The 70,625-nt window shown below is 53.4% G+C and overlaps 1 protein-coding gene and 1 pseudogene across 2 annotated transcripts; both read right to left on the minus strand.

Moving 5' to 3' along the window:
- Window positions 1-23,859: 23,859 nt before the first annotated feature.
- LOC143642080 (putative RNA-binding protein 19) lies at window positions 23,860-47,053 on the minus strand (annotated as a pseudogene). The gene is made up of 12 exons (XR_013155575.1): window positions 46,991-47,053; window positions 46,095-46,158; window positions 44,427-44,508; window positions 41,393-41,616; window positions 40,143-40,272; window positions 39,452-39,570; window positions 39,003-39,099; window positions 37,952-38,057; window positions 37,156-37,355; window positions 35,129-35,259; window positions 24,727-24,836; window positions 23,860-24,356 (listed from the first exon to the last, which is right to left on the minus strand). The product of XR_013155575.1 is annotated as a putative RNA-binding protein 19 (transcript).
- A 200-nt stretch (window positions 47,054-47,253) lies between these two features.
- On the minus strand, window positions 47,254-57,508 carry LOC143642081 (putative RNA-binding protein 19). Its single transcript, XM_077110172.1, has 8 exons — window positions 57,464-57,508; window positions 53,853-53,933; window positions 51,406-51,588; window positions 51,273-51,292; window positions 49,422-49,541; window positions 49,262-49,301; window positions 48,842-49,034; window positions 47,254-47,383 (listed from the first exon to the last, which is right to left on the minus strand). Exons 1-8 carry the CDS (start codon window positions 57,506-57,508, stop codon window positions 47,259-47,261), a joined length of 807 nt encoding a protein of 268 aa, XP_076966287.1. The 3' UTR covers window positions 47,254-47,258.
- Window positions 57,509-70,625: the final 13,117 nt, after the last annotated feature.

The raw sequence follows: 70,625 nt of genomic DNA on the forward strand, positions 1-70,625 counted from the left end.
TTGATACAACGATTTTTTGTTTCATTCTGTTTCGGTTTTGTTTTGTGATATCTTGTTGGATTGTGTTATCTTTAGAGTAGATTAAAATTAGTAAAAAAAAAAAAAAAATTTAAAGAGTGTTAAATAAATTGTTAGAGGTCCAGACTATGGTAGAAAACATGTTAGATCAAGCAAAAGAGAAGGTCTCTCAAGCTAGTTAGATAGAGGAAGAAAATTTAAAGGAAGAAAGCTTAGAGGAGAAGCAGGGGAGAAGCTACAACAGGAGGCTGCTACTAACTCTGTTCTATCACCAGAGGGCGTAATTCAACCAACAGCTCCACCTATGGAGACAGCTGGGTGGCCCTCAACCCCCATAGTTGATAGATGGGATCCTGAGACAGGACCTCAAAGATTAGCATGCCCTGTACTTGAGCAGGCAGGAGGGTAGCAAATTCACCATGCTTTAGATTTCAAAACAGTGCAGCAGTTAAAGAAGGCTATAACAACCTATGTTCCTCAAGTACCCTTCACTGTAAGCATGGTGGAATCCATTACCAACTAGGACATGATGCCAGCAGACTGGGCTAGCATGTGTAAGTCTGTGCTAAATGGAGGACAATATTTGTTATGAAAGGTTGCCAATGAGGAATTTTGCACGGAGATGGCTAGGCGAAATACAGCAGCCGGCTACCCTCAAAGAAATCTAGATATGTTGTTAGGAAAAGGACCTTATGAGGGTCAACGGCAACAAATTGAATGTGATCCTGCTATATAGTCACAAAATGCTGCAGACCCAGTTAGGGCATGGGAGGCTTTACAAGGACATGGAGATTTACAAGGTCAATTATCTAATTTAATACAGGGAGCTAATGAACCTTACGCTGAATTTGTAGATAGGCTTATTCAAACAGCTACCAGAGTTTTTGGGGATACAGAACAAGCAATGCCATTAATAAAACAACTGGCTTATGAGCAAGCAAATCGTTGGTGCAGAGAGGTCATTAGACCATGGAAACATGGAGATTTAAACACATATATTAAATTATGTAGAGACATTAATGAACAAGGGCAAGTCTTGGAAGCTGCAGTACAACAGGCTTTAGATGCCAGGACAAAACCATGCTACAATTGTGAACAAACAGGACATTTTAAAAGGAATTGCCCCATAGGAGGAGGGTTTAACAAAATTAGGTGTCAAAGGGGTAGAATACTGGGTATTTGCCCATGATGCCGTAGAGGGAGACATTGGACTAATGAATGCCATTCTCAAACCACCATAGAGGGTTCTCCGTTATCAAAAAACGGACAAGGATCAGGCCCACGATATCATGGAGAAAGGCATCGGGCTCCATTGCCAAAAAACAGGGGGGCCCACAACCACAAATATATGGAATACTGGAGGAAACCAGAAACATCATGGAGGAACCCATCAACACCATCAGGGTAGTGCCCAGGACACATTATCCATCAGATCTCTCATCAGACAAACCAGAGGGAGCACAGAGTTGGACATCTGCACCTCTGCCAGAGCAGTACTAACTCCAGAGATGGGAGATCAAATCATTCCCACAGGAGTAAAAGGACCTCTTCCCCAAGGAACAGTAGGCTTATTATTGGGAAGCAGTTCTTCTACTCTAAAAGGACTTATGATAAGTCATGGGGTAATTGATCCCGATTATGAAGGTGAAATAAAAATTATAGCTAGTTTTCCAAAGAGTATATCAGTAATTTCACCAGGAGATAGAATAGCACAGTTATTAATAATACCCAGCCTACATGATAAATTTTCCAGTCGTAGTATAAAAAGAGGTTCCAGGGGATTAGGCTCCACAGGTGTAGATTGAGCTATGCTGTCTTTAAATTTAGATTCTCGCCCAATGCTAAAACTAAATATTCAAGGACACGACTTTAATGGGCTACTTGATACAGGTGCAGACCTTAGCATCATATCTCGTCAAGAATGACCAAAACATTGGCCATTACAACAAGCCACTCAAATGCTTCAAGGCCTAGGAGTGGCAACTAATCCCCATAGAAGTGCAATGGTATTAGATTGGAAGGATCCTGAAGGATGTGAAGGAACTATACAGCCATATGTATTGGATCATCTTCCTATAAATTTATGGGGACGAGATGTCCTAGATCAATTAGGACTAATATTAACAAATAACATCAATCCAAATGTGCCCACTATTGGAGCTAGACAAGGTTTTAGGAAAGAAAAAAGATTAGAAGAACAAGAACAAGGTATAGCAACACCAATTCAAATAGATCAAGGAATAGATAGACATGGATTGGGTTTCAGAAGGGGTCACTGAGACAATAAAAATTACTTGGAAATCAGAAAGACCAGTATGGGTTCCTCAGTGGCCCCTGACTAAAGAAAGGATACAAGCAGCCCTTGACCTGGTCAAACAACAATTAGCAGAAGGACATATACAACCTTCCAAATCTCCCTATAATACTCCCATTTTTGTCATTAAAAAGAAATCTGGTAAAAAGAGATTATTGCAAGATTTAAGAGCCATTAATAATGAGATGGTTATTGAGCAGATGGGACCTGCTCAATCAGGAATTCCTAAATTATCTGCTTTGCCAAAAACCTGGTATGTTTTAGCTATAGATATTAAAGATTGTTTTTTTTTTTTCAATTCCAATTCATCCCGAGTATAGTCCATGTTTTGCATTTACTATCCCTGCACTAAATCATGAAGGTCCCGATCAGAGATATGAATGGAAAGTACTCCCTCAAGGGATGTCGAAGAGCCCAACTGTGTGTCAAATTTATGTTAACAAAGCAATCCAGCCACATAGAAATCAAAATCCTGAACTACAAATATTTCACTATATGAATGATGTATTATTAGCACATAAAGATAAAAACACATTGCTAGAATGTTATGACACACTTACAAATTTATTAAAAAATTATAATCTAGAGATAGCAATAGATAAAGTACAATTAAATTTTCCAATTAATTATTTAGGAGTTCTATTATCCTCAACCATGGTCTGTCCACCAAAAATTCAAATACGAGTAGAACAACTCAGATCACTTAACGACTTAAAAAGGTGATTAAGAGACATAAATTGGACAAGGCCTTATCTTGGCATACCAACAGGAGAGTTGGGACCATTATTTGATATCCTAGAAGGTCCATCAGATCCAAATTCACCCCGAAGGTTAACGCCTGAAGCAAGAAAGGCATTAAAAATTATTGAAACATATATGGAAAATACGCATTTGGATAGAATTGATATAAGTTTGCCTTTATTATTTATTGTAATACCAACAAAAAATATTCCTACAGGAGTATTTTGGCAAGAAGGTCCATTATTGTGGATACATTTATCTTATTTTCCTAATACTATTATTACTAGGTATCTTGAGCCTGTAGGACAATGAATACTCAAAGGAATAAAAGCAGCAAAGGGAGTGTTTGGGATTTCTCCCAATAAAATTATTACTCCATATATTATGGATCAAATTGATGAGTTAGCTAATGAGTTAAATACTTGGGCAATAATCATGTGTAAATCTAATGTTTCATTTGATAACCACTTACCATCTAATCTTTATTGTCTTTTTGGTCACTGCATCCTGTAGTTTTTCCAAAAATGACAAAAAAAAAAAAAACACCTATCATGAATGCTCCAAATATATTCACTGATGGGTCAAATAATGGTATAGCATCAGTAGTTACCCCTGATCAAACTTTTACATTTTTAGTACCCAAACAATCATCTCAAAAGGTAGAGCTTAATGCAGTATTACAAGCTTTTGTGATGTTTAAAGATTATGTATTTAATTTATTTTCTGATAGTCAGTATATAGTTAATGCTATAGTATCCCTTGAAGATGTAGGTAGGATTTCCCCTTCCTCTACTGTTTTTTCTTTGCTTTCCACTATACAAAGTCTAATCTGGGACATAAAAGATCCATTATTTATAGGACATATCAGGGCACATACAGAATTGCCTGGAGCCCTTAGTTTGGGCAATGATTTAGCAGATAAAACTACACATGACATACATATTTTCTCTACACTAGAAGAAGCTACAAATTTTCATAAAAGGTTCCATGTCAATGCTAATACTTTAAAAAAGTGTTTTAAAATAACTAAGTAGCAAGCTAGACAAATAATAAAACAATGTAAAAATTGTGTGAACTTTTTACCACAAGTTAATCTTGGAGTCAATTCTAGAGGACTGATACCTAACCATATTTGGCAGAGGGACATCACACACTTGCCAGAATTTGGAAAATTAAAATATTTGCATGTTAAAGTTGATACTTCTTCTGGATTTTTAATGGACTCCCTTCATGCCGGAGAAAAACTAAAGATATTATAGCTCATTGCTTACAAAATTTTGCCACTGTGGGCATTCCAAAACATTTAAAAACAGATAATGGTTCTGGTTATACTTCTACATCTTTTAAACAATTTTGCTCATCATTTGGCATTACTCATATAACAAGAATCCCAAACAATCCACAGGGACAAGGCATAGTTGAAAGAGCTCATCAAACTATTAAAATGTACTTATTAAAGCAAAAAGAGGGAATTGAAAAGGGGTATATATTCCCCAAAGATAAAGTTAAAATAACCCTTTTTACTCTAAACTTTTTAAATTTGGATTCATCATGGCTTAGTGCTGCAGAAAGGCATATGTGTCCAAAAAATGTACATAAGCCCAAGGTACTTTGGAAGGGTATTCTAACAGGAAAATAAAAAAGTCCTGACCCAGTGATTGTCTAGAGTCAGGGTTCTGACTGTGTGTTTCCACAGGGAGAATAGCAACCTATTTGGATTCCAGAGAGACTAACCAAAGTGATTTCTATAGACCAAAAAGAAGATGATTTGACTCAAATCCATAACAGCTGATATTCAGAGCTCCAGCTTGGCTATTCTTACATCTGTGACAGTGATTCTCCAACAACTGGAGGCTAATGAATAATGAACATCATTAGGCCTATTTCGAATGTAAAAAACCTTGAGGCTTGCTTGTGGGAATACATTCAGACCCATTATGCAAGTTACAGGAAAAAGGATGGGATATCCAAAAAAGAGTCAAACCCAGGTGGTAACCAGGATGTCTTTTTTCAATATCTATTTTATTATTGCCTTTTCCCACATCATAAAGTTCTATTTTATATTTTGAGCTCATAGAGACCTAGGTTAATGTTTTTCTGATCAGTTTTATTTTTTGACTGGAGTTTTTAAACATTGCAATGGAGATTTCACCTGTGTAAAACTACAAGGCCTTTACTATTGTCTTATGTGTTGTGTGTTATGTGTGCAGACTTGTGTTTTGTGTTGTATGTCTGTGTGTGCGTTTGTCCATATATATGAGGAGCGCTCATGAAAAAAAGGATTCGAATTTTTTTTTTCTTATTCACGTGATTTAAATGGTTCAATTTAAATTGGGTAAACAGCTGTTGAGGATTGTTTTAATATGTGAACAAATAAGGAGTTTAACAGATCTGTTTGTTTACTTTCACCTTTCCTTTTCATAATATTTAATAATTCTGTTCAGGATAATATAAATTGTTCAGAAGATTGTTTTCTTAGTACCTGTTGGAATGTTACATAACTTTTTTTAGCCATCGTTGCCAGATTCCTATCTTCTTCCCAGTTCCTGTGAAGACAAAGATATAACTATCGAAGAAGCTGTAGTTTGGTTTTCACAACAAACTGTATAAACTGATGCATCAATGAATAATAACTCAACATGTAATGCTCAATCAAGGAGTCAATTTACTTTGGGAGGAAATGGACATATTGATGGATTCCTCTGCTTTGAACTGCTTGCAGAACATGCCTGGACTAAGTTCACAATGCATACAAGTGATACAATCTGTTGATTCAGCGAATTGTGGTAGTGCTGATGTATCTTTGCAGATGGTGTCACTGGTGGTACAATTTTTCCAAAGGAGCCATCAATTGGCTTGGTGTCATGGCATTTCTGTATCCTCCTCCCTTCTGCTAGTGATGGTCTAAAATTTGGGGGCCAACAGAGATGAGGAAAAGAACCTCACCCCCCCACTGGCAACAAGGCCAAATTTGGGGGCCAACAGAGGTGGGACAAAGAACCTCACAACCCCCCCCCCCCCACTGATGCAAAGGCCTATCCACAAGTATGGCTGTATGCTGGACCGGTAGTCAGTGACAGGTATGATCCAATTGCAGTGGTACCAACCTAAGACAGGAGGCTGACGCCTTGAGGTCAGCTCATCTGATGACGGGTAAGGACCATATGTAGTATTGGACAGCCTAACAGGCATGGTCCCTAAGCCACAATGCTTGTTGTTTAATCAAACTGAAGGGGAGAGATGTTGAGGGCCACAGCCGAGTCGGGATGACGCATGGCATTTTTGACAGAAGTAGTAGTTGAGAGGTGACGCTAGCGAGCCATTAAGATGATGACTTTTGAGTTCTGGCGGAGTTCCCGTTGAGTTCCACTTGAGCGCTTGCGGGGATTCCCGGAGAGTTCCCATTGGTTGGGGAAGTGCTAGAGGAGGAATATTTCCAGTTGCTGGTTCCTAGAAGAGTGCATGCGATTCGGGGGAGTTCCCGGGAGCGTGTGTGGAGTGTGCTGGTGGAGTTCACAAATAAAGTTTGTTCCTGCTTCAGTGGCTCGTGATTTGTGCCCAACCAGACTGCAGCTCTCAACCATGGTCTGGGGTGATCTGAGAAGCTCATGGTGACACTGCCAATGCTATGATAGATCCCAAAGGTGCCGTAGACGGGTGCAGTCCAACCGTTGAATAGTGACTTTCTCTTTGAATAAAAGCCCGGGACCTGTGGGACTGCCACGTGAATATCTTCCTCCCTGCTCCAGAATCCAGGCTCACTGGAGAGACTGATGCATCCAGATATGTCCACTTAACCTGCATGTCACTCTCAGGAATCTTCTCGGTCAGTGGACTTGGTGTCAAGGCCTCTTCTGTGATCCTCGGGGCCTATTCAATGCATGGGCCTATCCCCCTGTAGACTTCAACAGAAGATAAAGCGAAGAGGCCACTGGGGGTTGGAAGGCTGCCTTCAGGAGTGTCCTACCCCCACGGCATCCAGGAGCGTGATGAGCACTGACTTACCACAGGCAAAGTGACAGAGAAGCTCAAACACTAGAAATGGGCAGCTGGAGTGACTACAGGGAAGGGATAAGGGAGATGGGGTGGGAGGTCAATGGGATAGCAGATAAATTTTAAAAAATGGTCTCCAGTTTCCCCAGTTTTCCCAAACTGCATGAAGATCCATCCCTTACTGCTTGAAACTGGACTCATCTTTTGCCTTCTTAATTTGATAAAACATGGCATAAATGAGTCTTCCAAGGCTGGGTCACAAAGGTGTCGGGTTGGATCTCCACTCCCTATCTTTAGACACTTCATCTTGGAAACCCTCTGCCATGTTGTGAGGAAGCCCAAGCTCCCCTGTGGAGAAGCAATCTGGAAAGAAACCCCTAGACCTTGCTAGCTCCACCTACACGGCTGGCAAGTTGTTTCAGATAACAAATCCATGTCAAGAATGCTATCCTCTCACCCAACAAATGAAGGGATGAGATGTCTGTCCCTTCCCTGATCCCAACACATGTGCAGATGCATGGACAAACAGAATGCAGTTGATTGGAGGTGATGTTCAGGCAATTGATACAAAGAGCATCCCAGCTTCAAAACCACCAATATAAGGTGTAGGGGACAACATGATCTTTTTTGGATAAAGGTCACTCAATCCCATGTTCACACAGAAAGTACCCAAGCCTCCCCAGCATGGATCCCTAACTGCCTACAAGACATGAATGACCCCACACTGCTGGGGGCAGATCACCCATTACATCTGTTCAGTAATCGAGTAGCAGATACAGGGGTGTGTAAAAAAGCATATGTGCTTTCTAAATGCTGCGAGTCGGGGGCACTTATCACAACAGCCCTGAGATAGATCAGGATGATTGAGCTTCTGACCTTTTATTTTCTCAGCTGTAAAATGGGGATAAGGAGCTGGGGGAGTCTATGCTGGAAATCCTGTGGACTTTCACACTGACCTTCAATCTTCAACCATGCCAAAGCTGCCTGCAAGACCAAATGTCAGACCAGTGTCCCGTACCTGGATACCAAGCATTCTCAGCTTTCATGCTCCCCAGTCAAGCATACAAGGGGACCCTTGTGCTGGCTCAGACCACACAGCAGGTCCTCTTTCTCCTCCACAATGAAGTCCCTGTGAACACGGGCATCTTGCCATGTTCCAGATGGCCAGCTTGTTCTCCTGATGCATCACTGAACAATCCTCCATGTTTCCTGGTCCTGTCCATTAAAAGTCTGTTGCGTAAACAAAGCAGAGGACTCTGGCTGGAACTGCCACTGGTAATCTGCAGGCTCTGCACTGAGAAGCATGGGAGCCATGTCCACAGACCGAGGAAATTCCCAAGAATGAAATGGGACATCACCAAGGGAACTAGGTAATGGCTGGCCAGGGGCCAATGGTGTCCATCCCAGATCCTCGGGTACCTTTGGAGAGATGCTGATGTGCTCCTTGGGCCACTGGGAGCCAGAATCTCACCATCCTGAGATCCACAGAAAGGTAGAGACACACAAGAATCAGGCACTGATGACTGTTGCTAATGGCTGTGGGTCTGGAGTCGGTCCCAGCTCTGCTGCTTTGTTATGAAACCCGGACTGATCTGAAAAATGGGAACCAATTTCAGTATTAAATACTTTTGAGAACCCACATCATGGTGCCCAGTGCTCAACCCCCTGGGGAAGGAGACGGGAGTGCCACTGCCACAGTGACGGACCCCATAGGGAGCTCTGGAACTGGCAGGTCCCTTCAAAGGCATCAGTATGGCCTTCCCAGCCCCTCATAATGACGTGGCTGTGCCATTGGTTGGAAGCCTGGCAAGAGAGCATGTGACCTTGGCCTAGGCTGCACCCCACTGATGAGGCAGCCTCAGGAGGACTGACAGCCAGGGCGGCAGATGTAGGGAGGTCTGGGTGCAGCATAGGAGACGTGGGGAGCTGGGGCAGTCTCCTGGTGGTGGCATCTCAGCCGAGTTGGCCAGGTGAAAGACACAGGAGGAGCTCCAGACAGACCTCGCAGCTGAGGGGTGGGGAGGGACGAGGGGAAAAGTTGGCCCCACTGACGCCCTCTGACATCCCTGGGGCACACTCACCTGCGTGTGGGCTCACTTCCTCTCCTTAGCTCTTGTAGGAAACTTCCTGAGAAGGTGACATGAGCTGCTACAGTAGCCCTTGTTACTGTCCATCCCTTACCTTGATATTTTTTTTCCTTGCAAACTCTCTCAATTGGACACCACATCCCAAACCAGATGAGAAGGTCCTTTTCCACTGTGGAAAGGAAACGTCACAAGGGCAAAGACCTTGAGCACCTGCCTCGTGTTGAACATCCCCAGCCCTGCACAAGATGAGACTTTGACACATTCGGTGACTGTCCTGTGGGTCCAGGTCTTCCAGTCATGGGGAGGAGGGCCAGCAGGTAGAGTGGAAGATGGCATTGAGTGCTAGGATTCCACGAGGTCTTGGAGTGATAGAAGTTGGAAGGTCAAGTTCCTAGGTCTTGGGAGGTGGGAATTTTGACCTCTTTGGTACATAAAGGGAAAGGACACCTGAATCCTCAGGAAAAAAAGGCGAGTCTGACACACCCTCAGATGCATGGACAACTTGGGGAAGAGACTGGCACACCAAGGCCTCACTCCCAAAGCCTTGGAGACAGACCTGCACTACAGCTAACATCTGGCCAGGCCAGATGGTCCCCTAAGCCATCCCACATGGGCAGCTCTCCTGCCGCCCCAGCAAAGGCCCCTCCCAAGGTCTCTCATCAACTTGCCTTGAAGTCGCACCTTCCTGGGGCAGGATACTCTTTTATTGCAAACTCCCTGACTGATTGTTCTCGAGACCAAGCCCTTTGATGGTTTTATTGTCCCTAAATTCACACCAGGCTCCAGTAACTTCAGAGCAGGTAGAGAATGCAGAGAGGAGAGGGTTTGGGAAGGGAGCTGCCCGGGTTCAAGGCAGGAGATTGCGACTTCTAAATCTGCCCACCAGACTTCCTCTGAAAACTCGCACATGCAGGAGCAGGTCCCATCATCTCTGGTCCAGAAGGCCCATGTTAAGTGGATCAAGGTGGCTGTCACCTCTGGGAGCTGCTGAGCACACCTGCTCCCCCTGGTTGGACCACGCAGCTCCCTGATTCCCTGCCTAGCGGCCTAGTTCAGGGACTGAGTGGCTCTCAAGATGGACGCTGATGAGGTTTCATGGTAGGTTCTGAATTCCCCAGTTCGTGCTGGGACCCGCTTGGCCAACGTAGCTCAAGGTCTGCTTTTGGAAGTTCCCAGACTGAGCTTGGGCACCACGAAGTCCACTCACTTCTTGTCTCCTTTCCCCACCCTCTTGCTTCCTGGGACCTCTGGATTACAGGAGGCCATTAGGAACCTTGCTGAGCAGAGGGGCTTTATCCTGTTGGAAATGGAAGGCCTGGATATTTCTTACCAAAACTCGCATGCTGAGGACCTGCCACCCAAGGCTCTGGTGGAAGAGGGGGCCGTTGGGAGGTGACTAAGCCCATGAGGGTGGGGTGCCCTCAGCCCTCCTGAAGGTAACAATACACCCATGAAAGACCCCAGAGAGCTGCCTGGTCCCTCCCAGGGGAGACCAATCAAGAAGGTCTGAACCAGGAAACGGGCCCTCACCAGATGCTGAGTCTGCTGCTACCTTCATCTTGACACTCAGACTGAGATTTGTTTAAGCCACCCCCACCCCAGTCTGTGGCCTTTTGTCAGAGTATCTCAAACAGACTAAGACAGGGACGACTTGATGGGTGGCCCAGAAGAAAGCTCTAAGGACAGTTATCCAGGCAAAGAGGAAGCCACAGGGTATCGAACCATGTTTCATGGGTCAGGTGGGGTGGGCACCTCTGGGCGGGGATGTCTAGGGACTTTGGGGTTGTGTGTGCTTCTTGCATGCTACATGATCTAAGAAAGAACTGAGGTTGACTTTGAGGCCATTAGCATGATGCTCATAGGGACAAGGATTATCTGAAGGGACAGGTGGACTTGAGTGGGCTGGGAGGATGGGAGACATGCCTTGGATTCTAGCTGCGCATTTCCTAGCTTTGGCCTGGGTCGGCCAATACATGCTGAGGCACTACTATGTATCAAGGCCTTTCCTAAGCCAATTGCAAGAAGGCACTTGGCAAGAAAGCCCACTGGGCTCCATGCTTAGTGTGTAGGACAGGAGGAATGTGGGCAGGTTCAGGGTGTTTGAGAGCTTACTGGACATGCTGATGGACAGGATGTGGAAAGAGGGAGACTTCGTAAGGTGGCCATGTCAGATCTTGGTTGGGTCCCAAAGGAAATAAATGCAGAGATGGGGACAGGAAAGAGGCTTGTTGGAGACAATTCCCAGGGATCAGTTGGAGACAATACCCAACTGTGTTGAGTGCAACCTTGTCTTGGGAGATCAGCTGCGATGAGAGTGTTTGCACCACAGAATCTGTCAGATGCTATAACCTGAGCAGGTTGTTAAACGTTGCTGGCACGCCACAGATGTCTGCAAAAGAGATGGGGGCAGGAGGCATAACTGGGCAGAGAGCCTCCACCCAGGAAGCAGACCTGATGGTCCCCATGAACTCAGGGTAGCTAAGAGCCGAGTGTGCCTCTCTATGGAAGAGTCCTGCACGGGGCAGAAGTGCCCTACCATGTTCAGCCTGTGACTTGGGGCTGCCCAGGAAGAGCCCAGCTCAGCCTGAAAGCAGAGATCAACCCTAGAATCTCAGCTAATGGCATTTCTGCAAAAAAATAGAAAGATGACTTTTTTCTTTAAATAAAAAAATGACCCAAAACATGTTTTGAAACATTATATACTGAGGGACAGGCCCAAGCTAACGCATTTCTCTGGCTTTCTTGTTTTCTGTGATAAGAAAGCAAAATCGACTCTTGGCAATTTTCCAGAAGGTGATACTTTGTTAACAGACTTTTTCATGTTGTACAACAGATCTCCTGAACTTGTTCTTATCTGACACTTTGTATTTGACCAACATCCCTCCAACCACACCCACCCATTAGCGAACATTCTACCCTGCTTCTGAGTTCAACATTTTTAGGATCTACATGTGAGATCCCTTTGTGGGGGCGGGGTCTGGGAGGTTCACCTGACTGCTCTGCAGCATGTGTGTTAAGAAGGGGGTAGCTGTACCCCAGTCTTCATGCTCTCCATGGTGGGGGTATGAGGGGGAGGGGAATTCATGTCCTCCAAGGGGAGGACAGAAGGGACAATCACTGGGATTTATAAGATGCTGGGTGTCAATCCCCGTCCCCATGGCTTCCCTTCCTACCTACACCAGATCTGTTTTACTTCTGGCCTGTGCCAGATAGCCCGTGTCTCGCTTTCAACAGAGTTCAGCCTGCAGAGAAGGGGCAAGACCTCAGGGTGGGAGGGAGTGGTGGGACAGCTAGTCTCCAGTAGCGGGAGCTTTGTCCTTTGTCAGTCCTCTAGGTGCAGTTCCCCAGAGTGGCAGGGCTCCCTTCGTCCCTCAGGTCTCTACTCATGTGCCACCTTCTTCATGAGACCTTCTCTATCATAATTAACATTGTAACTCTGCCCCCCACCTCCTTTATTTTCTCCACCCCAACGAGGATTTCTTTGTCTTCCCCCCTTGGAACCTAGAGTTCCACAAGGCTGGGATTCTGCATCTGTCTCTGCTAAATCCCCAGCAGCTGATTGACTATCTGATGCAAAACTGTTTCTACCCCATATCCCTTAAAGTGGGAATACCATGTGGGAGGTGCCCTGGGTTGGTGCAAGGTGGGCACAGAAGGCCTGGTGGTGTCAATCACTGGCCCCAGCTTGAAGGAACATGCCAAGAAGCTCAATAAAGGCCACTTAATATGGAGAAGCAGTAGCAAAGTCCTTAGAGATGTTGGAGCAAACAGGGTAAGAAGACCCCACACACATCTCCCACAGAGATTATCAACAGCCAGAAGCCACCACCATTGAGGCTGGTGGGGGAAAGAGGCGGCACCACCAGAGCCCACAAGTTTGATCCTCCATGTTGGAGCTAGAGAAGCTCTGGGTTGTCACAACAGTAGTTGGTGACCATAGAGGGAGGGGGCTGGCAGTGGGCACTGGACCCAAGAAACAACTCAAAGGGCTAGATTACGCAGGCTCCCCTGCTCTCCAGGGTAGGAGCATGTGCAAGGGGGAGAAGATGGCATGGCGAGATGCGAAGCCAGAGAAGAATCAGAGGCCAGACTTGACCTTCTAGAACTTTCTAAGAACCATCCACAAGATGGCGTCCATCTCTTACAAGGGCAATGACCTAACACCTTCCTCCAGGCCACTTTTCCTGAGGGTTCCATCTCCACACATGGGATGCCAGGCTTCCTTGGGAACCCTTGGAAATGGACCAACCACACTCAAACCATAGCCGTCGCTGAGGGTGAAGAATGTGCTGCTAGGGAGCCTGGGAGTGGGGTCCTCTTCCTGTCTGGACTGGACTTGAGCATCCCCACTTGGCGAAGGCTGGGTACACAGTCCTGGGCTGCATGTGTGCTTACATCCCGGGATCAGAATGCTACAGACTGACTTAGGGTGGCTTGGTGGGGACAGATGGCCCCGTGACCCATCGCCCTTCAGCAGGCTAGCTTGGGCTGCTTCATGTGAGAACAGCTTATTTTCTCCCCTCTTGTATCTGAAGCAGAGGGACAACACAGTGTGCTGCCCCAACCTCTTAGAGAGGAGCCAACATACCCCTAGGTGAGTTTGGGGTGATGATGGCTTATGGATCTGTTCCCCACAAAATACCTTCAATGCAGATAACAATGTCGCCCACCTAACTCTTCCCAGGGCCACCTCCATTCCAGGGTTAGTCTAGGAAAGGCGTGAAGCCCACCTCCCCTCACCTCAAATTAGGCTAGTTCTAGGAGATCATCCTGGGCTAGAGCTCTCCATGGGTCAGCAGAGGCCTCTGACAGGTGCAATATCCTCTAGTTTCTCCAAGGGGTAGCCCACTCTTCTGCCTCCAATTCCACATGGGTTGTGTTCCTGAGGTCCCACCTCAGAACTCAGCCTTCCACCTGTGCCACTTGCTATGAGAAGGATCTGATACCTCCTCAATATTTACCAGCATGCCACTACTTCCATGAAAACCACCAGCTTTCCAGGGAGAAATCCTGATTTCATGTCAGCCAACTTCCATGGTGCAAATTATTCCTACCATGGCAATTCCAAACTACCACCTGGAAGTCTCTGCATGTGAACTCGGTGAGAGATTTGCAAAATCCCTAATCAATAGGAGCTGACTCTGGGACAACGCTTGTCCTGCGCCAGCCTTCCCATGCACGTGTCAGTGGAACAAAAATATCTTGAAGCAACCTGTCTCTACTTTCTTGCCTTACTAGTGAACGGATTTTCTGTTTAAGCTGCAGTCTGAAATGGTCGAGTGGACTCTTTGGCAGAACAGGCAGGAGCTGAGAGCTAGAACAGGGCCATGTTAGAGGTAGGAAACCTGCTGCCTCCACCTGGATCATTCAAGGTATTTTAACACCCAAATGTTGGCAAAGCATCCTTGCCAAGTTGCCCAAAGACCTCCACTGAAGCCCTCTTATGGTGCCCTAAGAAGTGTTTTTACAAGTGGGGAGGACAAACAAGGTCCTGCCCTATACCATCCCCCAACCCCTAAAAGAAACTCCCGGGTTCTGACACTGTGGTTATTGCAGGCAAGCCGGGAACTCTCTGGACAAAGCCATATTCAGCCATCAATAGTGGCATTCACGGATGTCACAGATCTAGACGGGCCAACACTTCCAAGGTCTCCAAGGCTTGGCCACCTGGCTACAGAACGGCCATGATCAGCTGCAAGCATGTCAATCTGGCTTTTGCAGACAGACTTTTGACATTAGAGTGAGAACTTCTAGGATGTACCAGAGTCTGGCGACACTAGACACACCTTCTCGCCTTGCAATAACCTGATAGAGTGAAACCAGAACCTGTCCTGAAGACACAGGGTCCCAACCAGCAGGATGAACTTGAGGACCCTCCAAAAGCAATGGTGGGTGTAGTAGATCTGAAAACCGGCACCTTCCATGGCAGAGTCTGATTTGAGCAGCCGATCGTAGCCAAGCAGGAAAATAACCTGTTGCTAACTCAACATGTCCCACCACCCCCTGGGGCCTCACCATGGCTGCTTGTAATCAGTTGGAAATTGTACCCTCCTGGTTAAGGTTTCCCTTCCCCTGGCAGCTGAACCTCCTCTATCTCTTTGAAGATTACAGGGCTTTAGTATGCCTTTAAAGTGAATTTTTACCTCTGCAGTTTATTATAATTAATGACCAGAAAACTCTTCTCTTTCCCCTCTCTTTATCTCTTAAATATGTTTCTTTCCTCTTTTAAAAATGCAATATTTCTTTTAAACCGGGATATGGATGAGCCTGTCCCTAGCAGGGCAGGCCCAGCTTCATCTGTCAACTTGATTAAGCAAAGCCTATTTTCTGCTGGCATTTTGAGGTAGATTTCAGAGCTATAAGTCACGTGGGCTTCAGGCTTGCAACCCGGGGAGCATCCGTCTCCCGGTGTCCATGCACCCAACGCAGCCTGACTTTGAGAGAGTCCCTCCGAGGCCCCGATGGCTAAATGGTCCAGACTTTGAACACGTGCATGCACTAGCACAATCATGTAGTGTGCTGACCTGGGTTGTGACAGTCATGAACTATTCCAGGATTAATTCCCTTAGAAGAAATACATCAGGGATCCTGGAACAGAAAAAGGACATTATATAGAAGCTAAATAGGAGAAAGCGTGTACTTCAGTTAAAATACTGTGTCACTACTGGCTCACTTACTATAACCTTAGTCCCACTTCCAATGGAAGATCTTAATCGTAAGGGAAAGTAGGCACAGGTTCATGAGGGAACTCCATTAGCTTCAGTTTTTTGTAATCTAAAACTCTTGTAAATTTTTAAGTGGGGAAAACACATCGGAATTTCCTCAGAACTGAGGATTTGCTGGTCAAGGGTGCAAAGACCTACCTTTGTAGTAAATATTAGGTTGTCATTATTTTCTGTAAATGTGCTCTGGTATACGCTTGGGACAGAATGATATATCCACACTAAAAATCCAGAATGGCATTCTGGGTAGTAGCATTAGAGAACGGACTGACTGGGAGCTCTTGTTAGTTGGATTGAGTTAACTATGATTAGTTTGCAGGGCGAGTCTGCAGGCTTTAGGGAACATAGCATATTAAACTGGGAGCCTGATTTAATAACCAGATAGTATATAAACAAAGTGAGGTATCCGAACATCAAAATCTGCGTAGCAATCACTCCCTCTGGAAGCTCTAACCCTGTATGTATAGGGCTCTCGTGAGGTTTTTGTGCTGGGGGTAAACGTGTTCTGACATGAGACAAAAATCATTGTGCACATTTCTCTGGTGGTTCCTACCATGCACTTGACTGAGGCTTAATTTGGGCAGAGGAGCTTTGGCAACCTAGAATCCCATACTCTGCAGAAAGTATCCATCCTATTTTCCCAGGAGCTGGCATATACGTGTCCAACCCCCAGTAAGGGGAGTGTCCTGGTCTATCTCTACTAGGGACGCCCTCAGGGGGAGTTGACTTCACCAGGATAGAAAAATGACAGGTCACATCTGCATGTGACACTCAGCAATCCTACAGGATGTCTCAGTTTATAAATGGCTCCTTAAAAAGGTGCCTGTAGAATGGCAGGAAGCGCGGTCAGGATTATGCCTCCTTCATGGGACTTTGATGCAACCTCTGGAGACCTAGAGACCAGAGGCCTGTGCCTTGTGGCTCAGGCTGATTTCAGTGGACTGGAAGTTGGGCCCAGGGCCTCTGGACACACACACACAAAAGACCCAAGGGATTCTGCTGTCATGTTGCCCTGTTTCTCTCAGTCCACTTTCTGCAAAAGCCCACTGTGGGACCCTCTGTGATAAACGGGAGAGAACTGAAGCCGTGATGTTCCGTGACAAAATTCTGAGGGGGCTTGTGACAGAAGTTTACAGGTGAGCCTCATGGCTTGTGCTATCAGGGGAGACCTGTCTCAGGTTGGACTCTGCATGGAGGGACCTGTGCACCTTGCTGCATGGCCAGCAACAGCAGACCTGCCTCGCCAGGGCTGCAGACCCCACCTCTGAGGCAAATGGCTGAATTTGATCAGAAACACAGAGAGGAGGTGGAGGACCCAGAGTCTGGGCCTGGGACTCCTCAGTTACTTGGTGCTTTCTGTGTCTAGAACACAGCTGTCTGGGAGTGTTCACATCAGCAAACAAGAAGATGGACCAAGTACAACCTGCCCAAGATCACATGTGGGGGCAGTGCAGCCTGGTTTGGGACAAGCCTGGGTCGGAGAACATAACCTCCCTGAGCTGGTTCCCACAGAAATGAGGCTGAATTTCTGCCTCGGGCATTAAGAACAGGGGTTTAGGTAGGAGAAGGGCTAGATCCAGGGGTTTAGCTAACAGTGACATAGGAAGGTTAACTTCTTAAGATTCCGTGGCAAGATGCAAACCGGGGGACCCAAGGGGAACTTCTGTACTATCTGAATGCAGGCCTGTGGCAGATGGGCTGGGGCATGTGCTAGGACTGTGGACTTCCGGCCAATTTCACGTCCCTGCTTTGCCACTGAGCAGCTGAATGTTTTAAGAGAACAGGGTGAAGTTCCCTAACCCTTCACCTCAATTCCCCCACCTGTGACATGGGGTTGGTGGAACCAGCCAATGAGCTGTTAAGGACTAGATGCATGACAGAGGCTTCATGTGGTAAATAGAAATGGGAGGCTGCATTGTACAATCAGGACCTGCCACTCAAACCACCCAAGTTTCCCCTCAGGACAATTCATCGCAATTTGATGGCCTGATCATCACACTGTTCTGTCTAGAGGGGCCAGTGGATGTCTAGCCCCCTACTTTCTAAAGGGGCTCGAAACACGTGGGAGACCAGGCATCTTGCTCACACCACAGGGCTGTAGTCTTGCCCCTGAGTGTGGGTGCTGGCCTTGGCCACTCTACCCCCAAGTTAAATCAACCCTGGGCTTTCTCAGGATGGCTACAGACATTCCATATTAACCTTCCTGTGACAGGAATGAATTGGGGATGACATAAGTGCCCACCAAGAGGGGGTGACTTAGGGGTCCACTCCCACCCCAGGCTGGCAAAAAGCTGGTGAATGAGGCTGGACAGGTGCCCCTGTGGACTGAGCTCTGTAATGCTCTGGGTGAACCTCTGCATGCAGGGTGGGCTACAGCCCCCTGACAAATGCAAAGCAATCGAAGGTGTGTATTTACATATCTGTAGGAAACAAAGGTCTAGAAAGGGTGAGTTGGGAGTCTGCTATCCAGAGCTGTGGCCACTAGTGATGTGGACAAGTGAGCGCTCAAAGTGTAGCCTGTGTCACTGAGGAACCCAATGCTTCTCTTGCGGTTCACTGACGTTGAAACTGCACTGCTGCCTGACAGGTGCCGAATTGGGTGGTGTAGGGAGGCAGGTCCAGAAGGCGGCAGAGGATGGACGGCCAGGGGGAACTCTTTTTTGTGGCCTGGCTTAAGAAATAAAACCCTGTATTGTATTAGAAATATTCTCCAGAAGCACTGGCTGGCTCTGGGCTCCACATGTGGGAACCTCCATGGGGACAGGAAGGCCGGAGCCCGTAGGAGCAGGGTGGGCTCCAGTCCTGCTGTTGTGGGGCCTCCGCAGGTGTCTGAAGACTGCAGGGTGCTTTGGCCAGAGACCCAGCTGCGTTCTGTTGAAGGGTGGGGGAGACTCTGGTGCCTGAGGCCCCTTCTAGTACCTCTGTGAAAACCTACGGGCAAGGGCCACCTGCCACCTTGGCCCATGAGTCCTTCCCAGAACCTCCTTGCCTTGGGAGGCCAAAGAGGTTTCCCTACTTCCATTTTTAACTACCAAAAAAAAAAAAAAAAAAAACTGGGAAACTCCCCACCCTGAGCTTCGAGGGCGGGATTTTGCCAAGTGGGACACCAGGTCTTCTGACATGCACCCGACTGTTCTACTGCTTGGGAGCTGGCCAAGGTCACTACCCTTATAGAGCCCCGTAGAGCACCATGGAGCCTGGGGAACCCGGATTGTGTCCTATCTCTATGTTTTTGTGTCCTCACTATAAGCACTTGGGGGAATCCTTTCTCATAAGTTGTTCTGAGCCTGTTTATCTGCCGATTCTGAGAATCAGTAAGAATTGAGTGGTCTTAAAACATCAAGTGAGACCTGATACTTCATGATGGCTGTCATTTCCCAACTCCTACCCTCCTACCCAGAGCGCCAAAGATTCCTGACTCACATCTTCTGGGAAGTCCCCAGTTGTGGACACCCATGGTACCTTTTGATGCCTCTCCCTTTGGGCTTGAGTCTCGCTGAGTCCTTGAGGTCCCAGCAGGAAACCGTCATCTGAAATCTCTGCCTGGGGTCTGATTCCTAAGTGCTCTGAGTAGTGGCCTGTTCTGAAAGCCTGGTGACAGTATCCCAAGTCCCAGACCAGATGAAGGGAAGGTGTAAGAAGCACCAATTTGAGAAGCGGGTGCTGCTGTGCTTTTGTGGAATGGTCCTCTTGGAAGAGGAGAGTAGAAACTTGACTCTGCTTAAAAAATAAAATAAAATGGACTCGACGTCAACCCAGCTGTCTTAGTGCTGATGAGGCCTGATGTCCTAGTACCTGGTGGGAGGGGAGGGAAGGGGCACCCAGAATGGTGGGCCATGGCCCACAGTGCCATTCACTCAAGCCTGAATGGCATCAGCACCTCTTACTCTGGGGCAGCCCTCGCCCCAGCCCTCATCCCAGCCCTGCAGGGCCTGGGGTCTCCGTAAAAGGGACTGGGAAACTGTTCATGGAGGTTCTACTGCCTGGACACTTCCTATTCTAGTTGGGTGTCTCCAGGTGAGATGCCTCAATCTTGATCATTTGCATCCCAAAGTGCCCTTCCCCAGAGGTTATACACAAAGCAGCTTTGCAATTGGGAACTAGGTTTAAAGTCCTAGAAATACAGAGACTTAATAGTGACCTATTTCTGGAGACCTATTACAGCCCCTAGAAACAGGCTTACATACCTTTGTTCACCTCTGAGCCTCATTTACACCCCCTGTAAAATGGGGGCACTGGTATGTATCTCATGGACTTGTTCTAAGGGTCAAATGAGCCAGAATGTGTTGGGCTCTGAGAACAGCACCTGGCACGTCATGTCACAGAAGCTTTCCTCAAGGTCCCGCGGAGTTGTCAAAGGTCTCCTGGAGGAAGGATCTATTTGCTGCTGGCTGAAAAGGAAGCAGGGCCACTGGTCCCCGTGCTTCAGGGTCACAGAAAGTGCAGCCTGGATTGTCAGCCTAGGCATCTGGACTCCAGTCTTGGCATTGGTACCGAGTTGAATGTGGTGGTAGCTGATCTGATAGTCACTGGGGACACGATGGCCGTCATCTTTGAAGGTGACTCTTCTTGGTCAACAGGAAGCTATCCATGATTTTAAAGGAACCCATTTGGATGACAACTCTCTTATTAGCACACAACTAGCTTGTCTATGAAGACGGGTGGCCCAGTGCCCTAAGCTCTTCTGATAACTAGAAAATCAGAGGAGAGTTGATCCCAGGAGCCCTTAGCCAGTCACCAACCATCACAGGAACAGGTGTTGGATTTACTTGTGGCAGGCACCTCAGCCTGTTGGCAGACATTAGCGTCTCTGAGCCTCAGCTTCTCCATATGTAAAGTGGGCACAGAATGGACTTGAGGATCTGGAGTCCCTCTACCTGTGAGGGCCACGCAGTGGTGGAGGCAGAGCTAGAGTCTGAGCTCTGGTGTCTGGCCGTGGGCGATGCCTCTAGCCACCTTGTCCTAAGCCCTCTGGGGACACGCATCCTCAGGCCCTCCACCTCCATCTGTCCTCTGAAAGCCAAGTGTACCGTGAGCAAGGAAAGATGGGCGTCTCCTGCAAAAGTGGAATGGGGCAGTGTCATGGGTAGGGGACTTGAGTAATAACCAGAGAAGGGGGGACTCTGGTTCCCAAATAAACAGGCTCATGAGTGATGAGGGGACCTTCGGCTCCTGCCCCCACCCGGGCAGCTGTCCTGCCAGCCCCACGTGCATGCCCCTCCAGGAGGGGGACGAACACCAGCAGGACCCACTTCAAAAGGCTCCGGGCCTCGAGGAGGGGCAGCTGCTGGTGATGGAACCAGTGTGCTGGGGGCTGCCAGGGCGGAGGCTGGGGTGGCCTCTGCAGCAGGCGGCCCCGAGCCGTCCAAATACATCAGCGTGGAGCCCTCAAAAGCCCAGAGATCGAGAGCAGGAAAAATAAATAATTCGCTTATCTCTGACCAAATTTCTCCTTTGATCTCACCCCCGCATCGCTCTTCCCCCCCCCCCCCGATTTTTCTTTCCTCGATACCTTCCCTTAAACCTTCTCTTAAAATCCTTTCCTCCTCCTCCGTTTGATTTATGTCCCAAACAGCTCTGGAAGCCTGACGTCCCCTGATGAATTGTTGGGGTTGTTCTGTCCCTAACCCTCCTGAAGGTGGGATTCTATGATGAAATCCTCATGTCAATCAAAGGTTAATTAACAGTCCTGAGCCTCAGGTGGCGGGCTCAGCGGGAAGGCTAGTCAGAAGGTGGGCCTGGAGAGGAGCCATTGTGGGGGGGAGCGGAGGTCCTGGGTCACTCTGAGCCCCACTGGCTGGGGGCTCCCCATCTTTCAGGGGTGCTGCTTTCCATGGGATTTGGATTTGTGGAGTACCAGAAGCCGGAGCAAGCCCAGAGAGCCCTCAAACAGCTGCAGGTAAGTGAGGCTCAGAGCTGAGGTCTGGGGGGGAGGGGCGCTTGGCAGGTGGCAGGGGCTGTGGGCCTCTGCCACTGGGGTGCACTGGTCATCCTTTGCTGCATGACGAACCCTGGGACCCGCAGCTTCTGGAGTAGCAGATTCTGTGGTCGGAGCTCGGCAGCCCTGCTGGGTTCTGGCTCAGGTCTCCGCTGAGGCTGCACTAGGTGCCACCTGGGTCACACTGGAAGGCCCACTAGCACTCAGGGCTAGGTCTATGTGAGGATGTGAGGATGTCCCTACCATGTTCCGAAAGGTACGGCTCAGGTACCTCCCCCTGGTGCTGTCTGGTGAGCAGCCTCTGGGTCCTGTAGGGAGATCACCTTTTGTGTCCAGTGACACAGCCCCGTCAGACCAGACACGCTCCCCTCCCGAGTGTCCCCTGGGGGAGAACCCCCTACCCTGTGCACACCCCCTGGGTCTGCACAGCAGCTGAGTGCACCCTGACCTATGTGCCGTCTCCCTGGGGGCCACCACCCAGGATCCCTGGCTCCAAACAAGCCGCTGTTCTCAGAGACCCGCCTTCTGCCTCCACTTCCCAGGGACTTTGGCCTCAGAGGCAACTCATTTCTTGGAGCCTCAGTTTCCTCACCTGTGCAAGGGGAGAGTCAGCCCCGTCTCACGACCTTGCCAAGACTTAACCCAAGGAGGGCCGGAGGGAGGGAGGGAGGGACTGCCATGAGGCTTTGTGTGGCGGGGGTGGGGGGCCACGTGGGACCCCGAGGCCCGACAGTTCCCAGGATGCAGAGCAGCTGCTGCCTGAAAATCTGCGCAGCAGGAGGAAGATCTGCTGCTGGCCCCGAGCCCAGAGCTGGGGCGTGGTGACCCGGCGGAGACTCCTCGGCCTGCTCCCAGGGACAGGAGTACTGACCCCTCCTGCCACACGGCTGAGACTCCCGAACAAACGGCACCCCGTCCAAAGCAAGGAAGCTGCTCCTCTGGGCAGGGGGACCCCAGCCCAGCTCCCCCTCACGTTGGCTCCGCAAATCCATTCCAGTGACCCCAGCAATGGTGACAACAGCCACAACCGTCCAGGGCTTCCTAACTGCCGGAGCATGTGTTTCAGGGCCCGGGCCCAGGGTCACTCGGGCCCCTGTTCAGACTCCAGGCTGTCCCCTGTTCAGACTTCAGGCTGTCCCCTGTTCAGACTCCAGGCTGTCCCCTGCACAGAGAGCTATGGTTCGGGAACCAGGCCCGGGGACAGAGGCGGGGCTGAGGCTGGGCTGGGGACGCTATCCGTGCTGGTGGCATATAGATGGGCTCAGGAGGAACAGGAACGACGAGGGTGGATGGGGACCCCAGGCAGGGCCTGGGCCTGGGCAGGAGGTGACCTTACTCATGTGCGGAGGCCAGGGGGGGTCAGACTGGGTCGGCCTGGTCCAGAGCGCAGTGCCAGCAGGTCACGCTGGCGGCCTGCAGAGGGGGGTCTGTGTGGGTGATGGAAGGCTGGGGCCGGGCAGTCTGGGGCCTCTGTGGGGAGTGACTTCCTGTTTATCTAGGGGTCTGTCCCCACTGGCAAAGTGAGGCCAGGAGGCAGGGCCTGGGCCAGGCCAAGGTCAGTGTCCAGCATGCCCACTGCCCCCGTGGCTCTGTGCAGGCCTGGTCGGGGCCGGGCTCTCCTTGGTCTGCTCCTGTCTCGAGGTCACTCAGGCCTGGCCTGCGTCCTGCCAGCAGCCCTCGCTCGTACTGGGACCCCGGACAGGCACCCTGTGCTCTGTGGCCTCCACGATGGGGCTGCCATCCCCATCATCCTGCTTCAGCAGCAAGGAGGGGACGAGGGGGCGGTGGCGCTGGGCAGGAGCCGCCCTGGGTCCAGTGTCCCCACTGCGCCCAGGGCCAAGCCAGGCCACTGAGCGGCACCCACGCCCGGGAAGCGAGCTGAGCACTGGGGAGCCCTCCTCAAGACCCAGCCACCTTGGACACTGGACAAGGATCGGAACTTCATCCCCACAGACGTACAGAGCGAGCTGACGAGACCTGGGTCCCCGCCCAGTGGCCCCGATTAGGAAGCAGATGGAAGCGCGGGAACATCCTGAGCTTTACTCCTCGGCTCGCTGACTGTGGTCACCCCCAATGACAGAGCAACAACTGCGGCTCTAGGGTGGCCGGGCCTGTGGTCGACGGGCCAGGGTGGCTGCTGGGTCTCAGGTGCAGGCTGCGGCCTGGCCGTTTCTGCTGGGCAGCGTCTCACCCGCTGGCCAGCGCTGGTGCAGCCCCGCCATGAAAGCTCCCCTCAGGCTGCAGCGGGAGCGGACATGCTACACGCAGGTGCCCGGCTCTGGGCAAAGCCTGGGGTCTCTTCTGGCCAGGAGTGAGGTTTGTGATGTGTCCACAGCCCTGCTTGGGAGTGGACGCTGCTTGCATTGGTGACAGGCTTGGCTTGCAGCCTGAGGCCTCAGTAGCTGCTCGGAGGTGTCCCTGGAAGAATCCAGGGTTCCTGATCCCACTGATGTGGACATCTCTGGGCTGCCTGCTTTGTTAGTCCTTCTGCTAGTCTAATCACTCACTGGATGGACGTAGGTGGGAATTCTTGTACGGCAGCCCTGGCGGGAGAAAGGACAGAGGCTCCTACTTGTTCACCCCATGGGTGACCCTTTCATGGGCCGCCACCAGGGAACGAGGTGGCATAGGGGTCAGGGGGGCAAGGAAACTGGGTGGGGACCTCCCAACTGAGCTGGGGGTGCAGGGTCCTGGCTTCGTATTGCTGTGACCCCTGCATGGCTGCTCCCGCCCCTGCTCCCAGGGCACAGTGCAGGTGTGGGCTCAGTGTCACCCGCGAGGCACCTGCCACCAGGATGCCCAGGTGTGGGCATCAGGCCCTGGACAGAGGCTTCATCCCCATCCACCCTGGACCTGTGAGGTTGGGCGCACAGGGGTGGGGACACTGTCCCATCCCAGCCCCTGACCACCTACCTCTGTGCCAGCTCACAGCTGAAGTGTCTGCTCCTCGACGTCACGGTCACTGTCCTCCAGCTGCTCCAGGATCCCGTCCAACACCACAGACAGCTTCTTCTTCGGGGGCTCTGTGGGAGCCCAGATGCAGGAGAGGAGGACGCGGGGGCGGGGAGATGCAGGTCCAGGAGGACATAGACAGATGGGACATGCACAGGGAGGAGCAGGGGAGGCAAGGCAGGGGACATGGGGAGGGAAGGAGGGGAGAGGGAAGGCAACATGAGGAGAGGGAAGGGCAGGCGGCCTCTGTCCCCAGCTTCCCGGCCTCCCCGGCCTCCCCGGCCTCCCCGGCCACCCCGGCATCCTCTGTCCCCCCCCACACCCCCGCGGGCCTCCTCCATCTTCCCCCCCAACCCCCAACCCCCAACCCCGCAGACCTCCTCTGTCTCCCCCCACACACCCCCGCCTCCCCCCACACACCCCCGCCTCCCCCCACACACCCCCGCCTCCCCCCACACACCCCCGCCTCCCCCAACACAGCCCCTCAGGCCTCGTCCGTCTCCCCTCCTACCTCTTCCCTTCCCCAGGTCCCAGGCCAGTCAAGTACGCTCCAGGGCTGAGGAGAGTAGCAAAAGCCACTCCTCTGACTGGAGGCCAGAGGCTAATGGCGTAGGAAGTGGCTGGCACACAGTAGGAGCTCAAAATTAAATCTGGGTGCACAGCTGTAGAACCCAGGGACCCCAGGGACCCCAGGGGTGGTGCAGAGTGACGATGAGGAGCAGCTTTGGAGAAGCGGGGACATCTGGCTTGGGCTTTGATGCAGGCTTCTCCTGACGGAGCACCTACTGCGTGCCATGGCCCTGCTCCTCTTAACGGCCCACAGTAGGTGTACAGAGGGGGAGTGAACCAGACGGAGGTCTAAGGCTGTCCAGCTAGGAAGTGGCAGAGCATGGACCTGACCTCCAGTCACACTTAAGTCACGTCCTCTCTGCTTCTCACGACTCTGGTGCTGACCAGAGAAGAGCCAGGAGACCACAGCAGTCGGAGCGGAGGTGCTGGTTCCCTGGCCCTCCAGGTAGGAAACAGGGCAGGGAAGCTGAGCTCTGGGCTGCCTGCTCTGTTAGTCCTTTTGCTAGTCTAACCACTCATTGGTGGGCAGCCTCACTCAATTTAAGGCTTTCTTTGTACAGAGGCAGCCTGAAGAACCTCATGTGCTCAACTCTTCCTCCTCTTCCTCTTGAGTCTGCAGGGGCCTCATCCCCCCAGAGCCCTGGCCTCCTTCCACACTGGCCTGGGGACTCCCCAAGGGTGGTATCACAGTGCTTGGCCCAGGGTGGAATGTCTTGGTGCCCTTCCAGGGGCCCAGGGGGACTGACTGAGCCACCTCCCCCGTCTTACTGTCCGTCACTAAAGGGGACGTGGCCCTTTTGTCCTCTCCACGCTGTGGTCTCCGTAAGCCCCTGTCACCTTCTCTCTGGGAACCCCAATCTCTTAGGACCCCTCTGAACATGTGCCCCAGGCATCTGTGACCTAAGAGACCCCATGTCCTCTGGGCATCGCCTGAGCTGGCCCAGGCTGCAACAGGTGCCCACCTGGAGCCCTCGTCCAGCTCCCTGCCCACCCTGCCCAGCCCGCCCACCAACACGACAGCCTCCTTTGTCCTGTGCACCTCTGCGTCCCCATTCTGCGCCTGGCACTGGGTGGGCTCCCGAGTTCCCTGGGGTGAGTGGGCTCAGGTGGGGACACGCTGAGCTGCCCATGGGGAGGCAGAGGAGGGCTCAGCGGCTGCATCGACACTGTTGGCCATGGAGAGGGACAGGGGACAGGATGCAGGGCTGGCGGCCTCCTCCCCCTCCCTGCCGCTGCTCAAGGCCAGGGCCGCGCTGATCGCCAGCCTCTGAGATTGAATCCGCGGGCAGGTTATGGGCACCAGGAAATGGAAGGTGATGACACAGGCTGCGGCTGCCTGTGGGACATGCAGAACGCACACCAACTGGCACCTACACCTGCACCTGTGCCCCCTGCAGCTGCGTCAGGCGTCAACACAGAGGGCCCAGCCACTCCAACCTTGGGACAGTGCTTCCTAAGAGGAACCACAGGTCTTGGGGACCCAATTTCCAGCCTCTGTGGGGCGCTGCATGACCTAAGAGCCCTGTGTTCTGTGGCTCCTCCCAGGAGGATGGGCAGGAAGACGGGCCAGTTCAGGAGAAATTGAGGCTAAGGGACTCATTCTGGGCCTACAGAGGTTCAGAAAAGCCCAAGTACCCAAGATCTTGCTGTGGTCCTACAGTGACCAGCTGGGGACCGGGGAGCCCAAAGTCCCCAGGCCTCAGCCTCCCCATCTGTAAAATGATGAAGAAGAACACGGGGATCCTGGGTGGGTTCAGCCCAGCAGCGCAGCCCCTCTGAACACAGGGAGGACAGCAGCTGTCACCTGGCCCTTCCAGTGGAGAACACTCTAGCACCCACGACCCCACTGAGAACACTGCCCCCTCGTAGATGCCCACAGCAAGCTGCTCCTTAGGGGTGGCCACCTGCAGCCAGCGGAAAGCCGTGTGCTGTGTTCTGGGGCTGGTCTGCAGGCGGCGGCCCACGCCAGGTCTCTGCCTCCTGCTCTAGGAACACTGCCCCTCCCTCTTCAGACAGGAGACCAAGGCCCTGAGAGCTGGAAACACTGCCCAGGGCAGAGGGAGCGGCCAGGGCTGGGAGCTGCGATCCTTCCAGGGCCACAGGCAGAGGTGACCAAGGGACCTAAGGACCCTGGTGCACGGCCAGGCCCTGGTTCAAAAACGGAGGATTCCATGACGGCCGGAGCAGAACCCTAACCTCAGCCTGTGTGGCCATGCAGTCACCTGCCCAGGGGCCAGCTGTGTCCCAGAACCTCCTTCCTAGAAGAGGGAGACCACTGCCTTCCAGAAACCAGGACTCAAAGCAAGGTCACGCTAAGGAAGGCCACTGACATGGGATTGAGGCCACTAGGGACCTTTGCTGGCGCCAGGGCCTCCGCCAGAACTAGTGTCCAACAGCGCTCCTAGCACACTGGGCTGCAGGGACAATGAACGAGAGCATGGGGACATGCCCAGCCCAACCCCGAGGCCTCCCAAGTGCCCTCAGTCCTGGCCACCTCTGTCCCAGCACCGTCCCCACAAGTGCCCTGCTATGGAAGGCCATCATGTGAAACATGGGCAGAAGTGAGACCTGTCCAGCGAGTCCTTCAGCTCTGTGCACAGGGGCTGGTGCCCAAGGGCAGAGGCCCCAGAGCCTGCCCTGCACGCCCCCAGCCCACAGCCTCTCCGCTTGGGGGACTTTCAGGTGGAGACTAGGGAAGGGCACATGGCAGACCAGACAGGGACGTCTGGACCAAACCTCCTTTCTTATTTAGGAATCTGAAGCAACGTAGGTCTCTGGGTACATGCTGGGGGCTGAGGCCCCTTCTGCCCTGCCCCTGCTGTTGGGTGGAGTCTGCTGGAGCCACTGTGCGCTGGGGCCCTGCAGAGTCTGGGGCCCCCAGCTGTGACCACAGTGCCTTTGAGCAGGTGGCAGGGGCAGCAGAACTGGGGGCAGGTTCCCTAGAGCCTGACCCAAGGCAGCTAGGGAGGCTAGGAGGGTGGGACGTGACTAGGGAGGGAGGCAAGTGGGAAGGACTCGGTCCTGCCATTGATGGCAGGTCCTCCCGCCTGCTGCTCCTGCCAGATGCCTGATCTCATCTCAACCTCTGAACAGCTCCAGGGAGGGTGGCCATGCAGTGAGGGAAGGAGGAGGGTGATAGTCTGAGGTGCCTGAGGCCTGAGGGGACAGGGCTCCGGCTCAGGAGCTGGTTTCCCTACTGGGAAATGGGGCTGAGGACAAATCCCAGGCTCTGATGACCACGGGAACCGAGGATGGAAACAGCCCAGTCCCCTAGCCTGGCCCAGCATGCAGGACCACCAGATCGCCCCTGCGCCATCGGGAACCACGGTGCCTGCCTCATGAGCTCTGCACGGTCTGAAGCCAGGAGAAACCGAGGCCCAGGAAGCCAGTGGCCGGGCAGGGGGTGGGGCTGCTCTGCCCAGCCTGCGCCACGGTGTGTGGACTCTGAGCTTCCCACAGCAGTCCCTGAGCCACCCGCAATGACCCCAAGGAGGTGAGGGTCCGCAGGGCCTCTGGAGCCCGTCTGGGCATCACCAAGGATAGACTACTCACGGGTGGGAGCACAGCGAGGTCAAGTGCAGAGGGCCTTTGGGGCCAGGGAGCCTGCTGCGTGGGCTCCCTCCCGAGTCTCCACAGGCTCTGGGCCGTGGAGGGCCTGGGGCTGCCTGAAACAGTGGCACGTGGTGCCCCACACGGCACCTGGTAAAAACGACACGCTGGCGGAGGCACAGCGTCCCCACTCAGACCAACCAGGGGATGACAGGCCCTTCCAGACCCGGGAGGAAGAAAAAGGGTGGCAGAGAGGAGCCTTCCCAGCCCGGCTCTGGGTCGGACCAGCTGAAACCCTCAGCCGTCGTGGTGGTGGGGTCCTAGGCAGGACTTCCCTCCTCGTCTTTAGTCTCCCTGAGGGTGTAGGGACGGTGGCTGCTCCTCCCTCACAGGGCTGCGTGTGGCACAGGGGGACAGGTGCACAGAAGGCGCTGGCACAGACACAATAGCGAGAGCGTGCCACATGGGGGCTGGTGGTTCTTCCTACACCTGGGAGGGCAGCCTGCGGAACCAGCCTGACACAGAGCACCAGACTGTCCCCCACCCCTGAGGTCCTCCCCTGGCAGGTGACCTTTGCTGGCTGGTGGCTTTGTCTGAAATCTGGGGCTTCCCTGGAGGAGCCTCAGTCCTTGAGCAGGCTCACAGCGACCCCTGCTGTCCGCCACTCAGAACTGCCTCAAACCATCAGCCAGTGCCACCCAGGAGGCCTGGAGAGGGAGCAGGGAGTGGGAAGGGCCTGGTTCCCAGGTCTGGGAAACTCCTCCAGGACAATGCAGGGAGGGGATGCTCCTATAATTAAGTCCAGGAAACACTAAGTCCTGAAATAGGCAGGGAGCTTGAGATCAAAGAAAGTCCTTCCGCCCTCACTGCCCACCTTTATTCCTCTGGATAAGTGTCACCTAGAGGCACCAGGGAGCCTAGAGGAACTGTGTTTCCCAGGGACATTATTTCCTGATCCACACCCGCTGTTCTCAGCAGCCTGTGCTGAACTGGCAGGTCTTAAATTGGACTCTTTAAGCAGCAGACACCCAAGAACTGCCCCAATGTGGCTCAGAACCATGGGGACAGGCAGTGTCCCTGTGGCAGGCACAGAGCCAACAGCACGTCCAGCCTGATCTACCTGCTGCACTTCAGGGACAACTCCTCTCCTGGAATCCCCAGGCCTCGACCCTCCTACCACTAATGTGGCACTTAGCTGCCCTTCTTCGTGTCCCAAACTGGTCTGATGTGCTCAAGAACAGGGACGACAGAGGAGCTGCTGTGGGCCCCTGGGTCTTGCACTGGAGGCCTAACCCCAGGTCTCAGAATCTCACTTGAGATCAGCTCTTTGCATCAATAATCAAGTCAATCGAGGTCACTGGGGTGGGCCCTAAGCCAGTGTGACTGGTGCCCTTTAAAAGGTGTGTGGGGATCGAACCCAGGACAGGCCTACGCAGGAAAGCCCCCTGTGGGCACTGGGATACCATCACAGCCAAGGAGGGCTGGACAGGCCGCCCCTCCCCGCCTGGCCTTGGGCTTCTGGCTTCTGGCCTCCAGAACCCTAAGGCAGGCCGTCTTTGCTGATGAAGGCCCCAGGCGTGGCCCTCTGCTCCAGCAGCAAGAGCAGACGGAGGCAAGGGACTCTAACTTCTATGCCACAGAAGTGTCTGCTAAAACTCTCGGTGGCTGCCCACCAGGCCCTTCTGTCCCTGTGCCAGGCACAGAAGCCACTCTCAACGGGAGTCTGCCTCCCTTTCCAGGGCACCTCCCGCCTCAGCCTCTGCCACCAGGCTTCTTGGCCTCCCTGCCTCTAGACCCCGGTCTGACTGGGAGACCACAGTCCTGCCATGGCCCTCCTGGTACAGCCTCCTGCGCTGAAGCCACTAGCTCACATGTTCGCCGGCTACTGTGGGTGCCTGGGGACAGGGACCGCATCTCCTCTGGTCTACTGTCCTGGGTGCCCACTGCCTGGTGGCCCAGGGCCTATTGGGAATGAAGGAGCAGCAGACACTGTGGCCACACGCACAGGCACCCAGGACGGTATCGGGCTGACTCACACTGCACCCCACCAATTCTGCAAGGCCAAGGGCTGCTGGACGGGACTGCATGGCTGTGAAAAGAACAAAGGACCGTCCCTGCTCATGCTCTGAAGCCTCAGGGCTGGACAACACTCGGGCAGAGGCCAACAGCGTCAGGACACGGTCCAGGGCTAACAGAGGGGCCAAGAGGCCTATGCCTGCCCATAACCTACTGGCCAGGGAGGTGCAGGATTACCGACGTGGTGGAATGTTCTAGAAGTTCCATATTGGGGTCTTTTCCCTTGGAACTGAGGGGAAAGCCCACAATCCATCCTTTTTTGCTACGCCTGAGGATTTCCTGGGTGCCAAGGCATGGGAACAAGGGAGGCCTTGGGTGCTGATGGGTGCTGATGGGTGCTGCCCACCATGCACACAGCTCAGGACCACCTGAGGGCCTGTGAAGGCTCTGACCAGAGCCTGGGCCTAGGACCTCTCCAACAGCATGGCCGGGGTCTCCAGGAGAGGAGGGGCTGTTCTGCACAAGCCTGGACCCCCCCAGGTGTGGTCTCCCCAGAACCATGTCCTTCCAGGAGAACAGGGTACCTGCTTTGTTCTTCTTCCTGGAGACGCAGCAGCTCCTCATGGCCCCCACTTTGGAGAACACCTGGAAAGAGGAACACACAGCCCCTGCACTTCCAGGCCCTCCTACCACCTGCTCAGGCGCAGCTCCTTATGGGCTGCGTGCCCACCGCATGAACGGGGAGCCGGGGGCATGCAGACTGCCATCAGGTGCTACTCCTGGTGTGCTGGCCTCTGCCAGGCCCCCACGCCACCCACCCATCCAGTGACCCAAAGGCACATTCAGATGGGTGGCTGAGGGCCTGGGGACCTGCGATGCCAGGCAGACTCTGAGCCACCACGCAGCCCTGCCCAACACTGTCCCCCCAAGTTTGCCCTGTGGAGACCTGGGTCACTCTGAGGGGGTGAGTGATGGCCAGTCCCCCAGGCCTCCCGAGGCGGCAGCTAGACTGGTTCTTGCTTCACTTATAGAAGGAAGAACTGGGGCACGGAGCAGTTGAGGGGTTTGCTGCAGAAGCCAGGTGTCAGTCTGGACACATGGAGCCTAGTGACCCTAGGCCTGACCTCACTGCTCTCAGTGCTTAAAGCCAAAATAATTAAAAAACAACAACAAAAAACAAAACAACAACAAAAACCCTCTAAGTCACATCCCACTCTGTATTTCTCTTTCCCTTCTCTGTCTCCCTGGGGCCCGGCTGGGGACAGCTCCATGTGGCTCTGTCTGCATCTTGAGGACTAAAGACAGGCAGGCGCTCAGTACCGTCCACCAGGTGAGCGATGGGGAGCAGGAGGAGTGGGGACCCCAATGCACACACTCGCAGCAGGCAGGTGCGTCAAGCATGGGGCCCTGTACTGCAGGGTCTCACTGTCCCAGTCAGACCTTCAAACCACCCAATGGGAAGCTTCTACTCCTGTCTCATGACCTAGGCACAGACAGGCTACAGGACTCACCCACTTCAGGAGTGAGGCCAGGATCCAGACCCAAGAGGACTGACCCCAATCACGGCTCTACACTCAGGTGCTGGGACAGGAGTCCTGTGCGCTAGGTGTGCTTCTAATGAGCTGTGTGACTTCAGGACAGTGAAGCAGCCTCTCTGAAGCTCAGTCTCCAATCTGAACTAGATGGTCCTGGCTGGGCCTTCAGCTCCAGGGCCTTTACTCCTGAGGATGCTCTTGAGCTGCTGTTTGCGCATCACTGAGAAATGCTGATCCCTGATGTCCCACACCACGCCAGGAGTGACCGTGACACCACAAGGATCACAGCTGGCCCAAGAGACTCAAGGCCACCTGCCTGAGACACTGCTAGCTGCACCTCTAGAGGCCAAGCCAGGCATGGATGTCGGTGGCTGAGAGGCGGACTGTGGCACACAGGCAGATCCAGGGCTCGGGCTTCATTACAATCAGGTGCAGAATGTGTTTGCCGCCCCCTCGGGGCTCCTGCAGCCTCCAGCAGGGCTGTTATCAGTCCAAGCAGCTTTCCAGGACCCCCCCCCCCGCCCGCCCACCTGGAGCCCTTTATCTGGAGGTGCGGGTCTTGGTGGTGGGGAGATAACACGGCCACCCCCCTGGAGACCAGAACAGAGAGTGGAGCAGACCTGCCAGAGATGCCCTCCTGCCCCGCCCAGCCCAAGACATGGCGGGTCCCCCTCCTGTCATCCTGGGGAAGATGACATCTGGAACAACGGGCAGAGAGCAGGGTAGGGAGCAGCAGGGGAGAGGGCTCAGCTCAGCGGACCAGGACGGGGGGTTGTGTAGGCAACATGGACAGAAGAGAAAGACAGGCTCAGGGCGCTGACCCAGGAGGTGTCGTGAACCCAGCGGGTGGACGTCACACCACGTCCTGGAGCAGATCCAGGCTGAGGCCTCCTCTGTCATCCAGTGAGCAGAAGCCAGCCCCTCCAATGGTTGGACACTGTCAGGACACTCAACACCGACCTGAGGACGGGGACAGGGCCTCAAAACCAACTGGGGGACTGGGGACAGAGGAGCATTCTGACAGGGTCCAGACACGGGTGCCAAGAAGCCATTGTTCATGCTCTAGAGCCCGTATGCCCCCAAGGCCCCCCTCTGACACCACCTGTGACCAGCTGAGAGATGCTGGGGACAGTCGTCCACACCTGTCTTGGTCACCCTGGGCAGCAGCCACCGGTTACAGACAGGTGTTCCCACCACGTGGGGGTGTTGGTGGCCAGCAGGCTGCATCTCCCGCGTCCTCAGGAGGGTGCCTGGGCACCACTCTCTCTGTCAGGGTCAGAAACAGCCTGAGAGGAGGCAGCCAGCCCAGTCCCAGAGTGGCGGCCGAGGATGGCACTGCCCACGTCACCAGCATGGCGGCCAGTTCCCCAGCAGTGGCTCCTGAGTGGAAGGACGTGGAGGGCAGGCCAGCAGGCAGGGAGCAGGTGCCACTCTGCCCTCTGTCACTCCCGGGGCCTGGCACTCTGCAGGGTGCTGTGGTCAGCAAGGCAGATGCTGCTGTGGAGTGGACCCTCTGGTGGGAACAAACTCAGGCAGCAGCCAGCCGCGAGGGGCGGTCACCTCACGCGGCACAGACGGCCAGTCCTGAAGACCCACGGGAAGCGGACATGAGCCACGGGCATGCGGAAGGCCTGTGCTCAGAGAAGGCTGCGGAATCCAACCGACACTGGCTGACCAGAGACGACCTCCTCTACTTTTTTTTTTTAAAACCGTAAAACACTTTAATTTTTTGTAAATAAACGGGAACAACGAGGGTGGTAAGCAAGAGACGGTCTATCTTTAAGAGGAAAATCCTCATCTTAGTAAACTGAGCAAATGGAAGCCCTGTGTGTGTGGGGGGGTGGGCGGAAGGTAAAATCTTAACATCTGGGTCAAACAACCCAGTCCTCAGAACCTCCCTCCAGGTGTCTATTCTAAGACGTGGTCGTGGTCTCCAGACTACGTGGTTCCATGGGAAGCTGCCTGGCTCCTAGGGGCAGCTGGGGGACGGGGAGGGTCTCAGGTTTTGGCATCCTGACGGGGCGAGGGCCGGGGCCCAGCCATGACCTGCAGTGTGCACCACAGTCCTGAAGGACATCCTCATCCTGCCTCAAATGCCCCACTGTGAGGGGTACCCAGGGGGCTGGCACCCCTGTGGCTGGGGACACACATTGGTCTTTCCTTTCCTGCCTGGGCAGTCGCTGGACACCAGAGGGCGCTGAGCCACTCCAAGAACACACCCCCCAGCCCCTCAGCCACCTGTGGAGCTCTGGGCTTTCATGGGCTGTTCTGGGTATGAAGAGATCTAGGTCTTCTCCCCTTAACCGTTAGCTGACAAACTAAAAATATGCTACATTACGTTGCACTCCTAATTCTGATCTCTTTTTTTTTTTTTGGTACCAGGAACTGCAATCAGGGGTGCTTCACCACTGAGCCCCAGCCCAGCCCTATTTTGTGTTGTATTTAGAGACAGGGTCTCACTGAGGCTGCCTTTGAACTCAGGATCCTCCTGCCTCAGCCTCCTGAGCTGCTGGGGTGACAGGCGTGGGCCTCATCACCCGGCTCTGATGCTGTTTTTCAGGGATGTTTTAACACCTGCATAATCAGAGACCCAGACCCGCTGGTCTGCGGATTAACAAAGCCATAAAGCAGTGGTCTCCTGAACAGCTCCTGGCTCTCTGCCCACCCCTCGCCCGCCTGCCCAAGACATTGACCTGTTCTTGCCGGTTTCTGGCTCCACCATGTTTTTTTTCCGCAGATGCTTCTTGGGCTCTTTCCCCTGTGGGGCTGTGCTGGAGAAGACGCCAACTGGAGCCCACTCAAGATACAGGGGGACATGGTGGAACTGCAGAGGCAAAGGTGCCAACACTGTGGGTCCCTGTCACAGGACACAGCTGAGAGGGACTCAGTCCCATGTGCAGATGACGCGCTCCAGGGTCGAGAAGATGGGTGCTCGGCAGGGCAGAGGAGCCAGGATACGTGCAGCCCAGAACCCCAAGTGCTCTGGGTGCCTGAGGAAAACACTGGGGCCCAGGCTGAGAGGCAAAGGCCACATCTCTGTGGCCTTGACCTGCGGTGGGTTCCAGGTGCCCTGTGCGCTTTCTCTAATCAGAGGATGAAATGCGGACTGTGACAAGGGGAGGAACTGCTAGCACAGGGCAGTTCCAGGGGAAGTCAGCGGGTCGCAAAGCCAAGAGCGTTCGTGTTGCCGTTCAGAGGTGACCTGTGTGCCAGGGGTTTCTTAAAAAAGGTTGAGACAGCCACTGCTAACAGCCACCTCAGTAGAAGGCCCCTGGGTAGCTATAGGGCAGGGTGGGAGGGAGACTTGTCAACTTACAGCCTTTGGGACTCCTTTAAAATTTCATACTGCATTCAAGCCTCAAAGATTAATTATATCCAGGGGGAAAAAAAAGCAGCCAGGCGCGGTGATGCACACCTGTAATCCCAGCGGCTTGGGAGGCTGAGGCAGGAGGATAGCAAGTTTGAGGTTAGCAAGTTCGAGATCAGCCTCTACAACTTGGTGAGGCCTTAAGCAACTTAATGAGACCCTGTCTCAAAATAAAATATAAAAAAGGGCTGGGGACGTGGTTCAGTGGGTAAACACCCCTGGGCTCAATCCTTGGTATAAAAAGAAAAAGAAAAAAATGTGCTTGGGAGGGAGAGGGAGCAACCTGGGGGTCGGACAGTTGGCGGTGCCACTTAGGAGCTGTGCAGCTTCAGGTCACTGGGCCTCAGTCGAGGCTGCTGAGAGCAGTCAGTGAAAAAACACCTGTCAGAGTCAAAGGGGAGGCTGTGCCTGGACAGTGCCTTCGCCATTGTCCACTCTGGTGATGGGACTCCTTCCCGAAGCAGCGGGGAAGGAAGGGGTGGCTGCAGTCCAGGCACAGCTCCTGGCCGGGCCATCAGAGACATTGCAATTTCACGGGACAGGCTCTCACCAAGCCCTGATGGTGCAGTGGGCAGGGCCCCAGCTGGGAACCCCCCAGGGCTGGAGGGGGCCAAGAAGGCCTGCCTGCTGGTGACTGGGGACCACGGCCTGCAAAGCATCAAGAGGCCTGGCAGACAAATGACCTGTGGTGGGTGAAAGGTGACTTCCCAAGAGATGGCCATCTAGGCCCCCAAGACCTATCAGTGCATCCGCTGCAAGTACAATCAAGACCTGAGATGGTCCAGGGTTATCTGGGTGGGCTATAAGCCCAGGAGAGGGATCTGGGACCAAGAAGAAGGCCACGTAAAGACGGGGCAGGGACGGGAGTGGCTCAGGGAGCTGACGGATGCCAGGAGCCCAGCAGTGGGCAAAGGCAGGACAGGTCCTCCCCAGAGCCCTTGGAAGCCCTGGCCACACCCTGCTCTTGTACGCCTGCCTGCCTGCCAGCTCTGTGACAGGTGCACTGTGTGGTCTTAGGCCACCTGGCTCACGGCCACCTGTCATGGAGACCCAGAGACCCCTGTGCTGCGGATACACGCGTGTGCACACACGGACTGCCCTGCATGCAAGACCGGCCGCAGCTCACCACAGTCATGGACAGCATCACAGCCAACCAGGGAGACCCAAGTCGGGGCAGGAAAGGAAGGCCGAGGATGGCTGGAGCTGGGCAGGGGCCCAGGGAGATTCCTGTAGCGCCCTCAGGGAGGGCTGGGGGCGGGACCAGCACCAAGGTGGAGCCAGGCTGAGCACATGCTGGGCAGTGGGCACACCAGCTCCCGGGCCCTTTCCCTGCAGCAGCTCCCAGCGGCCTACCTTGGAATAGGCCAGGTGTCAGAAGGTCTTGCGGGCCTCTAGGGGCTCCAGGAACTCCACGATGACAGTGACGCCACCCTCGGGCAGCAGCACACAGTCCAGGCTCCCAAAACGGCCAAAGGTCTCCTGCACTCAGCCGCCAGGGTGCCTGCCGGGAGGTTCTTGGCCAGAATCACAGTCTTGCTTCGTTCTGCTGCCCCCTGCAGGGAGGAGAGGCCATGTGAGGGCCAGCAGCAGGGCTCTTCAGCTGGACACTGGCACTGACCTGGTGGTCTCTAGTCAAGGTGCACACCTGGGGGCTCAGTGGCCAGTCACCTGGGAGGACCCAGGAGGCGCCACCCGCTGGCTCCACAGCCAACAGGCACTCCGCTGAGGGCGAAGGCACAAGGCGCCCAGTGAGAACCCCGGGATCAAATCCCAGCCCCAGCTGAGTCACCAGATCCTGACAGTGACTGACCACAGCCCCGCTGGACCTCCCAGGCGCCCTGCCACTGGGGAGTAATCGAGATCGGCACCTCAGCGTGGAGGGCTCTTCCTGGCACTGAGGACCACCTGCGGCCACAGGCGTGGGAAGCAGAAACAGCGAGGAGCCCGTGCCCCCAGGAGCAGCCCACTGCCCACAGGAGCTGGCTGTCCCTGTCCTTGGGAGGGGCAACTCTGAGGTTGAGCCCTAGGTTTGGATCCAGTCACCACAGGACCCCCCCACACCCCCAGCCTCCCCTGAGGCCATCCCCAGCTCTGCAGCAGCAGCAATCGACTCCCCAGAGGTGGGGTCAGCGGGGCAGCAGGCACCCACCTGGCTGAAAGAGTCCAGGCTGACGCCATTGTCGATGAGGAAGCACTTCTTAGACCAGCTGAGTCTCCCTGAGGGCTACATGCACTGCCACGCTGCCCTTGGTCTCCTGTGGGGAGAGGAAAGGAGGCCGGGCCCGTCAAGCAGGGTCTAGCCAGTTGGGCAGGCCCAGCGGGGAGGGGATTCAGGGTGCTCTCGCCCACCTGCACTGAGGTGGGGCCCATGCTCTGGCGCTACACCAGCTCTCTGCCCTCCGCAGCCACGCATCCCCACCCACCCTGGGGCTCTTCCCTTCCCACAGTGGGCAGGTCTCTGTGAGGCTCCTCTTGCAGCCCTGGGGCTTCTGCATGCGCTGACCTTGACCCCATTACAGCAGTCCTTGCTTCTGTCACCTCCCCACCCCCCCCACTTTCCTGCCACAGGCCCCCCAAACCCTCCTCTCTTCCCCTGCCTCCTCTAGTGGCACTACAAGGTGGGACCTCTGTCCTGGCACTGCTAAGCCCCAGTGCTCAGAGGGCACGGGTGGGGCCTGAGCGGCTGTGGCTGTCCCTCCAACTCAGGCCAGGCTGCCCTCCCCAGCCCAGCAGCCACAAGCCACCACAGGTCCAGGCACCTGAAGTGTGGCATGTTCAGATCCAGGTTGTGCTACCCACAAAATACAGTGGAATGGGGGAAAGAAGGGAGGAAACACAGTGTGGCTTTTTATGTTGCTCACGTCAAAGTGACGAGGCTCTAGACGTCAAGTTGAAGACGGTGTCTCGTTAAGACTAGTTTTGCCAGTTTCTTTGTACACTCGTGGCCACTGGGACGCTCACAATTACACGCAGGGCTGGCCTTCTACCTCCAACGGACAGCGCTGACCCTAGTGCCGTGAGGGAGGGTAAAGGACAATGGAGAAAGCAGCTAATGGGCAGAACCAAGGGACGTCCTTTGCCAAGTGGCTGAAAAACACTCTGGGGTTTGCTTGAATCGACCCCAGCAGAGGGCGATGGTGGACAGCATTTGGAAGGAAGTCTGTGGACTCAACGCGCACAAGACACTCGGGCTCACTCACGTGGTCGAACACTTGGCTCTTGGTGGCACTGTACTTCTGCACGATGGCATCGGCCACAGCATTGGGCCCCATGAACAGTGTGTTCCAGTTGTGGGAGCTGAGGGCAGGGGCAGACAGAATGGGTCAGGCTGGGACCAACACGGGCCTCTCGCAGACACCAAAACTGCCATGAGCCTCGCCGGCCTTCCCCGCCCCCTGCCAGCTCTCCTGTCCTGGGCGAGCACCCGGCCTACAGTGAGGCCGCAAACCCAAGCCCTGACAAGCGTCGGCATCTGCCCTGTGCCAGGGACCCAGCCCTTGGTGACACCTCAGAACCTATGCTGGCACAGTCCCGCTCTCCCAATGTGCAGCGGGGACACTGAGGCCCTGAAGGCCCCACCCTACAGAGGGAAAGGGCCCGGGCCGCAGAGCCTGGACGGGTGCAGAGGCCACGCAGGGCGGACAAGGACCTGGAGCTGCGGGCTTTGTCCTCGGACGCCTTCTTCTTCTTGTAGGAGGAGCCGGGGACGTCGGTGTCCTCACTGGCTTCCTTCCTGATGGTGGACGGCAGCACGTGCAGCATCCTGCCCTGAGGGGACAGAGCAGGAGGTAAGCGGAGCCCCGCCCTCCATTGTGTCCCCTCCTCATAAGCCAGCTGGACTCAGCACTGAGCCCTGATGGGAGACAGGGACGGCAGGCAGAAAGCCACGAGGTCACTCTCCATCCAGCTGAGGCTGGGGGTACCTGACACAGCCACGCCAAGGGGATTGTACCCCTCTGTGAGCACCCCACGGGCCCTGACTCCCCCAGCGGACCCAGCATAGGTGTCACTTTTAGCTGCACACGGCAGGGGCCAGTCTGGCCCAGTGCTTGCGAGACCAATATGCCATAAGCAGATGGATGGAGGAGCACTAGAGATGGCCTGGCCTGGGCCTGTGCACACTGCAGGGGGACACTGGGAGAGCAGCAGCTCCCTGGTTCCTCAGGGCCACCCACACGCCCCAGCAAGCTCCCCTCTCACAGTCGTCCCTTCAAGTAGTTCACTGGGGGCGACTGCATGGCAGGTCACTGTGGGTCCTGGGACCCAGAACGTGGACACGCGCCTTGCGTGGCCTTCTCCGTCGCCAGGCTCAGTGACCCAGTGCCCACAAGCCACCTCACCCGGAACACCTGTTCGTCCACGTCCACGTAGGCCTTCACCGCGAGCTCAGGGAACATAAAGGTGACAAAGGCGAAACCCTGGGCTTCCTGGTCAGGCTGTCGATGGGGTAGTGGACCTCCGACAGGGGACCTGAGGACAGGGGAGGCGTCAGCCTGCTGGAGCTGGAGCTGGGGCTGACCTCAGGTTGAGAAAGGGCCGGGCACTAAAGGGTCGGTCACATGAACACAGAACAGCTGCGCTGTGCCAGCCACCAGGCCCAAGGTCAAGGGCATCATTTCATAGTCCCTCATGCCTACTAAGTGGGGGAGGAGGGGCACTTGGCTCCATCCCGCTTCACATGCAGCCTGCCCTGGGCCGGTCACCTCACCCACTCAGGACTCCTCCTCTCGCCTGTACATGGCATCACAGTCTCCAAACGCAGGGTGGCCTCAAAGGTCCAAGAGTCAATGTGTGGTTACTACTCAACACCGGCTACACTTAGTGCCACAGAAGTGTTTGTGACTCTGTCCTACTCAGAGGACACTGTCTGCAGTGGACACTCTGAACACCAGGGTGTGACCGCGTCCCCTCTGTGGGTCTTCCTCTTCCCAAATGGGCACTTGGAGCCTATGGACAATCCCTCTTCTGTCCTGCGCAGCACTGTTGTGTGGCCAGGGCACCAGCCTGTGTGGGAGGACCTGGGGAGCAGGACAGCATGGCCAGACCTTCAGGTCCCATGTGGAACCTCTGTGGATGTCACGCTGTCTCTGATGCTCCATGTCCAGGTCAGCCTCCCAAGAGACAGGGGCTCGGGCACCACTTCCAGACGGTGCCCCTTGAGCCACCCCTCCCCACAGACTCGGCCCAATGTGGCCGAGAGCAACTACAGGCCTGCAACTTCCCAGTCTAAGAAGTAACGACCAAGGCAAGAACAAAGGGCCCTGGCTGTGGCCTCCTCTCTGAAGCTCATTTGGATGGAAGGCGAGAAAGGACAGCCTTCCCAGGCAGAGGAGCACTGCAGGTATTGGGGGCTGTGCTGCCAGTGGATCCCATCACCCAGCAGCCAAGGAAGCCCAAGAAAACACCTCCACCTCTCCAGCTCGGTGCTTGGAGAGAGAGTGAGAATCCCAGCTCTGCGGGCATTGGGGCTGTGCATGTAATCCCAGCGGCTTGGGAGGCTGGGGCAGGAGGATCAAGGCCAGCCTCATTGACCTACCAAGACCCCATCTCAAAGTCAGGGAGCCCGGGACACAGCGCCGCGCCTCCTTACCCAGGTACTCCCAATTGCACTTCAGGGCTCTCTTCACCTCCTCTTCGCTACTGAAATCCTCAAAGACGTAGCCTGAGAGGAGACCACGACAAGGTAACTGCCTGCCCTGCCGATGCTCCGAGTCAGAGGACGTGGGCACCTGGCTAGGTGCAGAAAGCGGGAGCCACCGCGGCACAGGCTGACCCCCGACCTGGCCACCCTTTGGAGGAGCACTCAGCACCCAACTGGCATTGTGGGTAAAGGTGCAAAAACCAGGCCCCTTCTGCCTTCCTCTCAGCCTCACCCCTTCCCTGACCATGTTCTGCAGAGAAGAAATGCTCACGATGGCCGCTGTGACCCAGCCCAGCACTGGAGGGTCACCTCCACACAACCCTGCCTGCAGCTCCAGAGGCCAGGACTACACAGCAACAAGCAGGTGCGGAGGCCTCCACAGCCTCAACCTCACTGGGCCTTGACCCATGAAGCCACCAAGCAGCACCCCGTCTACACCACCACAATCTCCCCCAGCCTCCCCCACCAGCCCACACAAGCAAAAGCCTCCAATGCCTCCAGCTGCCAGCGGCCCTCCCTGCACTGGCCAGCCTGCCTTTCTAAACCCGAGGCTGTCCTAAGCCCTGAGCCACCACTGGGCCCAGGCTTCCCCCCACTTACTGCAGCCCCAGGGCCCAGCCCAGCTCCCGCCCCCACACTTCCACCTGGGTCATTTGCTGCCCTCAACAGCATCATGCTCAGGTGCTGGCTCTCTCCAGCACCAGGGCCTCCAAGATGCTGTCCCTGAGCCCCAACCAGGCAGGTACCTTCCTCCTGGCTTCCTGCCTGGTCTCTGAGGTGCCATGAACCAGTGGCCCTGCCACCAGCACCAACACCCTCAGCTGCTCTCTGAGTGTGCCCAGTGCTCACACCATCCGGGGCTGACCCTGACCCCTCCTAACTGCACGACAGGTCTGACCCCTTATGTAGACGAGGAAAGAATGCTTAGTTCCTATCCTAGGTCACAGGGCTCCTAAGTGGCTGGCTGGGCTGTGAACCTGGGCAGGGGCTCTGTCCCCCGCCCCTCATACTGCCCTCTGCTGAGCTCCAGCAATAATGGCTGCCTGAATGATCAGCCTGGTGAGCTGGGCGGGAGAGCTGGGGAGGGACGAGACCCGACACAGCAAGGGCACTGGACCACCCCGACGCAGGAGCACCTTTCTCCTTGGGTGCCAGCTCAGCCAAACCTGACCACTCTGCCCAGGTGGCCTCTTCCTGCCAAGGCACTCCCAACCCCAGGGTCCAGACATCCAGTGGCCACAGAGCCTTAGTATAGTTCTCTGAGATGTGGCTATTCTGCCAGCGGACATCTGGGGAGATGTGGTCTGGGACAAAACCACGCATGCGCAGAGAGGTAGAGCACTGCCCACCCATAGAGCTGCCCATGGACTTAGCCCAGCAAACCCAGACCTGCGGGCATCTACCTGAACAGAACAGGGGAACCTACCAGAACAGTGGAGGAGAGAATTCTGAGACTATACACCAGGCTGCCAGAGGCAAGGATGACACAGATCCGCGTCTTGACCAGTTAGCCACATCCACAGAACTGAGGACGCCAAAGAGGAGAAGGGACAAGGCTGCCTTGGGACCTTCCCAACCATGTGGCCAGCTTTCCCTTGCACATTTGCCCAGCTCCCAGGCCTTACCTGTCTTGTTCCTGTGTGCATTTCTCACTATTCAAATGGCCACTGGTTTCAGGGGCACTAGGAATTAAAGAACATTTTTCTGCAAAGACAAGTTTTGTCTCTTATCAGTTCCCCAAGAAACCATGCAACCAGATAAAGAGATAAGGAGCAAAGTGTTGGATTAGAAAAGATAACGAAGTGGTCATGGTTTTTCTCTTTCCTTTAAGTCACACTCATCTCTCCCACACCATAAAGTAAAAAAAAAAAAAAAAAAAAAAAGGGAAAAAAACTGAAGAAGAAACGAATAATGTAATTATAAAATAGTAACATTAGCAGCACCGTTTTAAGGCATTACATCTGGTCTTTTGTTCCTAAGGAATTTTTTTTTTTTTTTTTTTTGGCTTTCCTCACTTCTCTTTAAAGCAGGGATATTTGTCTACGTTAATCACAGTGACAACCCTAAAGTTCCTTCTTACCTACTCCCTTCTTTGAACATGTGTGAGATTTAAACACATTTTAAAAAATATGTGAACATTCAGGGTGTGAAATTATAACAAATACTAAAAAGTACAAATTAGGAAACCAAACTGGTTCCTAATTCCGAGGCCAGCTCACTCTTCCTGGCTCCTTCTGCAAATCAAAAGCCGCAGATCCATTTCCCAACTGGGCACTGGGGGAAGCCCTTGAGGCCCCGCCCTGATGTAGCTTGCCCTACAAAGTGACAGAAGGACAGAAGGACACATCTGGGCGCTCCAGGTCAGTGGAAAAAGCCCAGCCAAGTTCTGAGCTTTCACGTTACTGCATCCAAGTTTGTAATTACTAGATTCTTTCCAAACCTTCCCCTGCCCAGAGGAAAGCCAGCATGGTGGGTCACACACAGCTAGGTTCCTCTGGGGATGAAGCCATGTCCTGCTCCACACCTGGCCTTTTCCACTGGCCATGGCACCTTGGGGGTCTTCCCTGTCATCATGTTCCTTTCTGTGATACGTCATCTTACACCATTTTCACGTGTTCCCGTGAGTTAACCCAGGTTTAACCTGGCACTGGTGACATTTTGGGCTAGTGACTCTTTGCTGTAGGGGCTGTCCTGTGTGTGGCAGGGCTCAGGCAGCACACCTGGTCTCTGCCCACTAGAGGCTAGCAGCCCCCCTACAGATGTCACCATCAAGAGCACCTCTGACCACGGCCAGATGTTGCGCAGGGGCAGACCACTCCCCTCCGAGAACCTAGGACACATCACTTCCCCAGAAATGGAGCTTCAGGGTTGATTTGGGTTTTGTTCTTATCAATGACTGCAAATCAACACGTTGAGTTATAACTAATAACAGGAAGACTGCAAGAACGTTCCGGTATCCAGGCTCTGATGTGCCGGGATTCACCTGGGGGCAAAGCCCTGGCCAGGCACCAGCTCCTCAAAGGCCTGGATGTCCGTAATGTTGCCGGGCAGCTCCACGCGGCCCTCTAAAAGACAAGAAAATGTTTATTGCCAAATATGAACGATGCGTACCATTTTGGAAAGTGAAAAATGTGAACTCCAGTTTTGATTTTGCTTTTTGATAATCATGACAGAATCCAAACATGTGCACTGGCCACCCCAGTTCTTGTTCTTTGAAAACCTTTTGTTCTTTGTTTTGTTTTTCTGTTGGGTCATAAATCCTTCATAAAAATCTCTGTAAGTTACAGAAACTAGACTCTCTGTTAGGCTATGAACCACTGTGACTTCATGACAGCTGCTGGCTTCCAGAGCTTTGGGCTGGTGGGTAGGTAATCAACCCATTTTTTTTTTTCTTTTTTCCCACAAAACTTTACAAATTGCTTAGAAAGAAACTTTTTCAGCTCAAATCCTTGATGTATCTGAACCTGATTTCATCAGGAGGAGTAGGGCAGGGGTTCATTTTTTCTTCAAAAAAAGTTAACTAGGCCAGGCACAGTGGGCAGGCCAGTAATCCCAGTGGCTCTGGAGGATGAGGTAGGAGGATCACAAGTTCAAAGCCAGCCTCAGCGACTTAGTGAGACCCTGTCTCAAAACATAAAACGGTGTGAGGATGTGGCTCATTAGTTACATGCCTTGGGGTTCAATACTGGTACCCCCCCCAAAAAAACTGACCCCTAATCACAAGGAATTGCTTCAGTATTTCTAACAGCATAAATTATAAGTAGCTCCCATGTCCACTTTATGAGATCAGGAAAGTGTAACAAGGCGTCTCCTGAGGAAGGAAGACTACACAACAAGGCAGTGGTGGGCAGCAAGTGCGGTCCTGCTGCAGGGACACTGCAAACCAAAATGGGAATGAGAAACCAGACCAGTGTCAGTGCACCGGAAAAAGCATCTAAGAAGGCATGTCCCAAAGTATCAGTGGTTGCCACTGGATGCGACACAGGAATGCTGAGCAGGGTTGCCCACTGTGCCAAGGACAGTTGGCACCTCCAGCTCTAGTCCTTTGACCTTCAGTAATTGTATTACACCCTGGCACCCCATCTGGCTACACTCCAGCTTTCAGCTCAGTGTGGACTGTAACCCACATGGTCGTCCCAGTTGTAGGTGACTTTCACATTCTAGTCACGTAGCTGTGTCCTTTAGAATTTCCTCTGGTGAGCTTCTCTGACTGTCACAGGAGGGAAATAAAGCAAGGTCCTCTGCTGGCGCAGACCTAGACAGGCTAGCTGCAGTGCGTGCTCTGTCTGGCCTGTGGCCTGTTTCTGGAAATAGTGTTGAGCCAGACTGCAGCAATATCTACACCCTAACCTGTGTCTGAGATGGCTGCCCCTACGGCAGCAGGGTGAGGGCTCCCAACAGAGACCACACTGACCACTCGGCCTTCCCAGGCCCCAGCCCTTTTTTTTTAGTTGTAGACAGCCATCTGGTTTCCTTCCCTGAAGTCATCTGTCAGCCCTCTGGGCCTCATATTCCTCTTGCTCTGGACCCTAAGATACTAAAGGCCTCAGGCAACAGAAGCTCCCCTCCCACCCCCCCACCCCACCCCACCCCACCCCACCCCACCCCCGTCTGTGCCCGCAGGTGATCTTCCTGCCCTCAGAGCACCTACCTCTGTGACACTGGTTCACAGTGTGGGCCGTGGTGGGTTCCTTCTGCTTTGCTGGTTTCTCTGTCTGAACAAAGAGAAACCACCACAGTGGATTCCCTGGGGCAGTGGTGGCAGGGGACAGACTGGGACATGGCAGCTCTAGGAGTGGAGGCTACGGGGTAGCACGAGAGTGCCGCATCTGTGCCTGCCACGGGCTCAGGGTGCAGGCACAGGTGGAGGTGGCGGCTGCGGGGTCTCCATTTGCCTCTGAGGGCGGTAGCCAGGGCTCAGGGCACCATGGCCAGGCAAGCAGTGCCCCAGGCCATCAAAGGCCAGGGGAGATGGGAGGAGCCCCAGGGCAGAGACCTGGCTACCACTGATGTCTGCTTGCCTGGTGACACACAGGTGCTGCGAGGAGGTCCCTTCCGGATGAGGATCAGAGAGGCCTGTGGAGCTGCAGCACCCTCGGGCCCAGCAGTCACACAGGGTCAGAGCTGAGAGCTGAACCCTTCGCCCTCTGACCTCCCTGGACAGGGACAGGGTGGGCATTAGAAAGGAGGATGGAGAAGAGCAAGGGGAAGAGGAGGCAGCAGACGGAGCCCCTTCTTCTTGTTGGAGCTTCCAAGGAAGGAACTGGGACGCAGGCCCTGTGTCCGGAGGACAGGGCTCCAGGTGGGAGTCGCGTCCACCTTTACAATCTCAACTTCATAGCCTGACAGACCCGGGCCTGGGGCCTGACCTGTCACTTCCCTTCTCTGGGCTTCAGTTTTCTTACCTATAAATTGGAGGCAGGAGAATGCCTGCTGAGTGACTGTGATGGCATCCAGTGACAGCAGGCTTGTCCATAAACGAGGAGCCCACCCACACCTGCCTGCCTTGTGACTGGACACCAAGTAACTCAGCCGTCACCACCTCACTCGTGCCCAGAGCCCCGGCAGGCCACCCCTCCCTTCTAGCAGGCAATGAGCCCGGGAGTGCATGGCGGGTTGCTGGGCTTTCCTCCATGTCACACCCCCAGCCGTGGGGCCACACCCCCAGACAGGCACACAACCCCCTCTGTCCCTCCTGCAGGCATGTACCTAGGCTCCAGGCTCCTGAGGCCTCCCCCTCCCAGGCAGGGTCCCTGGGCTCCCTTGCTCTGGCTGGTCCGGGGCAGCAGGGGACTCCTCTTCCTCGCTGCCTCTGTCACAGCTTTGTCCTCGCTTTCCTCCTCCTCTGAGGAAGAGGACTCCGCAGCCACCACCTTGGATTCAGGTACTCCATGTCCAACAGCCCCCATTGGGCAGCCGCCTTAGCTTCCAGGCCTTGCTCTGCTGAGAGGGCAGGGGGCGGGGAGGAGGTCACCCTCCTGAGCAGCCAGAGACTCCTGCAGCACAGGGCTGGAAACCTGGGGGGTGGCCTGAGGCCACACTCACCACAACCAGGGTCCTGGTGCCCACTGCCCCAATAAACCCTCTGATGGGCACCGCGAGAGGGCGAAGCTCCCGTGCCACACACACAGCTCCATGACTCCCTGCCGCCTGCCAGGCTCTCCCCTGGACGGCCCCTCCCGGTCAGGTCATCAGTTACCTTCCCAATTGTGTCATGTACACTAAGGAGCTTCAAGTGCCACAGAAAGCACTTACACAGCAGAACCATTTCTTCAGTGAACACTTTACGGCACCCACCCATCATCTCACAGGGCCACCCACATAACCCCGGTGGGAGCCACGCTCGATCATCTACTTAGGCAGCAAACACCCCAAACATTAGGACCTCACCCCAGCCCAGCTCTAGTGCTGGGCCCCTGGCTTCCTCACCTGCTATCTGCTACCCTGTGGGAAGCACACAGGTGTGAACAGCTCACAGGGGACACCTGGTGATATGCTGGCTCTTGAGGGGTGCTATAGAGACAGCCGGGGGGGAGGAGTGTGCCTGCTCAGCTGTCACAACTGTCCTTCTAGCCTCACACCCCCACTTGTGAGTTCTGGACACTGAGGATGGAGCCCCAGCCCCTCCGCTCCAGGTCTCTGTGAGCTCCTTGGGCCCCACTCTCCCTGCTCCAGTGCCCAGAGCCAGTCTGCCCTGCAGTCATGCGCTCCCCTATCCTGAGCCCCTGTGATGCTGTGCCCTGGTCTGCGACCCCCCTCTGCCCCCAGCTATGTGTCCCACCACGTCCCACAAATCCTCCAGATCGCAGCTTAGCACAGAAACCCTGCCAGGTGCACAGGTGACGCTACGTTCACATCCTCTGCCCTCAGCCAGCCTGACCAAACCCAACCAGAGCTGCCACCCCATAATGCAGCTGGTCACTGGCCATCAGCTGCCCCAGCACGCTGAGCCTGAGAGGACAAAGGCTCACTCACCTGACAAGGCCTTCCCCGGCAACTCCCTCCCAAGCTCTCCTGCTTCCTCTCCTTAGCGGCTGTGACGCCATGACGTGTCCCTGGGTGCTCATCTGTTTACTGCTCTCCTCTCACCACAATGACAGCTGACAGCGCCATGGGGAAGGATTCCTGTCTACAGCTCAGCACTATATCCCCAGAGCCCAGCACGCAGCATGCACTCGGTGAACACTCCCGACTGACAAGCACCTGACCAGGACTAGTCATGGCAGACCTGTCTGCAGGTGACCTCATCCCCCTACTAGAAAGCTCCCAAGCCATGTGTGGACAGCCCCAGGCCTGATGTCTGAGGGAGGGGCAGCCAGTGCCTGCCAGCAGGTGTTGCTGGGCCACAGGGCTGCAGCTGAGGGACACAGGTGCACAGGCACAGCACCCAAGCCTCACCTCCCGACTCCTCCTCAGCGGCTTCCTTCTCACTCTCCTGCCCAGAATCGGAGTCAAAGTTCAAGTAGTCACTGGTCGGCTTGCTCTTCCCTTCTGAGGACTCAGTGTCCAGGGCATCATTTGCCCAAGTGGCCACCTGTGTCCGCTTCTGGTGAACTGACAGGAACTCCTGGAACTTGGTGTCTTCCTTCAGCTGGGGGCACCGGAGGCAAGCAGCAGGGACACAGGAGAAGAGGCAGAGGGGACTCAGTAGGGCTCGGCCCTCTGAACTCCCAGTAGGGCGAGCATCCTCCCCATCTCTGGTGGACCCCGAGTCCACAGGGACATGGCAGGACTCGAGGTGTGGGCTCTGCTTTCTGAACCAGCCTGCACCCCTCCAACCGGCTGCCCCTGCCCTCTCGGTCAACAGGACAGACTCACCTGCTCCGTTTTAACGTGGAGTCTTTTTCTTCTTGTCATCCTAAAAACAGAGGCAGAGGATGAGGGCCACACGGGAGGGGGAGGGCAGATGGAACTGCAGACACCTCCAGAGCCACCGCCTGCCCACACAGGCCTGGTGCTGGCGCGGTCACCTGCATACCTTCTTAATTTCTGGGGGAATGGAGCCTTGTGAGGGCTGCTCGGGCTGCCTTGGTCTCTGGGCATGTTTGCTCCAGGCTCAGGGCTTTCTTGGATCCCCGAAGGACTTGCAGAATTCCACCTGCATGAGAAAGGGCGATTGTCACACCTGCTGTGATAGCCACAGTCCTGAGGGTCCTGCCCTTCAGCACCTGGGAACCTGGGCTTTACAGACAGGCAGCTGCCACTAGAAGAGCAGAAGCAGAGCACTACCAACCTGCCTTGGCTTTGTGCTCCGTGATGTCACTACACTAGCTACCGTCTACTGGGGAGTTCCACGCAGTACCCGAGTGCTCTGTGAGGATTGTGGACACGCTGAGCCTCCTGACAGCGGGCAGTGAAGCCACAGCTCTCCCCAATTCAAGACCAGAAAACTGGAGCACAGAGATGTGAAGCAACTTGCCCCAGATGACCCAGGCCCTCAGGGACAGAGACTGGGGACTCAGGACCATCCATGCCAAATGGTGGCTCTGAGGACAGAATGAGATGATGTAGGCCAGTGATCAGCAAGGGTGGGTGCAGGGGACGTCTGAAAGACCAAGGTTCTTGTCAGAGATTAAAATGCACACACACATAGATAGCAGTGACAAAGATGAAGCACTTTACTGCAAGCTGGTGCTAGCATATATAGAAAGTGAGAGTCAGTTATCTTAAACCAGGACGCTCCCGGGGGGCCAATCATAGTAAAGGTCAGGTCATCACCTAAGGTGCACGCACGTCTGCCCTGCATAAGATTCATGGGGGGCACGAGCTGTCCACGATCACAGAAGATGGGAGGGCCAATTAGAAGGTTTTCAAAACAACTTGTTATCCGCCCACTGGCAATTTGCCCTCCGCCATGCTCCATTAGGGGCTCCTTATCTGAAAGGCCAGGGAGTTCTAGCCGCCCACTGGTAATTTACCCTCCGCCATGTCTGAAAGACCCGGGGAGTTCTCAGGGAGACTCCCAACAACGCCCCTGCTCCTGGGATCACTGGTGACCAATAGACAAGCTCCGCTGGTCTGGGAGAACCTCCCAGGTAACAGGAGACGGGTGGCCCTGGGGCCAGGAGTGTGCTGAGGATGAAGCCTGAGCCAGACCTCTCCAGACCAAAGCCTCCAACACACTCTCAGAGGTGACCCTGGTGAGGGCCGGTCCTGCTGGGAGCCCGGAGTGACAACTCCCAGACAGGTAAGGACGCCCTGGTCACCCACAACCCTCCCCAAAGAAAGAGCCTGCCATTTGGTCACATCCTGGCTGCATGGACTTCCACAGCAGTCCCTTAAGTCTATGATGAAGGTCAAAAGGCTGTGACTCCAACTCCTGTCACCAAAGATGAACCAACAGCACCTGGTGACCCCACAGGCCACCACGCCCATACCACACAGAGCAAAAGGTGAGGCCGTGCACTGCCTTGGGCTCTATGCTGCTCCATCTTGGCTTTTCCCTTCTCAGCAAAAGGCTGGGGACGTTTTATCATGTCAGTAAACACCTGTGGGTGACCCTTGTGGGACCTCCTCTTCCAGGAAACTTTCCTGACCCCTCCCTGGCCAGGGTGGGTCCTGCTCAGTTGTCCCAGGGTCCCTGACCCAGTGACCATCCTGAACTCAGCACCTGCGTCTGCCAGCGCTCCTGAAGACAGGGACCGGTGGCTCCTGAGCGCCTGCCATCGGGCAGTGAAGGACACACACCTGTGGCTCAAGTGCCCTCCTGGCCAGCAGCACAGGTGCCACCGAGGCTACAGAAGGCCTGTTCTTCCGCGTGACTCCCCCACTGAGCCAGGGCCCAGGGCAGGCCCAGCAGCAGTCTGACTGGCTCCCGGGAGAGTCTTACACACAGAAGAGCAGGAACCGCTGAGGAAGGCCAAAGGCTAAAGGGCCGAAAAAGGACAGCCTTGGGACCCAAGTGTCGCTGACAGGTGGAGCAGCGGGTGACACTCTGGACAGGCAGGCAGGGGTCCACTCACTGTGATCCGGGACATGTCGATAAAGCTCTTGTTGAAGTGGTTCAGAGCAAGCTGGGCCTCCTCCTTGAACTTGAAGCCTATGAAGCCAAACTTGCGGAACTTGCCGTCCTTGGTGAAGTTGAGGCTGTAGTCGGTCAGCATGCTGATGGCGGTGAAGAGGTGCCTGAACCCCTCCTCCTTCATCTGGAACAGAAGGTGGGAGGAGCAAAGCGACAAATGGCTAGAAACCCAGGGCTCCAGGACTCTAAGGGCGACCAGAGATGAGGAGGTGGCAATGTGCTGTGCCAGTCAAGCCAGGTCCCTAAAAGAATGAACAAGGCTCGTCGTAGGAGAAAATGCCCGTTTATTGAGGAAAAGCTCTGCATATTTATAGAGCCAGGGAAGGTTTGACCGATATGACAGTTTAACAGTTGAAGGGTTTGACAGTTGGCATGGGGTGCTTTCTGATTGGTGGGTAAAGATCATGTGAGCCAGCAGGGCTAGTCTGATTGGTGGATAAGGATTGTGTAAACCACAGGGCTAGTCTGATTGGTGGGTAAGGATCATGTGAGCCAGCAGGGCTAGTCTGATTGGTGGGTAAGGATCATGTGAGCCAGCAGGGCTCACCATTGAACGGCTCTTCTTGGGGGATGGGGAAGTTCTTTGGAGCCCAAGCGACTCCCAACATTCCCCCCCACACACCTTTGTTATTAAATGAGAGTGGGCGTTGACTCATTCTGGCTGTTTCCTGCTGAGATGGGGTGCTGTGGGAGAATCAGAGAGGAGGAAAGTAAGGACCCCCCCTCCCCAGGGTGGGCAGAGAGGACTGGTCTAACTTCAGGAACCAGATCAAGGAAGGTTCCTTGCCATCACAGATTCATGATGATGTCAGTCCATTAGGCATAGGTCTGGACTGGAGGTACCATCAGTAGCCAGGAGTTGGTAATTCCTGAGGAGAAGCTGGTTAAAAGCTTGATTAGAAATTTCTTACCCACCTGAGTCTGAATGAACTTTATGATAAAGGGAAGGAACAGGCACAGGGAGTTTTTATAGCCCAAATCTAATGGGGTCTCTGGGTCTACAAGCTGCCTTGTTGGCACAAGGGGGATTAAGTGTTCAGCCTTGAACGGGGACTTGGGCATTTGGGCTTGAAGCAAACAGGTGATAAAGAACCAGACAGAGGGCTTGAGAAGCCAGGTCATCCTGCAGGTAACTTTGTTTGGCATGCCCTGCAGACCAGCCTGTCCTGCACCTAACACCCTCAATTCTACTCTTCATTTCTAGTCCAATCTAGCTCCATCCCCTCTCTATTAAGGCTGCTTTTCAAACTCTCTCCTAACTGGGTGTCTCTGAAACCAGCTTGCTTCTCTCTTTACCTTTCTCGAAATATCCCAGCTTTCCAAACCAGCTTGCTTCTCTCACTTATCACTGTTCCCAGCTTTCCCCAGTCACACCAAGAAAGCACGGGCTTTGTAATAAAGAAGGCACCTTCTCCCAAGCTCTGAACGAAGGTGGCCAAGGGAGGACGGTGGCCCATTGTTACCAGATTTTCCTTTGACAGCAGTCAGATCTCTCCAGGTTGAATGCGAAACACCTCAACTTTAAATACTGATACTTGAAATTCTTACAAAACTGGGAGGGTAAACAAAACACCCATGTTCCTCCTTAGGCCCAGAAGGCAACTGGTAAAGTGCTCTCATATGATAAAGGTAGGTCACACTTACTCAGGGGTCACCATGCTCCGGACACCTAAGTGGTTTGTCAGAAGGACAACACACAATGGTCCCACTACCGGCCAGATCCAAGCAAGTGTGTGTGTGGGGTTCTGTGGTAAGGAGGAGAAGAGAGTCTGGCTGGAGGGGGCCCTTAGGGTCACCTGCTTTGAATCTCCAAACATAGGGCGAAGAGAGGACCCAAGAAGGGCCAGAAATGAGGGGGAGCATTAGGTATTGGGCTAAGAATGGAGACATAGGAGAAGCAGAGCTTGAATTGATCTATGGGAAGGGATGACAAGAGTACTTAATAACAGGTGATGATCCTTGGCTCTTCTGAAGAAGGTGTAGGAGCACCGGGCTTAAGCCTGGACATGTGAATCCATGGGGAAAGTTGGTTATTAGACAGCTTGAGTTGGCCGCCAAGGGAGTGCACATAATCACCTGAGCAGGGCCCTTCCATTCTGGTTTTAAAGGGGGCTTTTCCCCTGGTGGGCAATAGTAAACAATAGTAAAAAAGTGTTAAGGAGGTAGGGTTTTGAGAGACACTAGGGTCGGGAAGGAGTCAGTCTTGTAGTGCCAGAGTTCAGAGCACAGATGGAAGAGGAGGGGCAGGGCATAGGTTTCGGAGGGTAGGGGTTCTGTAGGGAATCCAGGAGGAATGAGGGGACTGCCATACGTGACTTTGAAAGGTGAGATTAGAAGGCTTCTTTGGTAAGGCCCTAATCACAATAAAGCCAAGGGGAGCACCTTTACCCAGTCCAGGCTTAATTCCATGGTGAGCTTGGTGAGGGTCTCTTTAAGGGACTCATTGGTTCTTTCAAATTTTCCAGAAGCCTGGGGGCGGTAAGGGCAATGGAAATGCCAAGGGAGTAATAGCGCATGAGCCAGTCCCTGAGTTATCTGCGAGGTGAATTTTGGGCCATTGTCTGATTGGATAGATGTGGGTATTCCGAAACAGGGGATTATGTGAGTAAGCAACAGATCAACTACCGTAGAGGCCCGCTTGTTAGAAGTGGGAAAGGCTTCAACTCATCCCGAAAAAGTATATGACTGTGGGCCTGATGAGAAGGGAAAGGTTTAGGTTATAATGGAGTATTGGTATTGGTTTTCTGGCAGATCTGACTAGCGGAAGTGATCTGTTGTAGGAGGTCTTATCGCGTGGGGAAAGGGTGAAAAAGGAGTGAAAGAAAGTAGTGAGACTCTGTGGACTATAATGGAATAGAGAGTGAAGAAACTGGAAGAGTTGTTGGGGATCATTGGGCCGATCCCTGGTGGTAAGGAAGAGTAGTGGAGAGGAGGTAAAGCTCTGTAGGTTGGCTGATGGAGCCACTTGACTGGCCTTGGAATTCCCATAGTAGTAAGGGAGGAGTCAGTTTGGTGGGCCTTGCAATGGATTATTCCCAGTTGGGAAGGCAGCTTGGAGGCTCGTAGGAGGCCCGAAATAAGTGTGGAATTAATGACTGCTGTCCCTCTGGTGATCAATAGCCCCCTTTCTTCCAAATGGCTGCATGGGAGATCTGTATATAGGGAGAGGGTTTTCCCTCTGCTAGCTCGCAGGCCCTGTGGCAGCTATGAGTTCAGCTTGTTGGTTGGTGGTATTGGGTGGGAGAGGTTTTGCCTCTGTGATGGATGAGAGGGAAATGACAGCATACCCCACCACTTTAACCCCTTCATGTGAGGGAGAAGATGGGAGGAGGGAGGCAGGGTTTAATGGAGAGCAGGACTGAAAAGAGATGGAAGGATTTTCAAGGAGAGACAAGGAGGGATAGAACCCTGGAAGGAGGAGGTGACTGTCATCTTTGGTCTTTGGTGTAAATATAGATACAATAAGCTGTTTTCTGTCTACTGTAATGGCCTTTTTCCCTTGAGTGATATGTGACCTCTTTACATGCTATTTGGGCATTTTGTGGAGAGGCCCAATATCCCTTTAAGGCCAAGAAAGTAGGAGAACTGTGTCATCTGTTGAGCGCCCTTTGGAAGGGCTAGAAGAATCATGAATGCTCACAGTAATTATAGAGATCCATTAGAATAGAGGGATCCAGGGACCCAAAAAGGGGCCATCTACTTTGGTTGTCTAAGGGATGAGTGGACCAGGCCTGGGTGCTATATTTGATCCAAGAGACACCGTAGGGGAGAGTCGACCGGCAGAGAGGACATATTACCCATTTAAGGAGGAGGGAAGAGGACACAGGGAAGGAGGAAACGGATTTATTGGCAAAACGGGCATCCCCATTAGAGCCAAAAAATCAGGAGTGCCTAAGTGACAGGTTTGAGCTGCAGAGATTGGTCGTCACCGAATCCTGACAGTCGAAGCTCTCGTCCTGGATGGAGCTGGAGCCATGAGAGACCTTGGCCAAGGCTTTTCGGAACCCCTCCTGGAGAGACTAAATACTCCCAGGGCCAGAAAGAGGAGAGAGGCAGGGCAAGAGAGAGGAAGGGGAGGGTAAGCGTCTCTCTAGTGGCCGAGTCTTAAAGGTGAGAGGACTAGGACTTTAGGAATCAGCCCAAGGAAGGAGTCCCTGAGGGCCACCGTAGCCTTAAAGGCTGTGGTGGGGTGCTTTCCTCCCCGCAGGTGGGCAAAGAGATTTGCCGGATGATATTGCAAGAAGATGGATTCGGGGCACTGGGGGTGAAAAGATTGGAGGTCGGAGGCCAAGGTTTGTCCAGAGAGGTGTGGACTATCTCGAAATCCCTGAGGAAAGACAGTCCAGGTTAGTTGTCAAGAATATCTGGTGGTGGGATCTGTCCAGGTAAAGGCAAAAAGATCTTGTGATTCAGGGGCAAGGGGAATGGAGAAGAAAGCATCATTTAAATCTATGACTGAGAAGTGGGTGGCAGCATGGGGGATCTGAGACAGCAGGGTGTAAGGGCCTAACAGAGGTGTTGATGAGTTGTAGGTCCTGAACTAAGTGATAGGACCCGTTGGGCTTTTTTACCGCTGGTATGGGAGTATTGTAAGGGGAATGAGCAGGACAGAGGTACCCCTTGCTAAGAAGGTCCTGAATAATAGGTTGTAGGCCTAGAAGACCTTGTGTGGACAGGGGGTACTGAGCCTTACTGGGGAAGGTGTTAGGATCTTTGAGATGAACGTTAACTGGTGGGCAGGAAATGGTGGAGGGGGTGTGGTATCCCATACAATTTGGTCAACCAGGTTAGTATGGTATTTCACGTCAGCCTCACAAGTGGAGCAGAATGGCCAGTCTTCTGCCAAAAGGGCCAGAAAAGATGAACAGGCCAATTCTGGGGCCTGACTGATGCCAGGAGCCTGGATGTTGATTGTTGTATTGAATTTAGAGAGAATATCTCAGCCAAGCAAAGGAACTGGACATTGGGGCATAACTAGGAACGTCTGAGAGAATGGGAAGTTGTCTATGGAACAGAGTAATAGGGGAGTCTTTCTTGGATAGATGGTCTTTCCTCTTTCCTCCTACCCCGACAATAGGAGAGGTGGACGGCACTGTTTGCCCCCAGAATACTGTCAGGACTGAGAAGGTAGCCCCGGTGTCAAGGAGAAAGGCAACCTTGCACCTATCCACCTGAATCCGCACCCTGGGTTCCTGTCTATTGATCATAACAGCCAGGGACAAGGACCCAAGGCTCCGTCAGTCTTCAATTGCCATGCCCAGAAAGTCGGAGGGTTCCCTGGTCATAGGCCTCCTACAGGATCTAGGATAGTCAGAGGCCCAAGGACCTTTTTGTTGACATTTAAGGCATGGAATAGGTGGAGTGTGTGGTGCGGGGCATGCCCTGGCCCAATGTCTTTCCTTGCCACACTTGAAGCAGGCACCCAAGGGGGTTTTCGGTGATGGGCGGTGACCCAAGGAAGCACCCTGCATGGCCTGGGTAAGCATCTGAAATTTCAGTCTCGGGGGTGGCAGGGCCTTGTTCAAGCTTTTTTAGTTTGGCCCGGATGTCAGGGTAGCTCTGAGAGAGGAAATATGTCATAAGGACATGAGGCCATCTGGGGTTTTGGGATCTAGGTTACTGCTAAAGGGCTTTCGTAAGCCGATCCAGAAATTCCGATGGGGTCTCTTGTAATTTTTGGAAATTGAGCCCAGCAATAATATATGCAGAGAATCGGTCCCTACTCTGTATGCCAGCTTGTGTATAATCCCAGTCGGGAGTTTGATCTGGGGCAGCAAGTGGCCCCAGAGGGTGATTGGGATTAACTCAGTGACTTTCATCAGCATGGGCTCTGGCAAGTTCCCAGACTCTGGTACGTTCCTCAAGAAGGAGAGTATTAACCAATAACATATAAGTGAGGCTATAAGCCTGGAGGGCCCACTGAAACTCTCTTCTGTGGTGAATGAGCCCAACCTTTGCTTGAGTTGCATGAGGTCATTCATAGAGAATGGGACATGTACCCGGATAATGCCCTCAGGTCCAGCAACCTCTCTTAAGGGGGCCATGGTTTGTGGGACTAGGGAGCGGGACCTAGTTTGGGGGCACTAAAGGTATCGGCCAGGTCAGGGGGAGCACCTGAGAGGCTGGATGGAGCTGATGCAAGAGGTGGGTAGGGAGGGGGTTCATCTGCCAGTCAGGTCAGGGTGAGAACGAAGAAGAGAAAAAGCCTCAACATAGGGGATCTCCTTCCACTTTTTCGAGCTTTCACAGAAGTTAAACAGATCTCTGAGAATTGCGGGATCTAGGGATCCTCCTGGGGGCCATTGACTTTGATTGTCTAATTGATAGTAAGGCCAATCTTGTGTGCAGAATTTAATAAGGGGGAGTCTGCAGGGAGGGAAGAAGAGGCCCTCATACAAGGGTGGTTATTGAGAGAGAGAGAGAAGAAGAGAAAGAGAGAGAGAGGGAGGGAGGGAGGGAGGGAGGGGAGTGCCTGTTCTTCTACCCCTCAGGACCTCCCGCTCATGAACCGGGTTCCAGAGAGTCCATTATGACCATAAAGGTCGTGGTGGGGTGCATTCTCTCCTCCAGATTGGGCGTCAGAGGTTTGCCGGGCGATCACGGTCAAAGCCCCTGCATAGCCCGTCTGAAGGTAGATCCCAATGGGGGAACTCACCTACTGAAGAGCTGGTGTTGTGCGAGTAGCAGCAGCACTCAAAAGAGAGGACAAGGACGGCAAGCCTTGAGAGAGGGGGCCCTCGAGCAGGGAGGAATTCCCCTTCCCGTGTTTCGCAAAAATGAAAGAATGAACAAGGCTCGTCTTTGGAGAAAATGCCATTTATTGAGGAACAGCTCTGCATATTTATAGAGCCAGGGATGGTTTGACAGTTATGACAGTTTAATGGTTGAAGAGTTTGACAGTTGGCATGGGGTGCTTTATGAATGGAAGGTAAGTATCATGTGAGCCAGCAGGGCTATTCTGATTGGTGGGTAAGTATCATGTGAGCCAGCAGGGCTATTCTGATTGGTGGGTAAGGATCATGTGAGCCAGCAGGGCTATTCTGATTGGTGGGTAAGGATCATGTGAGCCAGCAGGGCTACTCTGATTGGTGGGTAAGGATCATGTGAGCCAGCAGGGCTAGTCTGATTGGTGGGTAAGGATCATGTGAGCCAACAGGGCTCACCACTGGATGGCTCTTCTGGGGGGGGGATGGGGAAGTTCTTTGGAGCCCGGGTGACTCCCAACAGTCCCTGCTCTGACACTGGAGCTATGCCTTCAGGCAAGCCCTCCTCACTTCACTGGTGAAGAAATGAGACTCATGAGGGTCGTGCTCTGTGTGGCTGCTACAAGGTTAGGACCAAGGAGAATTATCATCATGCCGCTGCCCAGTAGCCACTTCAAAAGGCTGGGCAGAAGGAGCACCAGATGGAGTACGCACGCTCTGTTGTTTATAGCCTCCCCAAGGATGCCAGTACCCTAGCCCCCCGGACGCTGGTCACACACCAGATATGGCACATGGGATTTTCCATGATTCGATTAGGAACCCTGAGATGGGGAGAGGACTCTGCATTACCCAGGTCCTAAGCAATCGGAAAGATCATAGTCAGAGAAGGAGATGTAATGAGGTAAACAGAGGGAGAGAAACCGGAAGATGCTCTGCAGCACTCTGCAGACTGAAGTTGAAGGGTGTGGCCTGGAGCCAAGCAGGGCAGGCAGCCTCCAGAAGCTGAAAAAGTGAAGGAACAGATTCTCCCCTGCAGCCTCCGGAAGGATCGCAGCCCCACTGACCCTGTGGGTCAGTAACCAAAGCCCCCTGTGCTCCCGCAGCATCCGCTCACACTTCAATCTCTGCATCTTGATCTGTTTCCCCTGCAAACTCCATGAAAGTAGGGACCAAGTCTTGTCCACTTCGGTCTACACTGTCAGCAACCCCAGAAGTACTCAGGACCCAATGTTTATCTGTTGGAAGATAATTAAGACAAGGGCACGCAATCATGCTAAGCGAGACGGGAGGTGCAGTGGTCAGAACTGCTCATTCCAGACAGACTCCTCAATTCTGTCACTGTTGTGTAAGTTATCACATGTGAGTGACTTCAGGCCGATAACTTTACCTTGATGTACCCTGGTTTCTTCACTTTTAAAATGGGTATAGAAGCAGACTTGCAGGGTTGTGTGAGGAGTAAATGAATTACTTCACCTAACACATCTGAACAGCGCCTAGCACACAATAAACTCTCCGAGGGCTCATTATTATTGTTAATGCTTGTTGTTAATTCTTTCATACATCTCCAGCAATTAGAGAAATGCAAATCAAAACTACTCTAAGACTTCATTTCACTGCAGTCAGAATGGCTGCTATTAAGAATACAAACAACAATAAGTGTTGGTGAGGATGTGGGGCGAAAGGCACACTCATACATTGCTGGTGGAACTGCAAATTGGTGCAGCCAATATGGAAAGCAGTGTGGACATTCCTTGGAAAACTTGGAATGGAACCACTATTTGACCCGGCTATCCCACTCCTTGGTCTATACCCAAAGGACTTAAAAATAGCATACTACAGGGACACAGCCACATCAATGTTTATAGCAGCACGATTCACAATAGCTAAACTGTGGAACCAACCTAGATGCCCTTAAATAGATGAACAAATAAAGAAAATGTGTTACATATACACAATGGAATATTACCCAGCAATAAAAGAGAATAAAATCATGGCATTTACAGGAATATGGATGGAGTTGAAGAATATCATGCTAAGTGAAGTTAGCCAATACCAAAAAAAAAAAAAATGCCGAATGTTTTCTCTGATATAAGGCGGCTGATTCATAGTGGAGTAGGGAGGGGGATCATGGGAGGATTAGATGAACTCTAGATAGGACAATGCGGTGGGGGGAGAGAGAGGGCATGGGCTTAGAAATGATGATGGAATGTGATGCACATCATTATATAAAATACAGGTACGAAGACACCAATGATGTGAATATACTTTGTATACAACCAGAGATGTAAAAAACTGGGCTCTATATGTATAATATGAATTGTAATGCATTCTGCTGTCACATGTAACAAATTAGAATAAAAAGATAAACAATGGGAAAGGAAGCCACACTGAGATGCAAAATGAAACTAGGAGGGAAAAGAAGGGTGGCCATGCTGAAACTCTCATCCAACTAAGTGAAGCATCAGGAGACACTGTTTAGAGCTGATGGATGGCTGAAAGCCAGCACACACCTGTAATCCCAGTGGCATGGAAGGCTGAGGCAGGAGCATCCAGAGTTCAAAGCTAGCCTCAGCAATTTAGTGAGGCGCTAAGCAACTCAGTGGGACCCTGTCTCTAAATGAAATACAAAATAGGGCTGGCGATGGGTTCAGTGGTCCAGTGCCCCTGAGTTCAATCCCTGGTACCATCAAAGAGCTGATAGATGGATCAGTAATACATATCTTAAAAGTATACCACTTCAGGTAAAGAGCAGGATAGTTAAAAACAAGAATAGAAGAATCGATTATGTAAAGTCCTCATCTTTCATAGTAGAGGGAATCAGCAGATAGTCCCTGTGATAAACTACAGGGGTGAGCAAAGTATCTGGGTATGTAGAAAAGCCTCTGGGGAGTCCTTCTAAAAACAAACCACTTGAAGATGGATATTCTCAGAAAGACTTTGCTTCTCATTTTACATACCACGGTCCAGTTTTGATTTTTTAAATTGTGTGGCATAAACGCCTCCCACATGACAAAGAGAAAAAAAAAACTAAAACACACACACACACACACACACACACACACACACAATAAAAATGAAAGGGCTCCTAACATTCTCTGTCTAGGGAAAGAGACACCGGAGGATGGAGGCAGGAGTTCAGAAGACACTCTCACACCATCCAAATGGCTGGCTTGGTATTTGGGGCATGCTTTCCTGGCCACACCGGTGGTGTGGGTGCTCTCTATCCCAGAAAAACGACAAGGAAACAGGAACGACGACCCACTTGGGTAGCCCGCAGCCAGAAACATCACCACAACCATCCACCCGCTTCTTCACTCACTAATTTCGCTAGGAGCCTACCACGGGCTGGGTTCTGTACTAGGCAGGGATAAAGGGCTTAAAGGGTCCCATTTTCAGATTCCCAACACCAGGCTCTCTCCTCACCCCATTCGGGAGGTTCTTTACGATCAGTCGGACATGGCACCAGGTCCCTCTGTTCTGATTCCAGCACCTCTGGACAGCGACTGCCCATGACAACTTTCATGCTGCCCTGGTGGGCGCCCCCAGCTTCAACAAGTCAGAAAAAGTGACGTAGCCCCACTCTTGGCCCGCCCACCCGGAAGTAGGCGTGGCCAAAGCCTGACCTGCCTGAGGAGGTCACACCCCTAAGAGGCGGGCCTGAGCGCTTGCATTCTGCCCAGGCCCAGGTTCTGAAGCAGTTCTGGGAGAGTGCAATGCCATGATCCTGTCGGCAGGTGGCGCCAGATTCCAACCTCTGCTGGGGGTTGCAGGGGATCTGCTCTACTTGGAGCGCTAAGCAGGGGATGTGATTTTGTGTCCCTTTCTTATTGTACTTTACCATGGATTCCTAAGACAGCCCTGAGAATGAGGGCTAGATTAGGGATCCCTGCCTCCTTTTGGGAGGTGGAGAAACAGCCTTACTAAGCACTGCAGGGAAAATGGTAGAATGTGCATTTTGGGAACAGTCCCATTTTGCAGGCAGGACATGGGGACCTGAGGAGTGAAGCTACTACACAGAAAATCGGAGATTTGGTTGTGATTGTCGTTGACAGCTTTATCGAGGTGCAATCCACTTCCTACAATTCACCCACTTAACATGTACAACTCAATGGTCTCTAGTATATATGCCAAGTTTTGCAGCCACCACCATCACTGTCAATATTAATATGTCTGTATCCTCTCTCCCCAGAGGAAACCTGCACCCTGAGTTGTCACTGGCCAATTTCTCCTCTCTCCAGGCCCTGGCAACCATGGATCCACTTTCTGTCTCCCCAGAGTTGCCCCCTCTGGACATTTCATGCAAATGGAATCAGGCAACACTGGACACAAAACCACATCCCCTGCTTAGTGCTCCAAGTAGAGCAGATCCTGCACAACCCCCCGCAGAGGTTTGTGACAGGCTTCCTTCATTTAGCATCCTGCTTTTGAGGTTCATCCTGAGCAAGGTGAGTTGGTGCTTCCCTCTGATGCCTGCTGGATAATATCTCATGGGCAGATAAAGAGCATTTCATCACCCAGTCCTCCGCTGATGGACATCTGGGCTGTTTCCACCTGTGGCTATTGTGGATAACACTGCTATGAGCTTTCAAGTGTTTGTGTGCAAGTGTGTCTTCGTTTCTCAGGGTGTATTCCTGGGAGGGGCATCGCTGAGCCACACAGCAGGTGCACCCTGTGACCTCCCTATCAGTGGCATTTGAAGGTTCCCGTTTCCCCATCTCTTCTGGCTTCTTACTAGGTCTCCACCCATTCTGGCCATCTTAGTGGGGATAAAGCCACGTCTCCCTGTGGTTTGGGTTTGCAGGTCCCTGTTGACTCCTGTTCTTGAGCATCTATTTGTGAACTTTGGGCCATTTGTGTATCTTTCTGAAGCAACCCCTGTCCCCATTCTCCAAGACCAGCTCAGAAGCAGTGTCCTTGAACTCATCTCTTTCTCCCTGAGTCCCAGATGCACAGAGCTCCTGCATCTGCCATAGCATAAGCGCACAGATATTGATACCAGGAACATACTTAGCTGATTCCAGGGTACAGATGGGACCATGTGGTCTTCCCACCTCAAGGTGCCCAAGGGGCCCGAGCAGATCTGTCTTTGCAAAATGCTGCAGCAGGCACCAGGAGAAGGTGTCCCTTCCAAAGATACCTCCTCATCCTGGCCCCTGGCACCTATGACTGTCACCTTGTTTGGAAGAAGAGTCTTTGCCCATGTGATGAAGGATCTCAAAATGAGAGGGTCCTGTGTCATTGGACTGAACGTTGATCTAGTGACAAGTGTCCCTATGAGAGACACAAGAAGTCAGTCGTGCAAAGACAGAAGCAGAGGTATGGGAGTCCCAGAAGGGTATGGGAGTCCCCTGCCCTGTCCTGTTTTCCTCCTACTTCCTGTTTCCTGTTGAGGCTTCCCATAGGTTGAGCCAGCCAGAGACCAGAGACATGGTCGGAGCACCAGGCGCACACAGGTAGCTCGTGGGTGCAGAGCAGGGTGGATGAGCAGGTCAGTGCTCCGGAGACTGACCACTAGAGAGTGAGCAGCACCCAGGGTGGCCTTGAAGCCAAGTGCTAACTAGTGTGTGACAAGTGCTGTCACGCAGGTGGACAGAGGAGCATGGGGTGCAGTCCCCCCCTGTTCCCCCTGTTCCTGTGAGCTAGGGCCCCCGTGCACTTAGGAACAGTTCTCGGTGGGTTGAGGTTGAGAGGTTGGATCCTCCTGCGTCTGGCAAGGGGACATCTGCCCCTCCCCTCCCCTCCTTTCTGGGTGACCTTTGGTGTGGCCTGGGTGGTGGGTTCATCGCCCATCTCAGCCTCATCTCGTGCTCACAGAAGCCCCATCAGGATGGTGGCCACGTCACCATGGTGGCTAACGTGGTCCTAATGAGCACATTTTAACCTGACCATCCAGTCTCCAAATGGAGTCGCCACGAGGGGCTCTAGAAGGTGGGACTCTGCCCTGTGAATTTGGGAGGGGACCAGGAAGCAGGTGTGTGGCTAGAGGGATACACCCTTCATACTAAGAAACTTTTGTAATTTAATTTTTTTTTTCACTCCAAGCCCCCAAAGACAGCATACACAGCCATGTGCAGCCACACCGTCTCTGTGTCTTTAAGGGAAAGGACTGTGGGGCCCACTGGTTCCCTGGAGCTACTGTAACAAATTACCTGAAACCGGACAGCTTAAAATAACAGAAATTGTTCTCTGGCAGTTCTGGAGGCCAGAAATCCCAAAATGATGCCGTGGGCACAGCTATGCTGTCTGAAGGCTATAGGGGGAGGGCCCTCCCTTGCCTCTTCCAGCGTCTGGGACTGCAGGGCTCCTTGGCTTGTGACTGCATGGCTCCAGGCCCTGTGTCTGTCTTCTTGTGGCCCCTCCTCTCTGATGTCTGAGTCCACCCTACGTCCCTCCTCACCTCTGATGACACACCTGCCACTGGGCTGAGGATATTTTAAATCCAGGACGATCTCATCTCAAGACCCTCAATTAGTTTGGATGCAGTGGCTCATGCCTGTCATCCCAGTGGCTTGGGAGGCTGAGGCAGGAGGATTTTGAGTTCAAAGCCAGCCTCAACCAAAGCGAGGCCCTGAGCAACTCAGTGAGACCCTGTCTCTAAATAAAATATGAAATAGGGCTGGGGATGGGGCTCAGTGGTCAAGTGACCCTGAGTTAAATCCCTGGTACCAAAGAAAAAAAAAAACCCTCAATTACATCTGCAAAGCCCTTTTTCCAAATAAGGTGACATCATCAGTCTGGGGATTAGGGTTGGGGAAGGCCAGACCTCACCCTGCCTCTGACCTCCGTGGATGTCTGTTCAGTTAAAACTCACACATACAACAACGCACCCTCCACAACCCATGCTAGACAACAAGTATCTACTTCAAAACAGCCAGAGAGAGGATTTTACATGTTCCCAACACCAAGAAATGATAAATGTCTGAGGTGGTACCTAAGCCAGTTATCTGATGGTGACCCCCTCAAAAAGCACAATTATCATGAGTCAGTTAAAATTTTTGTTTAAATTTAAAAACATACCCTCCACCCTGGAAATGACTTGGGGGGTCCTTGTTTCGAGACTGTTCATTTATTCAACAGCTATTTCTATTTATTGATGTCTTTAATTAAATGACCATGGTGTGGGGTGGGGGGGTTCTGTGCCCGTGGCCCTATCAGGATGCCTTTTGGGGGTGGCTCCGAGGCATAAGCCTTGGATGAGAAGTCAGATGAGGGCTGCCCACCGGCCCTGGCTGGCTTCATAAGTTTATTTATATCCTCATGAATGGCTTTTATTAAAACATACGACTAAATATAGCCTTCCCCAAAGACATTGGCAAATCAGAAGGTATTAAAAGGTATTAAAAGAAAATGGAATTTTATGGATCTCCACGTCCCCAGGCCTGCCCCGAAAATGTGGCCACCACATGTGGGGAGGAGCGGGCCATTCAGAGGCTCCGTGTTCCTGGGCCCTTCATAATCGTGCGCGTTATTGGACGTTATTATTAGCCCTTCTGGTCTCCTGACTCCTGTTCCGTCCCTGCAAGTACAATCCGGGGGTCCCTGGACCCCACCAGGACTGTGCCTGGGGACTGAGTCAACCAGGGGTGTCTGGCCAGCTCCTGCCACAGCGGGGTGACCTCCAGGCTCTGAGAAGTCGCGGCTGGTCCCCAAGGGAACTACGTCTCACCCAGGGAAAGGCCCATGGGGGAGAGATGCTCCCGGGCCTGGACTCTTGGCGTCCTGCACAGGTTGGTGGTTCTCAGGCCAAATGAACGGGATCAACATCCCCAGAAACCTGGGACTATCCCGAGACCCCTATTGCGTCCTTAGCCTGTCTAGTCCGCTGACCAGTTTGGTCACCCACCCCTTCTCCCCCTGTCTCCACCATCCTAACCTGGTCCTGGCATCCTGTGGGTGACCCCGGGGTGCTGTAGGTTTAGTGGCTGAGAACCGCACCCATCACAGTCTTTAGTTCTCCGGGGAAGGGGGTCCGAGTCAGGGGGTGGGCAGGCTGCCTCCCTCTGGGGGCCCCAGGACGGGTCTGCTCCCACCTTTCAGACCAAGTGGTCAAGGTCAATGTCAACCATGACCAGGCACAGTGACAGCACGTGGCCCTGGTTTGACATCACATCAATGGCATCTGAGCCTCTGTGACATCTTGCCCAAGCCCACCATCAGGTCCACCCAGGAGAACACCAACGGCACCGTGAGGGACACTCCGTAAAACCTACCAGCACTCCCCAGATCTGTCAGGGTCGCGAACAACAAGGGACAACTGCGAACCCGTCCCAGCCAGGAGGAGCCCACGGAGGACCAGGGGACTGGGCATAATGTTGGATCCTGGGACAGAGAAAGGACACGGGGTAAAACCCAAGGAAATCTGAATGATGCCAGACCTCAGTGACCGACGATGCGTCCACGCTGGTTGACTGTGACTAAGAACCAGAGCAGAGTTAAGGACACTGCACGGGGGTGGCGTGCCGGAACTGTCCGTACCGTTCCCATGACTTTCCTTGTCAATCTAAAACCTACTCAAAAGTAGAGTTTGCCCAACATTTTTAGAAGATATTTTAAATGCAGGGAAGGAGGGGTGTAGGCAGTCTGTGGGCCTAGACGTGGACGGACCCCCAGGAGCGCTCTGCGTGGCCATGGGGAAGGGCTCTGCACCTGGCCTTAGCTTGTTTACTGACTGGTTGGCTGATGAGTCTTTGGCTGTGATGTCAACTTGTCCCCAAAGACAAGCTGCATGACTTTAAGGGGTGTCTGCCGGGGCTCTCTTAGGTCAATAACTTCCCAGGTGGCCAGGGGAACTTACACAGGAGACCAGGTGTGACCCGTCTCGGCCACACTTGTGTGATCAGGAGGCAGCTGAGCCTTGACCTCCCCATAGGCACAGCCGGGGCTGAACCATGGAGATGTGGGGGCCCCTCCTGATCATGGCAGGAAACCATAAATGTCCACCAGGAACTGCAGAAACCACAGACCGTCCATCACACAGGGTGGGGCTGGGGAAAGGCCAACTCATTCTCTCTCTCTCTCTCTCTCTCTCTCTCTCTGTCTCTCTCTCTCTTTTTTTTTTTTTTTTGTGGTACCAGGGACTGAACCCAGGGGTGCTCCTCCACTGAACCACATCCCCGGCCCTTTTTATTTATTTTTTTAAATTTTGAGAAACAAGTTCCTATCAGGATGCTTAAAGCCTCACTAACTTGCTGAGGCTGGCTTTGAACCTGCGATCCTCCTGCCTCAGCCTCCCGAGCTGCAGGGATTACAGGTGTGCACCACTGCGTCCCGCTAAGCCAAACTCATTCGAAGACAATAAGCTAGTGGCGTCTTGTCCTGGGCTCTGGAGGCTGCAAATCCCCGTGCGTCTGTGACCCTGGCTGCCTGTGATGAGTCCATTTCTTGACTGCAGCCTCAAGGTGCAGCCACTGACCACTGCCCTCCACCTACTCCACAGATCCTGCCCACGGGCCGCAGCTTCCTCTCAAGTTATTTGAGCCCCAGGTCCTCAGACCACAGAGCAGCCATTGATGGAACACGTCCCCTTAAGACCATCACCACCTTCACACGTGAGCGAATCTGCTCATTCATTCAGGTGACTGTGGAGAACCTGTCCTGTGCCAGTCATGGCCAGCCACTGAGCATGAGGTGGCGATTGGACAGACATGTCCCTGCCTCCTTGGGGTCCTATCTAGTGGATGAGACTGAAGTTAAGACACACCCTTAAGGTTGTCACTGAACACATTTCCTGTGGGGCAAGTGCTTTGCCATCATGGGCACCATGTTAGAAGAGAAGGCTAAGACGTCAAGGGTACATCTAAGGTCTGTTCCTAGATGTGCCCTCCTGCCCCCTGGCTTTTCTTTAAGAATAAATAGTGCCACCATCTATCCGCCTGTCCTCTCCCCTTGTGCTGGCCAAGGTGAACCCTGGAACACCGTGATGTGAACTAGCTAATCCTGAGATCCTCAGGGATACGGAGTCCTGGAAAGGATGTAGGTAGACACAGGAAGTGGGGAGACATGGGTTCCAATTCCAATGCTGACATTTCATGCTGTGGGACCTTGGGTAAGTCAGTCACCTTCTCTGAACCTCTTGTCTCATTTATAAAGCAGGACCATTGACACCCACTTTCAGGGTGGTGGCAAGGATTAGAGATGATATATTCTTACCGTCCAGTACAGTACCCATAACAGCAACCACGAAATCATATTTTGTTGAGTCACAAGAAAACCTCAAAACAACCCAGTGATATAGGGACAATTATTACAGATGAAGACACTCAGCAGAGAGATGAAGTGACTTCCCTGAGCTCATGGAGCTGGGAGTAGGAGGCGAGGGTTTGGAGCCTGCATCCTAGCTGCCATGGACCTGACCAGCTCAATGCCTCTTTGCTTGCTTTAGGTTTTGGTTTCCACTGTCCCCAACCCATTTTCCCTGCTGCTTAGTGACCAGGAGGCATCTGGGCTCAGACCACCTTTGTGCATGCTAGAAAATTTCCCACAGTTCTAGATATTGGCCAGCAGAGGACCATGGATAAGAAGGGGTGCAGAACAGGGAGGCTCCCTGAGGCTGAGCCTCCTTCCCAACCTGGCCAGGTGAAGAGTGGTGAGGTTTATTCCGGATTTTGCTGCTGCAGGGAGACAGAACCCTGCTTTCTCGCCAGAAAGAGCCAGTTCAACGCAGCGCCAGGCTATAGAATTGGTCAACATTTCTGCGTCCACACGTAGATTTGAACCTGTAAGTTGGAGGAGCCAAAGGCGGCTAAGTGCAGGTGGCTCCAGAGGGAGGTCCAGTGGGGAGGGAGACAGGGGAGGTGCTGGGCAGGGTCCCAAGCAGGGAAGCAGCCCCTGGGGCTCTTCAGGGACTTGGCTGGGGAGATGGCCCCCAGAGGTGCAGGCAGCCTAAGGGAAAGCCAAGGCCCTGCAACGGGGGAGCCCCAGAAGTGGCCCCCATAGGCTGTCCACACCCTAAAAATTGTGGTGTCAAGAAGCCAAGGGTCCTGAGTTGGGATCCTCCTGGATCTCCCAGGTGGGCTCTGGGATTGGCCCACACAGAGGAGGGGGGAATGGGGTAATGGGGCCACAGACGCAGAGATGGCGGGAGCCCCCCGAAATGGGAAGACGCAAAGGATGGTCCCTCCTGAGGCCTTCAGAGGAAGCGTAGCCCTGTGACCTATAAAACTGAGAGCGCCCAGGGCCAAGGGACGGTTCCAGGGAAATGCAGTGGCCATCTCTAGTGCTGAAGTGGGGAGGGGAGGGCCTGGCTCCCGAGCCCAGAGGGGGCGTGTACAGGGCACTATCTAGGGCAGCTGGGACCCTCAGGGATGCCACCAGCCTGAGGTGGCCCTGCAGGGGGGACGTGCAACAAACATCCCAACCCAAGGGGCTTCCCGTCCTGTGACCCCTTGTGGGGGTCTCCTTTTGGTTGTGCCCACCTGGACGCCAGAGGACAGAGCCACCCTGGCATCTACTGGGTGCCATGCCGGATGGAGAAGATTCAGGAGGGAGGGCAGGGCACGGAAGGGGAAAGGGTGCTGCTCTCCCCCACCCCTCTCTCTGGTGTCACTCCACCTCTCTGAGCCTTGGTTTGATCACCCACAAAATGTACTACCTACCGTGACCATTTGTGTAGGGGGTTGAACTGTGTTCTCCCCAGAGATACCTGGCAGTCCTGACTCACAGTATCTGTGGATTTGTCCTGATCGAGAAATAGGGTCTTTGCAGATGTAGTCAAATTCAGATAGGTTGGTATTGGATGAAGGGGGTTCTAGTCCAAAATGGCTGCTGTTCTCATAAGAGACGCTCAGGGGGACACCTTGTGGCAGCAGAGGCATGGAGTGGAGCCATGCATTCATGCCCTTGGCAAGGAGGGTCAAGGACCACCAGCAACCGAGGAAATGGAGAAAGACACAGAACAAATCCTCCCCAGAGCCTTCAGAGGGAGCACGGCTCTGCTGACTCCTTGGTTTTGGACTTCAGGCCCTCAGAACCATGGGAATACATTTCCATTGTTAAGTCCCCTAGATTGTGGTACTTTCTTTATAGCAGCACTAAAGAGAGAACGCCTGGTGGTTCTAGTTACAAAGGCTGTGTGAGGAATTATCCCCAAAGCCATGGCGTCAGTCAGCTTTCTGATGCTGTGACAAGATACCTGAGAAAAGCCACTTAGAGGAGGAAAGGTGGATTTTTCTCATGGGTTCAAAGGTTTCAGTTCCACATTCGGCCCTGGCTCCATTGCTTCCCAACTGCAGAGAAGCAGAGAATCATGGAGGAAGGGCAAGGGGGAAGAAGGCTGCTTACCCCTAGGCAGCCCAGAGCAGAGAGTGAAAGAAAGGGGTGAGGAACAAGATACAGCCCCAAGGCCATGTCCCCCCGTACCCACCCACTCCTAGCTAGGTTCACTGGGGAGGACAGCCCTCATGATCCAGTCACACCCACAGCCCCACCTCTGAACACTGCTGCATTGGTGACCACAGGA

Source organism: Callospermophilus lateralis, chromosome 1 (genome assembly GCF_048772815.1).
Source record: "Callospermophilus lateralis isolate mCalLat2 chromosome 1, mCalLat2.hap1, whole genome shotgun sequence".
Classification (NCBI taxonomy): domain Eukaryota; kingdom Metazoa; phylum Chordata; class Mammalia; order Rodentia; family Sciuridae; genus Callospermophilus; species Callospermophilus lateralis.

Excerpts from the sequence above, each read along its gene's own strand:
- LOC143642081 (XM_077110172.1), bottom strand. The coding sequence starts at position 57,508 with ATGGCCCCCTTAAGAGAGGTTGCTGGACCTGAGGGCATTATCCGG. Across the intron at positions 51,293-51,405 it reads TCGACATGTCCCGGATCACA|CGGTTCCTGCTCTTCTGTGT; the intron begins GTGAGTGGACCC and ends GGCCTTCCTCAG. Across the intron at positions 49,302-49,421 it reads TTCCCCCAGAAATTAAGAAG|GATGACAAGAAGAAAAAGAC; the intron begins GTATGCAGGTGA and ends CTCTGTTTTTAG.